The following is a 72,089-nucleotide window of genomic DNA, read 5'->3' on the forward strand; positions in this document are numbered from 1 at the left end:
GCTGTCAGAACCACGTTTGCTGTTGTCAGGCTGGCAACAGCCCCATCAATGAAGCAGGAGTGTTTGTTAGAGTAGGAATTTCAAATTAATCTACAGATCAAGACCATGCATCAAAATAAAAAAGGAAAACCAAAAAATCTTCCCCCCAAACAAAGAACATCTATAGCACCTCACTCAATTTACTAATGAGTAAATTAACTAAATAAGAATCTGCTATACTGTATTATCCCCAGCTTAAGATCTCTGGGGGTGCAAACCACCAGGGATCTGCCTGTGCCCAGGACCTGAGCACATAGGCGGTTCATCTGCCAGCCAGCCGGTCGTGGGTCCTGTGTCCTGTGTGGAGAGCAGCAGAGGGAGAGACTCGCTGTGGCCATATTCCCTGCCTGCTGGAGTAGAAAAGCATCATTAGCAGGTCAATCATGGGGCCTGTGTCCTACGAGGAGAGCAGCAGAGGGAGCAACTCCTCATGGCCACCTTTGTGGCCTGCCTGGGCAGAAAACATCACTAGGTACTGTATTACCCTAAGCTTAAGATCTCTGGGGGTACAAACCGCCAGGGGTGTGCCTGTGCCCAGGACCTGAGAATATTGGCAGTTCATCTGCCAGCCAGTCGTGGGGCCTGTGTCCTACATGAGAATCAACAGAGGGAGTAACATCCCTGCACCCCCCACCACCACCATCTTTGCTCCATGAGAGAGCAGTCCAGGAACACCTGGTTCAACTTGACAACCCAAGTATAACATTGCTTGAGGCAAGACTGAGCAGGGCTCCAAAGGCACAAAAGAGGAAGACAGCATATCAGCAATCTGTGCCAGAGGAAACCCAGTCATCCAGTGTCATGGAAATAGCCTTAAAGGTCCACAGTAGGTTGAGGCACCAGCCAGTGACAATAAGACCAGCTAAAACCAGTAAGAACTAAATGGCTAAAGGCAAACGTAGGAATGCGACTAACATAAACCAAGGCATTATGGCAGCATCTGAACCTAATTCTCCAACAACAGCAAGTCCCAGATACCACAACACACGAGAAAAACAAGAGTTGGATTTAAACTCACTGGTAAGGATGCTGTTAGAGGAACACATGAAGGACATAAATAAATCTCTTAAAGAAATTCAGGAGAGGACTCTTGGCAGCAGCGGCGGCGGCAGCAGCAGCAGCAGCAGCAGCAGCAGCTGATACAGTGGAAGGGCTATTAGCAGTGGAACCAAGGTGACAGGGTCCAAGCAGGCCTTGTGCCCGCTACCACTGACTTTCACTGGCCAGCCTGGCTGCAAGCAGTGGCAGATTTACAGCACGTTTCACCCCACAAAAGCTACATCAGAACTACCTCCTGCCAGTCAGTTATGAGGGTCTCTCCGCCATCTTGGATCTCAGGCGCCAGAGAAATCAGACAGACTGAGGTACACAAATATAACCCAAGGCCAAAACCGCGAGGGTCTAATCCCGACGGGCGTTGGCCTGCACCATGCCCAGGGCTCTTCGGGGGGGGGGCATCGGTGTGTAAATCCAGCCAGGAGGTTGTTTGCCCAGCCCGGTGAGCAGCGCTATTTTGACTATGGGATGCCAGAGAGTTCTAGCAGGCAAAGTAGGCTAAGAGTCATAGTCCGAGACTAACATAGCAGGGGTCTAAGAGAGACAGGCCTTGGACTGACCCCAGGCCCTGGGCTGCTTGGTGGGTCATCTGTATGCCAGCCCGGCCAGGAGGTTGTTAGCCTAGCAGACTCTCCCGGCACTCTCAGAGAGCCTGCACTCTCTTGTCACATAAGCAAAACCCCAAATGTACTAAACAAAGAAAGAATATTAAAGGCAGCAAGAGAAAAAAGGCCAAGTAATATATAAAGGAAGACCTATCAGAATCACACCAGACTTCTCACCAGAGACCATGAAAGCTAGAAGATCCTGGGCAGATCTCATGCAGACTCTAAGAGAAAACAAATGTCAGCCAAGACTACCATACCCAGCAAAACTCTCAATCACAATAGATGGAGAAACCAAGATATTCCATGACAAAACCAAATTTACACAATATCTTTTTACAAATCCAGCTCTACAAAGAATAATAGGAGGAAAACCCCAATACAAGGAGGGAAACAACACCCTGGAAAAGGCAAGATAGTTACCTTCTTTCATCAAACCCAAAAGAAGATAACCACTCAAATATAAAAATAACATTGAAAATGACAGGAAGTAATTATCACTATTCCTTAATATCTCTTAACGTCAATGGACTCAACTCCTCAATAAAAAGACATAGACTAACTAACAGACTGGATAATGATAAAGGACCCTACATTTTGCTGCATACAAGAAACACACCTCAATGTCAAAGACAAAAACGACCTTAAAGTAAAGGGCTGGAAAACAATTTTAGAAGCCAATGGTCTCGGGAAATGAACCAGAGTAGCGGTTCTAATATCAGATAAAATTGACTTTCAACCTAAAGTCATCAAAAGAAATACAGAAGAACACATCTTGCTGGTCAAAGGAAAAATCCACCAAGAAGAACTTTCAATTCTGAACATCTATGCCCCAAATGCAAGGGCACCCTCATTAGTAAAAGAAACTTTACTAAAGCTCAAAGGACACATTGCACCTAACACAATAATTGTGGGTGACTTCAACACTCCACTCTCCTCAATGGACCGATCAGGAAACAGAAACTAAACAGGGACACAATAAAACTAATTGAAGCTTTGGACCAATTGGACTTGATTGATATTTATAGAACATTTCACCCCAAAACAGAAGAATATACCTTTTTCTCAGCACCTCGTGGTACATCATGGCCAAAATAGACCATATAATTGGTCACAAGACAGACCTCAACAAATATAAAAAGATCGAACTAATCCCATGCCTCCTATCAGATCCCTATGGAGTAAGAGTGGTCTTCAATGGCAAGAAAAACAGCAGAAAGCTCACACACACATGGAGGCTGAACAATTCTCTACTCAATGACACCTTGGCCAAAGAAGAAAGAAAGAAAGAAATCAGAGACTTTTTAGAATTTAATGAAAATGAAGGCACAACATACCCAAAACTTTGGGACACAATGAAAGCAGTGATAAGAGGAAAACTCATAGCCCTGAGTGCCTCCAAAAAGAAAATGGAGAGTGCATACACTAGCAGCTTAATGACACACCTGAAAGCCCTGGAACAAAAAGAAGCCAATTCACCCAGGAGGAGCAGAGGGCAGGAAATCATCAAACTCAGGGCTGAAATCAGTCAAGTGGAAACAAAGAGAACCATACAAAGAATCAACGAATCCAGGAGCTGGTTTTTTGAGAAAATCAAAAAGATAGATAAACCCTTAGACAGAATGACCAAGGGGCAGAGAGAAAGTATCCAAATTAATAAAATTAGAAATGAAAAGGGGGATATAACAACGGAAACTGAGGAAATTCAAAAAAATCATCAGATCCTACTACAAAAGACTATACTCAACACAACTGGAGAATCTGGAGGAAATGGACAATTTCCTTGACAGATACCAAATACCAAAATTAAATCAGGACCAAATAGATCATCTAAACAGTTTCATAACCCCTAAAGAAATAGAAGGGGGCATAGAAAGCCTTCCAACCAAAAAAAGCACAGGACCAGATGGCTTCAGTGCAGAATTCTATCAGACCTTCAAAGAAGACCTAACACCAATACTCTTCAAACTATTCCACAAAATAGAAACAGAAGGAACACTACCCAATTCCTTTTATGAAGCCACAATTACGCTGATACCAAAACCACACAAAGATCCAAAAAAGAAAGAGAACTTCAGACCAAGCTCCCTTATGAACATCGATGCAAAAATACTCAATAAAATTCTTGCCAACCGAATCCAAGAACACATAAAAATGATTATCCACCATTATCAAGTAGGCTTTATCACAGGGATGCAGGGTTGGGTCAATATATGGAAATCCATCAATGAAATCCACTACATAAACAAACTCAAAGAAAAAAACTACATGGTCATTTCATTGGATGCTGAAAAGGCATTTTACAAAATTCAGCATCCTTTCATGCTTAAAGTCTTGGAAAGAACAGGAATTCAAGGCCCATACCTAAACATAGTCAAAGCAATATACAGCAAATGAGTAGCCAGCATCAAATTAAATGGAGAGAAACTTGAAGCAATCCCACTAAAATCAGGGACTAGACAGGGCTGCCGCCTTTCTCCTTATCTTTTCAATATTGTACTTGAGGTACTAGCTCGGGCAATCAGACAACATAAGGACGTCAAAGGGATACAGATTGGAAAGGAAGAAGTCAAACTATCATTATTTGCAGATGGCATGATAGTCTACCTAAGTGACCCAAAAAACCCCACTAGAGAAATCCTACAGCTGATAAACAACTTCAGCAAATTGATAGGTTATAAAATCAACTTAAGCAAATCAGTAGCCTTCCTATACTCAAAGGATAAGCAGGCTGAGAAAGAAATTAGGGAAATGACACCCTTCACAATTGCCACAAACAGTATAAAGTACCATGGGGTGACTATTACCAAACATGTAAAAGATCTGTATGACAAGAACTTCAAGACTCTGAAAGAGGAAATGGAAGAAGACCTCAAAAAATGGAAAACCTCCCATGCTCATGGATCGGCAGCATTAATATAGTTAAAATGGCCATTTTGCCAAAAGCAATATACAGATTCAACACAATACCCATCAAAATTCCAACTCAATTCTTCATAGAATTAGAAAGAGCAATTCTCAAATTCATCTGGAATAACAAAAAAACCCAGGATAGCTAAAACTATTCTCAACAACAAAAGAAATTCTAGGCGAATCAGTATTCCTGACCTCAAGCAATACTACAGAGCAATAGTGTTAAAAATTGCATTGTATTGCTACAGTGACAGGCAGGTGGACCAATGGAACAGGATTGAAGATCCAGAAATGAACTCACACACCTATGGCCAGTTGATCCTCGGCAAAGGGGCTGAAAACATCCAATGGAAAAAAGATAGCCTTTTCAACTAATGATGCTCATTCAACTGGAGGTCAGTATACAGAAGAATGTGAATTGATCCATCCTTGTCTCCTTGTTCTAAGCTCAACTCCAAATGGATCAAGGACCTCCACATAAAGCCAGACACTCTGAAGCTAATAGAAAAGAAACTGGGGAAGACCCTTGAGGACATCGGTACAGGGGGAAAGTTCCTGAACAGAACACCAATAGTGTATGCTCTAAGAGCAAGAATTGACAAATGGGACCTCATAAAATTACAAAGTTTCTGTAAAGCAAAGGACACCATCAAAAGGACAAATCAGCAACCAACAAATTGAGAAAAGATCTTCACCAACCCTACATCAGATAGAGGGCTATATCCAATATATACAAAGAATTCAAGAAGTTAGACCCCCTAAAACCAAATAACCCTATTAAAAATGGGGTACAGAGTTAAACAAAGAATTCTCACCTGAAGAATTTCGGATGGTGGAGAAACATCTTCAAAAATACTCAACTTCATTAGTCATCAGGGAAATGCAAATCAAAACAACCCTGAGATTTCACCTTACACCAGTCAGAATGGCTAAGATTAAAAATAGAGGAGACAGCAGGTGTTGGTAAGGATGTGGAGAAAAAGGAACACTCCTCCACTGCTGGTGGGGTTGCAAATTGGTACAACCACTCTGGAAATCAGTCTGGAGGTTCCTCAGAAAACTGGGCACGTTCCTTCCTAAAGATCCTGCTATACCACTCTTGGGCATATACCCAGAGGATTCCCCAGCATGTAATAAGGATATATGCTCCACTATGTTCATAGCAGCCCTATTTATAATACCCAGAAGCTGGAAAGAACACAGGTATCCCTCAACAGAGGAATGGATGCAAAAAGTGTGGTATATATACACAATGGATTACTATTCAGCCATTAGAAACAATGAATTCATGAAATTCTTAAGCAAATGGATGGAGCTGGAGAACATCATACTAAGTGAGGTAACCCAGTCTCAAAAGATCAGTCATGGTATGCACTCACTAATAAGTGGATATTAGCCTGGAAAACTGGAATACCCAAAACATAATCCACACATCAAATGAGGTACAAGAAGAATGGAGGAGTGACCCCTCACTCTGGAAAGACTCATTGTAGCAGTATAAGGCAAAACCAGAACAGGGAAGTGGGAAGGGGTGGGGGGGGGAGAACAGGGGAAGGGAAGGGGGCTTATGTGACTTTCGGAGAGTGGGGGACCAGAAAAGGGGAAATCATTTCAAATGTGTATAAAAAATATATTGAATAAAATTAAAAAAAAGATTGAGAAAAAAGAAATTGAAAAATATTGCATAAATCAAAAGGGAAAACAGTCATGTTCATACATATAACCTGCTCAAGTGGAAGAGTAAACTCTCCCATCAGAAGTATATTTCTTAGAACATTGCAGTTGTTTATTTAGAAAAATTGTAGGCCTCTGCAGACACAAGATCAATTCTGAAAGAAAATAAAAAAGGCATTACTGATTCTGTATCAGTAAACATGAGTTGAAGGCAGAGCTTTTTAGATAGATTCATCCACCTGCCTAGGGAAGATAGTCAGATAATAAGGAGGGGTTGGGGATTCAATACCTGGGTGCCATGGGAGGGGTCCACTGTGGTCTTCTGGTGATGGGAATATGGGAAATGTAATCTGTGAGATAAGACACCTCTTCTTACTGATCTTTTCTCCTTTCTCCCTTGACAACTTGTATTACCACCTCCTTCTTCAACTCCAGTCTATTTCTGTAGTTCAAAATATTTGTTACTTGTAACCTGGTGAGCCTTATGCTTTGCGGCTGATGCACTATATTCTGTATATTGTGCACTTGCTTTTTTTCTTGTTAGTCTATTGCTAGAGTGTTGTGTATATTAAAAATTTTGAAACTTTTTATAGATAATATAGAAAATTTACAGCTTTTCTCTACCCTTCCACGAAGAATATCAAAATACAATTTCTGTTCTTTAATTTTTATCAAAAGTTATTTATTCACCTTATATCCCAATCACAACCTCCCCTTCCTCCTTTCTTCCCAGTAAATACCACACTTTTCCCACCTACACCATCCACCCCACCAACTCTTCTCCACAGAAAAGGGAAGGCCTCCCCTTGGACATTAAACAGCCCAAACATATCAAGCCACAACAAAACTAGGCACATCCTCTTTTACTGTGAAAATAATAAAGGCAGGCAATGTAGTCAGAGACAGCACCTTTTCCTGCCTTAGGAGTTCCACATGAAGACCCAGCTGCATACCTGTTACATATTTGCAGAGGGCCTAAGTCCATCGTTGAAGCTCTCTGGTTGGCAGTTCAGTTTCCATGTGACCCCTTGGGCCCAGGTTAGTTGACTCTGTAGGTTTTCATGGGGTGTCCTTGCTTCCTCTGGCTCCCTTAATCCTTTGTCCCCCATCTTGCAGAATTCCACAGCTTTACTCATTGTCTGTAAATCTCTGCATCAGCTTCTTACTGTTGCTGGGTAAAGTCTCTCTGACAACATTTATGCTAGGTTCTTGTCTGGAAGTACAGAAGAGTATCATCAATAGCATCAGGAGTGGGCTCCCACTCATGGCATGGGTCTCAAGCTGGCACAGTCATTGGTTGGCCCTTTCCTCAAATTCTGCTTCATCCCTCACCCATATACAATCTATAGGCAGGACAAATTGTGGATCTAAGGTTTTATGGCTGGGTTCTTTACCCAATCTCTCCATTGGAAGTCTTGCCTGGTTACAGGAGATGTCTGGTTCAGGCTCCATAATCCACATTGCTAGGAGTCTTAGCTAGGGTCATCCTCAGAGATTCCTGCTAGTTTCTATTATACTAGCTTTCTAGCTTGTCTCAGAGATGCCCCTCACAATCCAGTAGACTTTCTAGTACTCCTTTCCACTGTCCTCCCCCAACCACATCCTGAAACTTTTCATAGAGAAAATAGGAAATTTTTTTTATTCGATATATTTTGTATTTACATTTCAAATGATTTCCCCTTTTCTAGCGCCCCACGAAAATAGGAAATTTAAAGCTTTTTCTACCCAGAATATAAGGGTCCAACTTCTGATCTTAATTTTAATCTGTGTACATTGCATATTGAATTATTTGTGAAACTATGTTTTAAAAGCATTCACAAAAATGAGCCTAACTCCTGTGTTGTTGACCACAGATTCAAGAGTTAAGCGATGTTGTTCTAGTATAGTTTGACTTTTGGACTTCTAGTCATGTCATCCTAAGGAAGTCACTTGGTACTTGGGATGTCCTGTGTCTTCCTGACTCACAACAGTTTGCGAAAGAGTGAATAAGATACCAAGTGGGTCAGTAATCAGGGTGAATTAATGCTATTACCCATGGTCAGCAGGTACAAACCTGAAAGCAAGGATATTCAGAGGCAGACACGGGGACTACCTGTTATAAGCAGAAGACTGGATGCTCCTTGGAGATTAGCAGTTGTGGCCTTTACTGTGGAAAGAGAAACAGAATTCTAATTGCTCGCAGTTACATCCAATGGGTTACTGGGTTACCTGGGAGGAAAGGTAGGGATAGAACAGGGTGTCAAGAGCAAATTGAAGCCAAGACAAATTACCTGGTCAAGGCTCAAAGTTTAATGGGGGGGTCTCCAAATATATATATATCCCTCCCCCCAAAGGATGGAAACTCTCACAGAACCGGTTTGTTTGCTTCACAGGTGGCTAGTGTCAGGTGGCTAATGCCTCTCAGGAAACTGCAGGTCCTTGGAGAAAAATGGGCTTCACCTTGGTCTTAGTGCTCCACCTAGGTGGAGGAATAGTGGCTACCACAGCTCAAAGGCTGGGAGAGGACTTTCACCTTGGTCAATATCAAGTTCCTGCCAGGTGGCATGGCACCCCAATATGGCTTTCTACAGAGAATAGCCTTTCTCTTTTTCCCTCCCCTCTTAGACACTGGCTCTCCTTAGTAAAACCTGGTCATAATTCCCAGGACAAGGAACCTGTTGATAAAGCCCTAGTGTATTAGTTTCCCAAAACTAAGGATCAAATTAGGAAGAGTAAGTAGAAAACGGGAGCCCTAGAAAATGAATTAGCTTTTTGTTCTGGGGAAAATAGCTTGACATTTTCTTTTGGAATTAAATGTTTACTTACCACATGTCCTACTAAACACTTTCTGGATATTCACAGGGGATGAAAGCTTATGGTTATGCACAAATCCCTATAGAATACCTCCAGTTGCTCTCTTCATCATCATGGCATATGGAAACTGCCAAACTGCCCTTCAACAGCCGGATGGATAAATACACTTTAGAGCACTGATTCAATGGGAAATATGCAACAGTGCAAAGAATTACTAGGACCACAACCAAATAAATGCATCTTGACAAAATTGACTTGAGTAGAAGATGCTAGAGTCAGAGATTGAATGTGATAATGCCATTGATAGGAACTTGTAGAAAACATGAAGCTGTAATCCTTAGGAACAGTTCTCTGACTACAGACTACAGTTTGGCTGGATCATAGATCAAGACAAGGGATTTTCTGTCCTTTGGGCTCTAATAGTAAGGAGGTAGCTGTGCTGGACTCTTCTAGATGCAAACGAACCAGAAGGATTCTATTCCTTCTAAGGTGCTGCAAATGTCCAGTGAAACCACATCTGTTCATGCGCATTGCCTGCCTTGTGCAGTGTAAATTAAGAATAACTCAGTTACATATCATGTCATGTCATGTAGGGATCACTGGCTCATAAGCTATATATTTGTCAGGTCACTTCATCTTGCCATGCCTCAACTTGTAAATCTATAAAATGGTTTTGATCCCTTGTATGCAGGGGTGTTTGGTAGGCTTGTAAGCACTATGAAGACATGTTATAAACTAAGCCATATAAATATGGATATTTAAATACACTTTTAAAGGCAGTGCAGGGACACTACTAAGTATTTTCCTTCATTTATTTGCTGCCCTGAAGGTTTAGAAAACATGGTATCAAGATCAAGTTTAGTATCTGAACTTCGTGTGGCCAAATGCATAGAAAGGATGATCAAGAGTTTCTAGTCAGATGGTTATGGTGGTGCATACCTCTAATACTAACATCTGGAAAGCTGAGACCAAGGAGCTGTAAGTACAAATATCTCTTACTGAACCTGGAGGTTGACTCCCCTTTGTCTAGACTGCCAATGTAGTAAGCCCCACAGATCCTCCTATCTCTGCCTTGTCAATACTAGGTGTGTCACCATGTCTGGCTCATTTTGGGGGAGCATGGATGCTGGGGATCTGATCTCAGGCCTTCCTTCATGTTCGTGTGTCAAGAATTTTACCAGCTAAGCATTCTCTCCAGCCCCCAAATGCTCTTAAAATTCATCTGTGTTTCAAGACATCTTGTCATTTAGTGCAATTCTCTGTAACCACAATGACTATTTGCTGATACACTCTCAAGCACTAGCGACACAGTTTGAACACATCATAATTTGATGACAGGAGAAAACTGTGCACATCATGCAGAAGATGCAGAGTTTGGCCAAGATGAAAGAGGTGATAGAGAACCTCTCTAATCTCATGCAAAGTAATTGACAAATGAGGCTCTGGCACTGTCAGACTGATGAATAATTGAAGAAGAGAAAAATCAGAGATAATGATGATACCATAGGCTTCAAAAGAGAATAATTTGATGATATGAAGATCAAAGGGAATGGGGAAAACCTATGGAAAAATTGCAATCTCTAGGATTTTCACAGAAATAATCATCTTTATTGACGAATATTGAAGGATACTGTATCCTGCTGTCACTTAATTTTTTGGAAAATGATCTTTTGTTTTTTATTCGATATATTTTTTTTTACATTTCAAATGATTTCCCCTTTTCTAGCCCCCCACTCCCTGAAAGTCCCGTAAGCCCCCTTCTCTGCCCCTGTCCTCCCACCCACCCCTTCCCAGTTCCCCATTCTGGTTTTGCCGAATACTGCTTCACTGAGTCTTTCCAGAACAAGGGGCCACTCCTCCCTTCTTCTTGTACCTCGTTTGATGTGTGGACTATGTTTTGGGCATTCTAGTTTTCTAGGTTAATGTCCACTTATTAGTGAGTGCATACCATGATTCACCTTTTGAGTCTGGGTTACCTCACTTAGTATGATGTTCTCTAGCTCCATCCATTTGCCTAAGAATTTCATGAATTCATTGTTTCTAATGGCTGAATAGTACTTCATTGTGTAGATATACCACATTTTTTGCATCCACTCGTCTGTTGAGGGATACCTGGGTTCTTTCCAGCATCTGGCAATTATAAATAGGGCTGCTATGAACATAGTAGAGCATATATCCTTATTACATGGTGGGGAATCCTCTGGGTATATGCCAGGGGTAGTATAGCAGGATCTGCAGGAAGTGATGTGCCCAGTTTTCTGACGAACCGCCAGACTGATTTCCAAAGTGGTTGTACCAATTTGCAACCCCACCAGCAGTGGAGCAGTGTTCCTCTTTCTCCACACCTTCTCCAACACCTGCTGTCTGCTCAATTTTTAATCTTAGCCATTCTGACTGGTGTAAGGTGAAACCTCAGGGTTGTTTTGATTTGCATTTCCCTAATGACTATTGAAGTTGAGCATTTTTTAAGATGCTTCTTCACCAACCGAAGTTCTTCAGGTGAGAATTCTTTGTTTAACTCTGTACCCCATTTTTTAATATGGTTGTTTGGTTTTCTGGAGTCTAACTTCTTTTTTTTCTTTATTCGATATATTTTTAATTTACATTTCAAATGATTTCCCCTTTTCTAGCCCCCCACTCCCCGAAAGTCCTGTAAGCCCCCTTCTCTTCCCGTCCTCCCACCCACCCCTTCCCACTTCCCCGTTCTGGTTGTGCAGAATACTGCTTCACTGAGTCTTTCCAGAACAAGGGGCCACTCCTCCCTTCTTCTTGTACCTCATTTGATGTGTGGATTATGTTTTGGGTATTCCAGTTTTCTAGGTTAATATCCACTTATTAGTGAGTGCATACCATGATTCACCCTTTGAGTCTGGGTTACCTCACTTAATATGATGTTCTCCAGCTCCATCCATTTGCCTAAGAATTTCATGAATTCATTGTTTCTAATGCCTGAATAGTTCTCCATTGTGTAGATATACCACAACTTTTGCATCCACTCTTCTGTTGAGGGATACCTGGGTTCTTTCCAGCATCTGGCTATTATAAATAGGGCTGCTATGAACATAGTGTAGCATGTATCCTTATTACATGGTGGGAAATCCTCTGGGTATATGCCCAGGAGTGGTATAGCAGGATCTTCTGGAAGTGAGGTGCCCAGTTTTCGGAGGAACTGCCAGACTGATTTCCAGAGTGGTTGTACCAATTTGCAACCCCACCAGCAGTGGAGGAGTGTTCCTCTTTCTCCACACCCTCTCCAACACCTGCTGTCTCCTGAATTTTTAATCTTAGCCATTCTGACTGGTGTAAGGTGAAATCTCAGTGTTGTTTTTATTTGCATTTCCCTAATGACTAATGAAGTTGAGTATTTTTTAAGATGCTTCTCCATTATCTGAAGTTCTTCAAGTAAAAATTCTTTGTTTAAATCTGTACCCCATTTTTAATAGGGTTGTTTGGTTTTCTGGAGTCTAACTTCTTGAGTTCTTTATATATATTGGATATTAGCCTTCTATCTGATGTAGGATTGGTGAAGATCTTTTCCCAATTTGTTGGTTGCCGATTTGTCCTCTTGATGGTGTCCTTTGCCTTACAGAAACTTTGTAATTTTATGAGGTCCCATTTGTCAATTCTTGATCTTAGAGCATACACTATTGGTGTTCTGTTCAGAAACTTTCTCCCTGTACCAATGTCCTCAAGGGTCTTCGCCAGTTTCTTTTCTATTAGCTTCAGAGTGTCTGGCTTTATGTGGAGGTCCTTGATCCATTTGGATTTGAGCTTAATACAAGGAGACAAGGATGGGTCAATTCGCATTCTTCTGCATGCTGACCTCCAGTTGAACCAGCACCATTTGTTGAAAAGGCTATCTTTATTCCATAGGATGTTTTCAGCCTCTTTGTTGAGGATCAAGTGGCCATAGGTGTGTGGGTTCATTTCTGGATCTTCAATCCTGTTCCATTGATCCTCCTGCCTGTCACTGTACCAATACCGTGCAGTTTTTAACACTATTGCTCTGTAGTATTGCTAGAGGTCAGGGATACTGATTCCCCCAGACTTTCTTTTGTTGCTGAGAATAGTTTTAGCTATCCTGGGTTTTTTGCTATTCCAGATGAATTTGATAATTGCTCTTTCTAACTCTGTGAAGAATTGAGTTGGGATTTTGATGGGTATTGCATTGAATCTGTATATTGCTTTTGGCAAAATGGCCATTTTACCTATATTGATTCTACCGATCCATGAGCATGGGAGGTTTTCCCATTTTTTGAGGTCTTCTTCCATTTCCTTCTTCTGAGTCTTGAAGTTCTTGTCATAGAGATCTTTCACGTGTTTGGTAAGAGTCACCCCAAGATACTTTATACTGTTTGTGGCTATTGTGAAGGGTGTCATTTCCCTAATTTCTTTCTCAGCCTGCTTATCCTTTGAGTATAGGAAGGCCACTGATTTGCTTGTGTTGATTTTATAACCTGCCACTTTGCTGAAGTTGTTTATCAGCTCTAGAAGTTCTCTAGTGGAGTTTTTTGGGTCACTTAGGTAGACTATCATGTCATCTGCAAATAATGATAGTTTGACTTCTTCCTTTCCAATTTGTATCCCTTTGACCTCCTTATGTTGTGTAATTGCCCGAGCTAGTACCTCAAGTACAATATTGAAAAGATAAGGAGAAAGGAGGCAGCCCTGTCTAGTCCCTGATTTTAGTGGGATTGCTTCAAGTTTCTCTCCATTTAGTTTGATGCTGGCTACTGGTTTGCTGTATATTGCTTTTACTATGTTTAGGTTTGGGCCTTGAATTCCTGTTCTTTTCAAGACTTTAAGCATGTAAGGATGCTGAATTTTGTCAAATGCTTTTTCAGCATCCAATGAAATGACCATGTGGTTTTTTTCTTTGAGTTTGTTTATGTAGTGGATTGCATTGATGGATTTCTGTATATTGAACCAACCCTGTATTCCCGGGATAAAGCCTACTTGATTATGGTAGATGATCGTTTTGATGTGTTCTTGGATTCGGTTGGTAAGAATTTTATTGAGTATTTTTGCATCCATGTTCATGAGGGAAATTGGTCTGAAGTTCTCTTTCTTTGTTGAATCTTTGTGTGGTTTTGGTATCAGCGTAATTGTGGCTTTGTAGAAGGAATTGGGTAGTGTTTCTTCTGTTTCTATTTCGTGGAATAGTTTGAAGAGTATTGGTGTTAACTCTTCTTTGAAGGTCTGATAGAATTCTGCACTGAAACCATCTGGTCCAGTGCTTTTATTGGTTGGAAGACTTTCTGTGACTCCTTCTATTTCTTTACGCGTTATGGGACTGCTTAGATGATCTATTTGGTCCTGTCAAGGAAATTGTCCATTTCCTCCAGATTCTCCAGTTGTGTTGAGTACAGGCTCTTGTAGTAGGATCCAATGACTTTTTGGATTTCCTCAGTTTCCGTTGTTATATCTCCCTTTTCATTTCTAAGTTTGTTAATTTGGATACTTTCTCTGTGCACTTTGGTCAGTCTGACTAAGGGTTTATCTATCTTGTTGATTTTCTTAAAGAACCAGCTCCCGGTTTTGTTGATTCTTTGTATGGTTCTCTTTGTTTCTACTTGATTGATTTCGGCCCTGAGTTTGATGATTTCCTGCCTTCTACTCCTCCTGGGTGAAATAGCTTCTTTTTGTTCCAGGGCTTTCAGGTGTGTCATTAAGCTGATAATGTATACTCTCCCCATTTTCTTTTTCGAGGCACCCAGGGCTATGAGTTTTCCTCTTAGCACTGCTTTCATTGTGTCCCAAAGATTTGGGTATGTTCTGTCTTCATTTTCATTGTGTTCTAAAAAGTCTTTAATTGCTTTTTTTATTTCTTCCTTGACCAAGGTATCATTGAGTAGGATATTGTTCAGTTTCCACGTGTATGTGGGTTTTCTGTTGTTTTTGTTGCTATTGAAGACCACTTTTACTCCATAGTGATCTGATAGGAGGCATGGGATTAGTTCGATCTTCTTATATTTGTTGAGGTCTGTCTTGTGACCAATTATATGGTCGATTTTGGAGAAGGTACCATGAGGTGCTGAGAAAAAGGTATATTCTTTGCTTTAGGATAGAATGTTCTCTATATATCTGTTAAATCTAACTGGTCCAAAGCTTCAATTTGTTTCATTGTGTCCCTGTTTAGTTTCTGTTTTCCTGATCAGTCCATTGAGGAAAGTGCAGTGTTGAAGTCATCCACAATTATTGTGTTAGGTGCAATGTGTGCTTTGAGCTTTAATAAAGTTTCTTTTATGAAAGAGGGTGCCCTTGCATTTGGAGCATAGATGTTCAGGATTGAGAGTTCTTCTTGTTGTATTTTTTCTTTGACCAGCAAGAAGTGTCCCTCAGAGTCTCTTTTGATGACTTTGGGTTGAAAGTCAATTTTATCTGATATTAAAATGGCTACTCCAGCTTGTTTCCTGAGACCATTTGCTTGTAAAATTGTCTTCTAGCCTTTTACTCTAAGGTAGTGTTTGTCTTTGACCCTGAGGTGTGTTTCCTGTAAGCAGCAAAATGTAGGGTCCTGTTTACGTATCCAGTCAGTTAGTCTATGTCTTTTTATTGGGGCATTGAGTCCATTGATGTTAAGAGATATTAAGGAATAGTGATTGTTACTTCCTGTCATTTTTGACGTTATTTTTTAAATTTGATTGCTTAACTTCTTTTGGGTTTGATGAAAGGTTACTATCTTGCTTTTTCCAGGGTGAAGTTTCCCTCCTTGTATTGGTGTTTTCCTCCTATTATCCTTTGTATGGCTGGGTTTGTGGATAGATATTGGGTAAACTTGGTTTTGTCATGGAATATCTTAGTTTCTCCATCTACGGTGATTGAGAGTTTTGCTGGATATAGTAGTTTTGGCTGGCATTTGTGTTCTCTTAGAGTCTGCATGAGATCTGCCCAGGATCTTCTAGCCTTCATAGTCTCAGGTGAAAAGTCTGCTGTGATTCTCATAGGTCTTCCTTTATATGTTACTTGGCCTTTTTCTCTTACTGCCTTTAATATTCTTTCTTTGTTTAGAACATTTGGTGTTTTGATTATTATGTGACGGGAAGTATTTCTGTTCTGGTCCAGTCTGTTTGGAGCTCTGCAGGCTTCTTGTATATTCATGGGCATCTATCTCTTTAGGTTAGGGACATTTTCTTCCATAATTTTATTGAAGATATTTGCTGGCCCTTTAAGTTTAAATCTTCACTCTCATCTATGCCTATAATCCTTAGGTTTGGTCTTCTCATTGTGTTCTGGATTTCCTCGATATTTTGGGTTACAAGGTTTTTGCATTTTGCATTTTCTTTAACTGTTGAGTCCATGGTTTCTATGGTATCTTCAGCATCTGAGATTCTTTCTTCTATCTCTTGTATTCTGTTGTTGATATTTGCATCTATGTCCCCTGATTTCTTCCCAAGGCGTTCTATCTCCATACTTGTCTCCCTTTGAGTTTTCTTAGTTGTTACTACTTCTGATTTTAGATCCTGGATGGTTTTGCTTAGCTCCTTCACTTGATTGTTTGTGCTTTCCTGTAATTCTTTAAGAGATTTTTGTGTTTCCTCTTTCATGACCTCAGCCTGTTGACCAAAGTTCTCCTGTATTTCTTTAAGTGTTTTTTGCATTTCCTCATTATTGGATTTTGTATTCTCCTGGATTTCTTTCAATGATTTTTGTGTTTCCCTTGCAAGGGCTTCTAACTTTTGATCCATTTTCTCCTGAATTTCTTTAAGCATGTCCTTCATGTGTTCCTGTACCAGCATCATGACCAGTGATTTTAAATCCAAATCTTGTTTTACTGGTGTGATGGGGTATCCAGGACATGCTGGAAAAGGAGAATTGGGTTCAGATGTTGCCATATTGCCTTGATTTCTGTTAGTGATGTTCCTTTGTTTGCCTTTTGCCATCTAGTTCTCACTGGTGTTAGTTGGTCTTGTCAATGCTGGACTCACCAGTGCAAGCTGCCCCTTCCCAGGTCGCCTCTGGTGCATAGCTTACCTCATGCACTGCCTGGATACAGGGTGCTGTTGCCCAGGCTGTTCAGATCGTGAAGCAGGCACCAGAAGGCTCCCGCTGGGGTCCGGTGGATTCACCGGAGCACACCGACTTCTCCCTGCTGGCCACCCGGAAGCCCCTCTTGCTTCTTGCAGGACCTGGAGATGTGGTGTTCCTGCCCAGGCTGATCTGGATCCAGAAGCGGAGAAATCTGAGTGCTCCCGCCAGTGCCCTCAGGTCTGAAACATGGAAAATGATCTTTAAAAGGTTAATCCTTTGTTACTTTTAAACAATTTCCCAATGATGACACCATAACATTGTTTTAATAGGAAAAACATAAACAAGTTTTGTAAGTTTAATTTTTCATGAAAAAGTTTCAACTTCTCCCTAATTGTAGCTTTTTGGTTACACAAAGAGTATCACAAAAATCACTTTGAGTTTTAGTATTTAAAAGCTAGTTTGGGGGTTCTAGCGAGGGAGTGCAGTACACCTTTATCTTGGACTAAAGGTGTGTCCTCCTGTATTTGGAAAGCCATGCTTTTGGACCTATTGTGAAGCTTTGGGAGAAACACACAATGAACAGTGTAAGAGGAAGAGATGCCTGCGCAGCTTGACACCTTGGCCCAGGCATCTCTGGCAACTCTGGGGTGATGGATGTCATAGCCAGATAATCCTCATAATGCAAATTTTCATCTTTTACAAAAACTGTATATGACACAATTTGTCAAACCATTTTGTATTTCTGTTGTTATTTCCACCAATGAATTTCTTTTACCAAATAAACTTTAACTGATACATGAAAAAAAGAACTTTAGGAGAAAAATGATCAAAAGCTTGAAGCCCTTACAAGAGAAACACAAAAATCATTTAAAGAAATTCAGGATAATATGGATCAGAAGTTAGTAGCCAATAAGGAAGAAATGCAAAAATCATTTAAAGAAATACGGCAGAAATTTGATCAACAAGCATAATTCATGAAAGGAGAAACACAAAAATCTCTCAAAGAATTGTAGGAAAACACAACCAAGCAAGTGAAGGAACTGAGCAAAAACTTCCAGTATCTAAAAACAGAAGTAGAAACAACTAGGAAAGCACAAATGAAGACAACTTTGGAGATAGAAAACCTTGGGAAGAAATCAGGGGCCAACAATGCCAATGTCAACAACAGAATACAAGAGATAGAAGAAAGAATCTCAGATGCCAAAGATACCATAGAAACCATGGACTCAACAGTCAAAGAAAATGCAAAATGCAAAAAGCTTGTAAACCAAAACATTCAGGAAATCCAGGACACAATGAGAAAGCCAAACCTAAGGATTATAAGCATTGATGAGAGTGAAGATTTACAACTTAAAATGCCAGCAAATATCTTCAACAAAATTATGGAAGAAAACTTCCCAACATAAAGAGAGAAATACCCATGAATATACAAGAAGCCTACAGAACTCCAAGACTGGACCATAACAGAACTACCTCCCAACACATAATAATCAAAACCCCAATGTACTAAACAAAGAAAGAATACTTAGGGCAGTAAGAGAAAAAGGGCAAGTAACATATAAAGGAAGACCTACCAGAATTACACCAGACTTTTCACCAGAGACCATGAAAGCTAGAAGATCCTGGGCAGAGCTCATGCAGACTCTAAGAGAACACAAATGCTAGCCAAGACTACTATACCCGGAGAATCTATCAATCACTATAGATGGAGAAACCAATATATTCCATGACAAAACCAAATTTACACAATATCTTTCTACAGACCCAGCCCCACAAAGGATAATAGGGGGGAAACACCATTACAAAAAGGGCAACTATACCCTGGAAAAAGCAGGATATTAAACTTCTTTCATCAAATCCAAAAGAAGATAACCACACAAGTATAAAATTAACATCAAAAATGATAGGAAGCAATAACCACTACTCCTTAATATCTCTTAATCTCAATGGTCTCAATTCCCCAATAAAAAGACATAGACTAACAGACTGGTTACTGAAACAGGACTCTACATTTTGCTGCATACAGGAAACACACCTCAGGGTCAAAGACAAACACTACCTTAGAGTAAAAGACTGGAAGACAATTCTACAAGCAAATGGTCTCAGGAAACAAGCCAAGTAGCCATTCTAATATCAGATAAAATTGACTTTCAACCTAATGTTGTCAAAAGACACAAGGAAGGACACTTCTTGCTGGTCACATGAAAAATCCAACAAGAAGAACTCTCAATCCTGAACATTTACGCTCCAAATACAAGGGTGCCCTCATTCATAAAAGAAACTTTACTAAAGTTCAAAGCACACATTGCACCTAACACAATAATTGTGGGTGACTTCAACACACCACTCTCATCAATGGACCGATCAGGAAAACAGAAATTAAACAGGGACACAGTAAAACTAATTGAAGTTTTGGCCCAATTGGATTTAACAGATATATATAGAACTTTTCATCCCACAGCAAAAGAATATACCTTTTTCTCAGCACATCATGGTACGTTCTCAAAAACTGATCATATAGTTGGTCACAAGACAGACCTCAATAAATATAAGAAGATTGAAATAATCCCATGCCTCCTATAAGATCACTGTGGAGTAAAAGTGGTCTTTAATAACAATAAAAACAACAGAAAGCCCACACACACATGGAAACTGAACAATACTCTACTCAATGATACCTTGGTCAAGGAAGAAATAAAGAAAGAAATCAAAGATTTTTAAGGATTTAACGAAAATGAAGGCACATCATACCCAAATCTATGGGATACAATGAAAGAAGTGCTAAGAGGAAAACTCAGTCTGGCAATCCCTCAGAAAACTGGGCATGTCACTTCCGAAAGATCCTGCTATACCACTCCGGGGCATATACCCAGAGGATTCCCCAGCATGTAATAAGGATACATGTTCTGCTATGTTCATAGCAGCCCTATTTATAATAGCCAGAAGCTGGAAAGAACACAGGTATCCCTCAACAGAAGAATGGATGCAAAAAATGTGGTATATCTACACAATGGAGTACTATTCAGACATTAGAAACAATGAATTCATGAAATTCTTAGGCAAATGGATGGAGTTGGAGAACATCATACTAAGTGAGGTAACCCAGTCTCAAAAGATCAATCATGGTATGCACTCACTAATAAGTGGATATTAGCTTGGAAAACTGGAATATGCAAAACATAATCCACACTTCAAATGAGGTACAAGAAGAACGGAGGAGTGGCCCCTAGTTCTGGAAAGAACCAGTGTAGCAGTATAAGACAAAACCAGAACATGGAAGTGGGAAGGGATGGGTGGGAGAACAGAGGGAGGGAAGGGGGCTTATGTGACTTTTGGGGAGTGGGGAAACAGAAAAGGGGAAATCATTTGAAATGTAAATAAAATATATCTATAAATATAAATAAAATTTAAAAAAAAGAAATTGGACAGATCATACAGTAAAAGATTAATGGAACAAGTGAAAGCCCTGGAAGAAAAGGAATCTAATTCACCCAGGAAATAAGAAGACAGGAAATCATCAAACTCGGGGCTGAAATCAATTAAGTAGAAACTAAGAGAACCATACAAAGAATCAACAAAACCAAAGGCTGGTTCTTTGAAAAAGTCAACAAGATAGATAAACCCTTAGCCAGACTAAACAAAGGGCACAGAGTCAGTATCCAAATTAACAAAATTAGAAATGAAAAGGGAGATATTACAACAGAAACTGAGGAAATTCAAAAAAAATCATCAGATCCTACTAAAAAAGCCTGTACTCAACACAACTAGAGAATCTGGAGGAAATGGACAATTTCTTAGACAGATACCAAATACCAAAATTAACTTAGGATCAAATAGATCATCTAAACAGACCCATAACCCCTAAAGAAATAGAAGGAGGTTATAGATAGCCTTCTGACCAAAAAAAAGCACAGGACCAGATGGTTTTAGTGCAGAATTCTAACAGACCTTCAAAGAAGACTTAAAACCAGTACTCTTCAAACTATTCCACCGAATAGAAACAGAAGGAAAACCACCCAACTCCTTCTACGAAGCCACAAGTACGCTGATACCAAAACCACACAAAGATCCAACTAAGAAAGATAATTTCAGGCCAATTTCCCTTTTGAATATTGATGCAAAAATACTCAATAAAATTCTTTCCCACCAAATCCAAGAACACATCAAACCGATCATCCACCATGGTCAAGTATGCACGGATGCAGGGATGGTTCAATATATGGAAATCCATCAATGTTATCCACTACATAAACAAACTCAAAGAAAAAAACCACATGATCATTTCATTAGATGCTGGAAAAGCATTTGACAAAATTCAGCATCCTTTCATGATAAAAGTCTTGGAAAGGACAGGAATTAAAGGCCCATATCTAAACATAGTAAAAGCAAAATACAGCAAAGCGGTAGCCAACATCAAACCAAATGGAGAGAAACTTGAAGCAATCCCACTAAAATCGGGGACTAGACAAGGTTGCCCCCTCTCTCCATATCTTTTCAATATAGTTCTTGAAGTCCTAGCTAGAGCAATTAGACAACATAAGGAGGTCAAAGGGATACAAATCAGAAAGGAAGAAGTCAAACTATCACTATTTGCAGATGATATGATAGTATACTTAAGTGACCCAATAAATTCTACTAGAGAACTCCTACAGCTGATAAACAACTTCAGCAAAGTGGCTGGCTACAAAATCACCTCAAGCAAATCAGTAGCCTTTATATACTCAAAGGATATACAGACTGAGAAAGAAATTAGGGAAATGACACCCTTCACAATAGCCACAAACAGCATAGAGTAACTTAGTGTGACTCTAACCAAACAAGTGAAAGACCTATATGACAAAAACTTCAGATCTCTGAAGAGGGAAATCAAAGAGGATCTCAGAAAATGGAAAAAACTTTGATGCTCATGGATTGGCATGATTAGTATAGTTAAAATGGCAATCTTGCCAAATGCAATCTACAGATTCAATGCAATCCCCATCAAAATCCCAACTCAGTTCTTCATAGAGCTAGAAAGAGCAATTCTCAAATTCATCTGGAATAACAAAAAAACCCAGGATAGCTAAAACTATTCTCAACAGTAAAACAACTTCTGGGGGCTTCAGTATCCCAGACCTCAAACTTTACCACAGAGCAATAGTGATAAAAACTGCATGGTATTGGTACAATGTCAGGCAAGCAGATCAATGGAATAGGATTGAAGACCCAGGAATGAATCCACACACCTATGGTCACTTGATCTTCAACAAAGGAGCTGAAAGCATCCAGTGGAAAATAGATAGCCTTTTCAACAAATGGTGCTGGTTCAATTGGAGGTCAGCATGCAGAAGAATGACAATTGATCCATTCTTATCTGCTTGTACTAAGCTCAACTCCAAATGGATCAAGGACCTCCACATAAAACCTGACACACTGAAACTAATAGAAAACAAACTGGGGAAGACACTTGAGGACCTGGGCACAGGCAAAAAGTTACTGAATAGAACACCAATAGCTTAAGCTCTAAGATCAAGAATAGACAAATGGGACCTCATAAAACTACAAAGTTTATGTAAGGCAAAGGACACTATCAAAAGGACAAAACTTCAACCAACAGATTGGGAAAAGATTTTCACCAACTCTAAATTCGACAGAGGGCTAATATCTAATATATACAAAGAACTCAAGAAGGTAGAACCAAGAGAATGAAATAACCCCATTAAAAAGTGGGGTACAAAGCTAAACAAAGAATTTTTACATGAAGAACTTCGGAGGGCTGAGAAGCACCTTAAGAAATGTTCAGCATCATTAATCCTTAGGGAAATGCAAATCAAAACAACCCTGAGATTTCACCTCACACCAGTCAGAATGGCTAAGGTCAAAAACTCAGGAGACAGCAGGTGTTGGCGAGGATGTGGAGAAAGAGGAACACTCCTCAACTGCTGGTGGGATTGCAAATTGGTGCAGCCACTTTGGAAATCAGTCTGGCGCTTCCTCAGAAATCTGGGCATGACACTTCCAGAGAACCCTGCTTTACCACTCCTGTGCATATACCCATAGGATTCCCTGGCATGCAATAAGGATACATGCCCCACTATGTTCCTAGCAGCCCTATTTGTAGTAGACAGAAGCTGGAAAGAACTCAGGCATCCCTCACTGGAGGAATGGATAAAAAATATGTGGTATATTTACACAATGGAGTACTATTCAGCCATTAGAAACAATGAATTCATGAAATTCTTAGACAAATGGATGGAGTTGGAGAATATCATACTAATTGAGGTAACCCAGTCTCAAAAGATCAATCATGGTATGCACTCACTGAGAAGTGGATATTAGCTTAGAAACTTTTTGACTATCAAAGACATAATCCACATATTGAATGATGTCCAAGAACAATGGAGGAGTGGTCCCTGGTTCTGGAAAGACTCAGTGCAGCAGTATAGGGGAATACCAGAACAGGGATGTGAGAAGGAGTAGATGAGGGAACAGGGGGAGGAAAGAGGGCTTATGGGACTTTCAAGGAGTCAGGAGCCAAAAAAGGGGAAATCATTTGAAATGTAAGAATATATGGAATTAAAAAAAAAGAATCTGCTGTGGGGAATAATACACTGAATGGACCTGTGGAATTTCAGGTTACTGTGGATTTTTCTGCTTTCAGAAAGGGAACTCCAGCAATGAAGATAATGAAACTAAAGCCAAGAAACATGGGATTTGGACAGAAGCAACCTATCAGAAGGCAAGATTTGGTTGTAAGTTGGAGCATGGAGGGAGAACACTTAAGGTTTAAAAAGCCTGGTTCTCGGTTCTAATTCATCTTGCAATGTATTAAAGTCTAAAATAATATATATGGGATTTTGACAAATTTTGCTAATTTCAATAGAGAGATGGGTACTGTCTTAGCCAGGGTTTCTATTCCTGCACAAACATCATGACCAAGAAGCAAGTTGGGGAGGAAAGGGTTTATTCAGCTTACAGTTCTGCATTGTTGTTCATCGCAAAAGGAAGTCAGGACTGGAACTCAAGCAGGTCAGGAAGCAGGAGCTGATGCAGAAGCCATGGAGTGATGTTCCTTACTAGCTTGCTTCCCCTGGCTTGCTCAGCCTGATCTCTAATAGAACCCAAGAATATTAACCCAAAAGTGGTACCACTCACAACGGGCCCTCCCCCCTTGATCAATAATTGAGAAAATGCCCCACAGTTGGGTCGCATGGAGGCACTTCCCCAACTGAAACTCCTTTCTCTGTGATAACTCCAGCCTGTGTCAAGTTGACACACAAAACCAGCCAGTACATGTACAGAGGATTTTTTAAAGAAATAATGTGAAAGACTCTCAAAATTTGGTTTATACTACTTTATATGTACTTGCACAAAAAGGAATGTATTTTCAATTACAAATCCCACACAGATGTTTAGGTATAACTGGAATAGGAATAAAGATCTTCGCAAAAAGTAAATGAAAAAAGGATGAAATTGTATCGGATGTATTTGGAACTCTCTTAAACACTAGGTGTGGGTGCACATGCTATTTGTCCCACTATTTTTCAGGAAGAAGCATGGAGATTTCAATGGCTTGGGGGCCAGCCTAATCTAAGAAGTGAGTTATAGCCAGGGCTACTTTAGTGAGGACTTTTCTCAAATGATAAGAACATCAGCTTCAAAAGCAGCAGCAGCAGCAGCAACAGCAACAAAAACAACAACAAAAGATACAAACCAGTGCATTTACAATCAAAATCTGTCTTCATCCAGTTTTTCTCAAAAGACTCTGAATTTGAGTTCTTCTGTCACATCTCCTTTCTAATTCTAGATCTGACAGAGTATCACCGTGGAGAAAAGTAGTCTATAGCCACTGAAGACTGATAACCCAAGACCAGTTAGTGAGACTCATATTCTCTACACCCAGAGCATTCTCTGATTCTGAAGCAGTGAGGCACCTCTGTCTCATTAAATTCCCTCTGGACCTACCTGCAAACTAAAAACTGCCAGGTTACTGGATATCTGAGTCATGCTAAATAATAAATATATTTTGTTTACTGTATAGATGGATGATGTTCTCTCTATGAAAAACAAAATACCCGAGACTTTGTTGAACTTTAAGAGCCTAGTCATTGAATCCCTGCCCAACACTGTTTTCTTTCATTTATTTAGTTGCTACATCTTTACTTAGTCTTAGATGTATCTTTGAGACACAGTCCCTTTCTAAGGCTTTTATTTATTTCAAACACCATCTCCCAGAATCCTTGTACCTCAGCTTCTTCCTAGTACAATGATAGGTTAGCATCTACCCGCTGACTGAGTTGTATTTGCCTGTGTCCCACATAATTTTGAGTGTAAACCAAGTGTATATTTCTTTATGTTTGATATTAGGGACATCTACATCAAACGTGAAAAAAATCTTCAGAGAACATTGTTACAACTATGAAATAAGTTCTGAAATATATAATACCTAAGTTGGGAGCTCTGTCAATCATTTGCTATGTTAGCTACTCAAAAGGTTGAGGCTTGCATCCATTGGTTGCTTTTTTCCCAAACTGATGTTGCCTGGATTATTTTCATTATCTCCATTGTTGGAGTTAATTTTGTGAAAATCAAAAACTTCATGCTACGCTAAGAATCCAGAGCCCATTCAGAGAATCATTCCCAACTGCTGAGTCTTATTTTATTATTTAGTCACATATTAGTAAACTGAGTGAGGGGTTATTTATTTACATTGGTTTGGAGGAAGGTAGAGTTTTTGTTTTGTTTTTGTTATGTTTTGTTTTGTTAATACATGGTCTAGATCTGCAGATTAATTTGGAACTTTTAAGTTTCACCAATTCTCCTGCTTCAATGATGGGACTGTAGCCAGCCTGACAATGACAAACATGGCCCTGGCAGCCTCTGACCTTGTCCCCAATATCTGTGCATTGCTGAAAACAATTAGATTACACTTCAAAAGGTAGCCCCCAAGTCCTTGCCTTTATATGGACCTTTCCTCCTCTTGAGGCCCACTATCAAGGCCAATCATTAAAGTCCAGCAGTGAAAATCTCCTTTTGGTTTATTTAATTATCAAGCTGAATTAAATACCTCAAGGGGCTTCACATGGGGCTTGCACTTTTAGCTTTATAACATATCTTCTGCCTATAGGCTAGGTATTATTCTCTATCCCGAGGGAGTCCTTTGCACCTAAAGGCAAACAGTCCTTTACTCTCTCCCTTGCTCCCTTTCCCTTCACCTTTGTCTTCTGGCACCTGTCTTGTCTCATATCACTTGCCCTTGTCCCTCTGATGCACATGGATCTCTTTTGTGCTAAGCACTTGGTTTTAGAGTGTCTTGGGCTGACTCTGAGGATCCTTACATAATGATCCATTCCTGGCTTGTGGCCAGATATATCTTCCGTTCTCTGTAAGCATCCTTCCAAAAAACTCATGGTTTAAAATTGTCTTGGAATAGTAACAGAATCTCGTGAAGAACATAGTGGTACATTTTTTAAAAAGAAAGTAGCCTGAAATGGAGGTGTACATATTTATTCTCAGCACTCCATTGCCTCTAGAGAAGAAGATAAGACCCATAACAAGCCAGTGAGACAGCGATCCATAGATGTAGACATAGGGACCAGCAATGATGTCAAAGATAAGAATTGAAGAGCATACTGTCATAATTTCCATAGAGAACATCCTCTTCTCTGAAACCTAATGTGAGTCACCTCAATATCTTAAGCTGCACTGCACATGAATGTTGGGAGTCCCCTGTGAGTAATTGTCAGAGGGAACCAGGTGATGGTGTTAGGATAATTTCTCTGAAGTTCTTGTAAGCCAACATATAAACTGTTCTGTAAGTATGAAAAAATAAATGGCTTAAGGTCACTTCATGTCATTCTTGTTTTGATATCATAGCTCTGAGTATTTATGTGCTGCAAATATTATCTTCCAGCAAAGGATAAATACAGAGACATAGTTCTTGAAATGTTCATGCCTTGGTATTCACTTGGTCCTTGTTTTATTAACTGCCAAAGAATCCTGTCCCCTCATCTCATGTTTCTCCACGTCTAATTCTGTCACTGTGAATTGAATGTACTACTTATTAATTTCTTTCTCAAACATTGAGCTCAATGGGGAATCATGTTCTTTGGTTCCCATTAATGGCACCTGTTTCTGGGATGAAATGAACTTCACAAATCTAACATTGATATAATTATGGTGATGTGGAATGAAGAAAACAGACACAGGTATAGAAATGCTGGAAAATATTAGGCCCTGTGCTCTGATAGGGACATACCAGCAACCCAGAAAGTCAAAACATTTCTTGTATGCAGTCAACATTGTGTGTGTGGAGGTCAATCTCATAAAACGGTACCTCTATTGTAACACACTCAAACTACAATAATCCTAGAGAAGAGAGTGCTTGATCCATCATAATGATGGATGTTAATGAACATCCATTCATTAGCTCAGAGAGAGATCTTGGCTTTCCAATGTATCTCAGACCTTTAGGTGATTGACATTCCCATGCTTCATTCAGCAGTGTGCATTCACTTAGGAGTTCATCAATACCCAATACTAAGCTTCCATTTCCCTGTTTCACAATCAATCCTACAGTATTTCTACTTAACAGATAATTGGTTCTCAAGATTATAAATGAAGGACCCACCACACTTAGAGCATTGGGTTGTTTCAAAGGTGACTTTCTTGGGTTGTCTTTTGGCCCTGAGTATATCCAGGAGCTCAGGACAAAAATATTTGAGTCTATGTGATAGTATTATACCACTCTCATCATAGCACTCCAAAGGGGCAGGGTACCGCTCAAAGGTCAGCTGACTCAACTGGGCTGTGTGGTGTAGAATTTGTTTCAGGATAGACAGAGAGATATTATTATTATAGAAATCAACCACTCTGAGATGAGAACATTGGCTTAAGGCAGGCAACAGGACACTGAAATGAGAGTCCTCTAAATAACATGACTCCAAATCCAGGGTTTGCAGAGTATCTCTAACTCTCTCAAGGAGAGACACAAGAGGTACAAGGAATAAATCACTTAAACATCTATCACCAAGAAGCAGTTGTTTGAGCTCAAAAATATTCAGACAATAGGGCAGGTAATCCAAGTCTGACTGTGAGAGTTCACAGTCAGCGATGCAAAGTGTCTTCAAAGGCTTCTTCAGGCACCTGAGTAGAGAACAAATGATTGCTTTTTTTTGCAAAGGGTGAAGATATGATTGGCAGCTAAGCAGATGACACTTTTCCCAAACTCATTCTGACTATATATTGAGGTCAACTCTATAACACAGCCTTCTGTTGTCTACTGACACAACTCAAACATTTTTAGTCTGAGGTCTGTACATATCACCATAGGCACAATTCAGGGCATTGTTGGAGACCACAGCAATGGATATATCAGGCCAAAACGGTACAGGTAGGAATGACTACCTGTCTCAAGCAAAATATAACAACTACTATTTATGCTCCTCCAAAATCCATGATCCTGTCTTCCCCTTGAAACCCAGGGTTGCATATTTCTCATCTACTCAATCTCTTTCTTGACTTAAAAACCTTTCACACATTAGCAATTAAAAGCCTATTTATGCATAGGCATAAATATTGTAGCATAGAGCGTGTCTGCTCATATATGCTATGTTTCTAAAAGTGTTAGGATTATACTGGCCAGATCATCAAGGACTCCCTTGTTTCAAAACAAAAATAATATTAGAGATATGTTTTCTCTGGTCTAGTGGACCCTCTCAGTCCTTCCTTACCTGAGGTATTCTTTAAGGTTGCCTTTTACATAGGAGACATCCTGTACATAGAGTTTCTTGAGACTCTGGAATGTGGGATGTTGCGAAACCAATCTGAATATTTTCTCCTCATCAAGCTTTTTCGAATCACCCGTGAAGAAGGTACCTGTGATGTGGTCTAGAATGAGTGTGGAAAGACTGTTCATCTGTCTCAAGTGGGAAATAAGAAAAGCCAAGTCTTCTACACAGATATTACTTAGGACAAGTGTCTGTATACAGCCTGCATGTACAATTTTGAAGATTTCTATGACTGTGGCTTCGGTTAAGCCATGAATCTTCAGCATTCTACAGCACAGATGAATGGAATCTTTTCTCTGCTGAACCCACTGAAACAAGTACGTGGTAGATTCATCAAGTGTGCCCTCCATGAAATGGAGTTCACTCATCAATTTCAATTCTTTCTTCACCTCACAGTCAAGACTCTTCTTCATTGGCTGATTCTGTGTCATGAACTCTGAAAAGCCTTCACCTTCATGGGATTCACCCAACAAGCCATATTTTTTATTAGTCAAATTGAGCACTCTGAGTTTGCACCTATTGTGAGAGAAAAGAAAGTGATTCTTAGAAGATAATAGAGAAAAACACATCTTACACACTACACATGGATTCTCTTCACATCTCATACATCAGGTCTTTCTTCCAAAACTTTGTCTTTTCCTGTGCCTAGAATTAAATTCTACGTGTCACATACTCAGTAAATACTAACCATTTTTTTTTGCAAGACAAGCATTCTTAACCATGTCTTACTTCCCCTTCATTCCAGGCTCCTTATCCCCAACCTCATTCCACTTGTACCTTTGAGGAATGAAAGAAAGATCCATTCCTCACTAGGTATGTCTACTTTTTTGTCTTCTACATTAGCAATTCTTTGCAGAGATAGCTGAGACTAAGGTAAAGCTTCTACATCCCTCTAATCCTCTACACCCAGGGAAAAGTAGATATGAATGTGGGGTGAAGAAAAAAATTGAAGACCAGAAGCCTCTAATCCATGGTTGGTCAAATATTCTCTGAACCTAAATTGCTCATTCTCAGCCCTCAGAGAACATTCCTCCAATCCCAGTTGATCTTGCCTACCTGGAAGTATCCTTTTGTGCAAGCAGTATATCTAATCCCTCAAGCATAGCCTTCAAAGTCTCCAGGTTGCATTTATTTATCAACGTTCCTAAAAAAAGATATGGGAAGGGCCACAGAGGTATTATGGCCTTTAAGATCTTTGTATGTCCATCAGTGAAGGCTTCCTCAAACATTAGTTGGAATAGCACATCAGACAGGTACTTGAGAACAGAAATGGCCAATGTCTCATCCTTCAGTAGTCTCTGAATTGACAGCTTCTGGAGGGTGGGTGGGGAGTAAATATTCACTGTGTCTTCTTCTGAAGATGAAGAAGATAGATTCTAGGGATGCAGGTAAAAAATATACCATTAATGACAAGAATCTTGGGAAGAATTTCTGCCCACACAATGAAGTGTGAGGATTAGATAACTACTGATGAGCATGAGTTTAGCTATTTGAGCACCCTCAGTTTTTTTTCTTGGTTTTCAGAGATAGGGTCTTTATAGAGCTACCTGTATTGTTGGCTGTCCTGAAAGTTGCTTTATGGACCACACTGGTCTCAACCTCAATGAGATTGGCCAGCCCGTGCCTCCATATGGCTGAGATTACATATGTGTTCCACCAATGTTCAGCCTGTGCCACCATAGCATACCTAATCAAGAACTGCCTGGTCTGGCCTGGGTGGATTTTACTGCCATAATTCTCTCTGGCATTGTGAAGCATCTCCAAAGTATCCTGGTTCCCAAAGGCCACATCTAATTGCAGCAAGGGTGAATACATCCCACTGGGAAGGGATCACCAGGAACTCTGAAGGCTCAGGCAGTTGTTTAATGATCAATAGACTGTGCTTCCCTTTCCAGGCCTTCAAAGAAAGCAAAGGAAAACAGTTTCCCATCTTCCACAATCTCTATTCGGGTACACTGCATGAAATAACTCACAACATATTTGAAAGTCCTCTCACTAATTATTGACATTAATCTTTGATTATCACCCATACTGGCCTTTTGGAGAGGGAGTTGAAAAGGCTCCAAGCTTGACTTCTGCAAGCTACAGAGCTAAAGAGAGTAGGAAAAACCACTAAAGTCAGTAAGCCTTCAGTAGTCATTGACACAGTCTGTAACTCTTTACAAACCATGCAGAAAGTAGACACTATGAGATGGAGATTATAATTTACATGGTAAATTCAGGAGTTTCACTAGCTCAATGTCATACTTTGAAACAACTTTAGCACCAGAACAGTTAGCCTGAGACCTGAAACAACCAATGGAATACCAAAACAAGTAAGAAAAAGGAATGGAAAATTTAATTTCAAGGGATATTCAAATTTTAATATCTTTAAATATCTTTAAAACACTTAAAAAGAATCAGGCAAATTTCTGAAATTTTGAACACATCCTGGGTTCTGTGAAAAGATTATACCATGTATCAATCAGCACATGGGAATACCTTATTTGTTTGTTTGTTTATTGTTTTATGTTTTACTTCTTTGAGATATGGTCTTATCCATGACTGTTTTGAAAATTGCTATATGAATTTGACTGGCTGGCCTTTAGTCAGTCTCTGCTCCATGCTTTGTCTCCTTTATTTCTCCTGTGGGTATTTTGTTCATTTTCTCAGAGGAACCCAAGCACTCCCACTTCTTTCCTCCTTCTTCTTGAGCTTCCTGTGGTCTGTGGATTGTAACTTGTTTACGTTGAGCTTTTGGGATAACATCCACTTATCAGTGAGTGAATAGACCATGTGTATTCTTTTGTAATTGGATTACCTTGTTCAGGATGATACTTTCTAGTTCCATCTATTTGCCTAAGAATTTCATGAATTCATTGTTTTTAATAGCTGAATAGTACTCTACTGTGTATATATACCAGTTTCTGTATCCATCTCTGTGTTGAAGAACATCTGGATTCTACCTAGGGATTCATCCTATAAACAGTTACCAAACCCTGACACTGTTATGGATGAAAAGAAGTACATACCAAAATGAGCAAGTCATGGTTGTCTCCAGATGGGCCCAGCCAGAGACTTACACATACAGAGGCAGATGCTGGCAACCAACTATTGGACTGACTGTGGGGTCCCCAATGGAGGAGTTGGAGGATGGTCCAAAGGAGCTGAAGGGATTTACAACCCCATGGGAAAAACAAGGATGTTGGCCACCCGGATGACCCAGGTCTACCAGGGACTAAACAATCAACCAAGGGGTACATATGGTTTCAGCCAAAAATGTGGCAGAGGAATGCCTTGTTGGGGATCAGTGGGAGGAGTTGTCCTTAGCAATGTGAAGGCGCAATAGATGCCCCAACAAAGGGAAATTGAGCAGGGGATGGGGGAGTGGGAGTGAGTCAATAGGCAGCATGTATTTGGAGAAAGGGGGAGTGAGGAGGGTTGGAGGTTTTTGCGGAGGAGGGAAAGCAGGAAAGGTTTTAGCATTTGAAATGTAAATAAAGATTAATTCAATAAAAAAATAAATTTGGCTGGCATCAAACTTAAGACACCATCTAACCTCTGCCTTTCTATTGTATTCAAGGGAGTGTATGGGAGGAGAGGAGTAAAGAAGACTGTGATTGAGATATAAGGTATATTAAACACACACACACACACACACACACACACATACACACACACGCACACATATGCTGGTTTCTTCTTCGAAGTTTGAGAATATGCTGAGTACCATGAAAATAAGAGACTATGTATCAGTGAAGAGATACAAGTACCATTTGTTTTTTTTAAGCATTTTTTAGTTGCTTGTTTTGCCTTATTTACTTAGTCATGTATCTTTTTATTTAATGAATATGAGTACACAGTCCCTGCCTTCACAGACACTTAAAGAAGGCATCAGATCCCATTACTGATGATTGTAAGCTACCATGTAGTTATTGGGAATTAAACTCTCTGGAAGGACACTCAGTGTTCTGAGCCAACTCTCCAGCCCCTTATTTTGCCATTTTTAAAGACACATATAATAACTAGCATTTTACACTTCCAGCTTTCCTCTGCCTTCCTATTGCTGGGATTAAAAGCACAGCAAACAATTCCAGTTTAAAAGTGACATAAAGATCAGTAGTAAAGGGACTCATATCTGTCATACCAGTGCTGAGTCTTTGAATTCAGGCTCACCCTGACATTTTTTGTTGAGGCTGTCTCAAATGAAAAACAAATCAATATAAAGCAAAATATCCTGCAGAAATCACAATGACCAATTAATAATAATTGGATGTAATGGAGAACACACTCGGATAATTCTACTTAAGCAGCCCTCAGGTGATCTAAGTAGGAGAATCCCTGTGAGGTTTAGATCTTTTTGTATATTTACATTTGAACCATTTCCCCCTCCTACAGTTTTTCATTAAATTCTACCTACCCCTTGCCTTCAAGAGGGTGGTCCCCTTCTGTAGGGCTTTAAGTCTCTATAGTATTAGGCACTTCTTCTCTCACTGAAGCTAGAGCAGGCAGTCCTCTGCTGTACTAAAGTGCCTGGGGTTTGGACCAGACTGTATATGCTGCCTGGTTGGGTAATTCAGTCTCTGGGAGCACCCAGTTGCCCAGGTTAGTTAAGACTAGTGGTGTTCATATGGGGTCAACCTCCTCTTCTCTTCAGCTTCTTCAAAACTTTCCCTAATTCAACCAGAGTAAAATATTGAATGGCCAAAAAGCACTTAAAGAAATACTCAAAAGTCCTTGGTCATCAGGTAAATGCAAATCAAGATGACCTTGAGATCCTATCTAACAACTGTCAGAAAGGTAAAGATCAAAAACTCAGGTGACTGCTCATGATGGTGAGGATACGGAGAAAGAAAATACTCTTCCATTGCTGTGAGATTGCAAACTGGTGCAACCACTCTGGAAATGAATGTGGTGGTTCCTCAGAAAATTGAAAACAGTTCTACCTGATGAGCAAGCTATACCACTCTTGAGCATATATTCGAAAGATGGCCCTCCATACGACAAGACAGATGCTCCACTATATTCAAAGCTGCCTAATTTGTAATAACCAGAAGCTGGAAACAGCCCAGATAGCCCTCAACCCAAGAATGGATACAGAAAACGTGATTCATTTACACAATGGAATACTATTCACCTATTCAAAACCAGGACATCATGAATTTTGCACATAAATGGATGGAACTAGAAAAATACCATCCTGTTTCATAACATGTATGGTATATACTAACTGGTAAGTGGATATTAGCCAAAAAGTACAGAATACCGAGATTGCAGGCCAGGCAATCTTATCTAGAAGAACTCATCTCAAAAAAAGAAGAAACAACATGTAATAGTGTATACAACCAAAATTTCAATTGATAACAAGGCTAGACTAGCTTGCATGGGATGAGGTATCCTTATGGAGCAAAAGGACTTACTTGATCTGGACACTGGTAACAAAACACCATATTCAGGCAGGGGAAGGCTGTGACTCCAAATTGCAAGAGACTGAGAGTTTCTCTGCCTGCTTTGACTTATTGTATATGTTTCAGCTGAACCCTCACTTTGTAGCCACACCCTCCCAGCCAAAGGCAGCTTCTGATTCAATAATTAAGTCTCCACCTACCTGCTCATTTTCAGATTTGAACAGTGCTGCTAAATTGGATCTGTACACTGGAGGAATCTTAGACCAGATCCATAGTCAAGAATTTATTTATTGAAGCCAAGTGATTGTGCCTGATGCCTTTGCTCACATCACTTGTAAAGCAGATTTAGGGGGATCTCTGAGTTCAAGACTGTGATGGTTTGTATGTTCATGGCCTAGGGAGTGGCAATGCCGGGAGTATGGCCTTGTTGGAGTAGATGTAGCATTGTGGCTGTGGACTTTAATTCCCTTGCCTTATCTGCCTAGGAGCCCCTAGTCTGATTGCATTCTCTGGAGTTCAAGGCTGATCTTGGGTGCTCTGTTCATCATCAGCTGTGGCAGCTTGAGAAGGCTGAGGTGGGAGGATGCCAGCCAAATGAGTTTAAAGTCAGCTTTAGCTACAGAGTAAGCTTGAGGAGGGTCCAGCTAATGGACATAATGTCTTCTAATCTCATGTACATCCAAACCAAAATAAAGAAAGGTGGCTACCAGAAAAAAAGCTGCCCTCAGTTTCCCACAAGAGAAGGGTGTTAGAGAAAGTCTGCAGTGTATCTGGTACAATCTTCAGGACTGTGGTTCCAGACCTCTTCCTCTCTCTCGCTGTCTCTCTCTGCCTGTCTATCTCTCTGCCTGTTTTTCTCTGTCTGTCTCTCCCCATCACAACTGCAGTGCTTAAATTAAAGGCAGGGGTGAGATATCAGATGGGTGCTGTCTTAAAACAAAACAACAAAAGAAATAATCAAACTTTCATGGAATGCATGAAGTTTGTTTCTAAGACAAGAAATTTAATTTGTTTATCGGTGGTAACTTGCAAATATTTTGCACAAGTGAGAGATGAGAGAGAGAGAGAGAGAGAGAGAGAGAGAGAGAGAGAGAGAGAGAGAGAGAACCTTTGTTCATACAAAAGGCCTGTTTCAGGAATTTAATAGCAAGGAGCAGGGATTCCCTGCCCCCCAACCAAAGCCATGTGTCAATTCTTTTCCAACTAGACAATCAAACATGACTGTGAGTTCTAATCCCAGCTCATACCAAAGGTCACTGAGTAAGTTGTAATAAACTTCAAACCCACTTTCTGTCTTCCTGTGATTCATCTCCCTAATGTGACCTCTTAAGAGAGTAAAGGCTATGTGTCCATGCACTGCACATAATGTGATGGTCTCTTTCTTTGTGACTGAAAACTTATTTCTAACACCTGCAAATGCATTGCAGGCTTCATCTCTAATGCAAGGTAAATTTTGGGCTTATTGTTTTTGTCAGGATCTACTTTCCTCTACCTCTGGAGGGCTTGAGTTAAAGATACACAATGCTGTGCCCACACTCAGGGTTAATTTCTTTGGAAAAAGCATTTATATGCTCATTCTGAAGGAGTTCCCCTACCACACCACTAAGCTCCTGCAGTTGATTCTGGAGCTGTACTCTACCCACTTGAGATTGCAATGATGACTTGTGTGAAGGCATTCTATAGAAGACTCCCTGCATTTTCCTGAATTCCAGGATATATTAAAGATGAAATAGCATCCCTGCAGGTAAATACTATCTTCATCTTATTTGACTCTTTAGAGAACTCAGTCTATACTTTGGGAAGAGACACTGCTTTTAAGCATAACCTGACAAATGCCTAGATAAAAACATCTATCTCTGATTTGCTTGTGTTGATTTTATAACCTGCCACTTTGCTGAAGTTGTTTATCAGCTGTAGGAGTTCTCTAGTGGAGTGTTTTGGGTCACTTAGGTAGACTATCATGTCATCTGCAAATAATGATAGTTTGAATTCTTCCTTTCCAATTTGTAACCCTTTGACCTCCTTATGTTGTCGAATTGCCTGAGCTAGTACCTCAAGTACAATATTGAAAAGATAAGGAGAAAGGGGGAAGCCCTGTCTAGTCCCTGATTTTAGTAGGATTGCTTCAAGTTTCTCTCCATTTAGTTTGATGCTGGCTACCGGTTTGCTGTATATTGCTTTTACTATGTTTAGGTATGGGCCTTGAATTCCTGTTCTCTCCAAGACTTTAAGCATGAAAGAATGCTGAATTTTGTCAAATGCTTTTTCAGCATCCAATGAAATGACCATGTGGTTTTTTTTCTTTGAGTTTGTTTATGTAGTGGATTGCATTGATGGATTTCTGTATACTGAACCAACCCTGCATTCCCGGGATAAAGCCTACTTGATCAGGGTGGATGATCGTTTTGATGTGTTCTTGGATTTGGTTGGCAAGATTTTTATTGAGTATTTTTGCATCGATGTTCATAAGGGAAATTGGTCTGAAGTTCTCTTTCTTTGTTGGATCTTTGTGTGGTTTTGATATCAGCGTAATTGTGGCTTCATAGAAGGAATTGGGTAGTGTTCCTTCTGTTTCTATTTTGTGGAATAGTCTGAAGAGTATTGGTGTTAAGTCTTCTTTGAAGGTCTGATAGAATTCTGCACTTAAACCATCTGGTCCTGTGCTTTTTTTGGTTGGAAGACTTTCTATGACTCCTTCTATTTCTTTAGGTGTTATGGGACTGTTTAGATGATCTATGTGGTCCTGATTTAATTTTGGTATTTGGTATCTGTCAAGGAAATTGTCCATTGTTCCTCCAGATTCTCCAGTTGTGTTGAGTATAGGCTCTTGTAGTAGGATCCAATGACTTTTTGGATTTCCTCAATTTCCGTTGTTATATCTCCCTTTTCATTTCTAAGTTTGTTAATTTGGATACTTTCTCTGTGCCCTTTGGTCAGTCTGGCTAAGGGTTTATCTATCTTGTTGATTTTCTCAAAGAACCAGCTCCTGGATTCGTTGATTCTTTGTACGGTTCTCTTTGTTTCCAATTGATTGATTTCAGCCCTGAGTTTGATGATTTCCTGTCTTCTACTCCTCCTGGGTGAATTGGCTTCTTTTTGTTCCAGGACTTTCAGGTGTGTTGTTAAGCTGCTAGTGTATGCTCTCTCCATTTTCTTTTTGGAGGCACTTAGGGCTATGAGTTTTCCTCTTAGCACTGCTTTCATTGTGTCCCAAAGATTTGGGTATGTTGTGCTTTCATTTTCATTAAATTCTAAAAAGTCGCTGATTTCTTTCTTTATTTCTTCTTTGGTAAAGGTATCATTGAGTAGAGTATTATTCAGCCTCCATGTGTATGTGGGCTTTCTGTTGTTTTTGTTGCTATTGAAAATCACTCTTACACCATAGTGATCTGATAGGAGGCATGGGATTAGTTCGATCATCTTATATTTGTTGAGGTCTTCCTTGTGTCTAATTATATGGTCGATTTTGGAGAAGGTACCATGAGGTGCTGAGAAAAAGGTATATTCTTTTGCTTTAGGGTGAAATGTTCTATACATATCAGTCAAATCCAATTGGTCCAAATCTTCAATTATTTTTACTGTGTCCCTGTTTAGTTTCTGTTTTCCCGATCGGTCTATTGAAGAGAGTGGAGTGTTGAAGTCCCCCACAATTACTGTGTTAGGTACAATGTGTGCTTTGAGCTTTAGTAAAGTTTCTTTTACGAATGAGGGTGCCCTTGCATTTGGCGCATAGATGTTCAGAATTGAAAGTTCTTCTTGGTGAATTTTTCCTTTGACCAGCAAGAAGTGTCCTTCTGTGTCTCTTTCGATGAGGTTGAAAGTCAATTTTATATGATATTAGAATGGCTACTCCTGCTCGTTTCCTGTGACCATTGGCTTGTAAGATTGTCTTCCAGTCTTTTACTCTAAGGTAGTTTTTATCTTTGACACTGAGGTGTGTCTCCTGTATACAGCAAATTGTAGAGTCCTGTTTCCTTATCCAGTCTGTTAGTCTATGTCTTTTTATTGGGGAATTGAGACCATTGATGTTAAGAGATATTAAGGAATAGTGATTATTACTTCCTGTCATTTTTGATGTTATTTTTATATTTGAGTGGTTATCTTCTTTTGGGTTGGATGAAGGAAGGTAACTATCTTGCTTTTTCCAGGGTGTAGTTTCCCTCCTTGTATTGGAGTTTTCCTTCTATTATTCGTTGCAGAGCTGGGTTTGTGGAAAGATACTGTGTAAATTTGGTTTTGTCATGGAATATCTTGGTTTCTCCATCTATGGTGAATGAGAGTTTTGCTGGGTATAGTAGTCTTGGCTGACATTTGTTTTCTCTTAGAGTCTGCATGAGATCTGCCCAGGATCTTCTAGCTTTCATGGTCTCTGGTGAGAAGCCTGGTGTCATTCTGATACGTCTTCCTTTATATGTTACTTGGCCTTTCTCTCTTACTGCCTTTAATATTCTTTCTTTGTTTAGTGCATTTGGGGTTTTGATTATTATGTGACGGGAGGTATTTCTGCTCAGGTCCAGTCTGTTTGGAGTTCTGTAGGCTTCTTGTATATTCATAAGCATCTCCCTCTTTAGGTTAGGAAAGTTTTCTTCCATAATTTTGTTGAAGATATTTGCTGGCCCTTTAAGTTGTAAATCTTCACTCTCATCTATACCTATAATCCTTAGGTTTGGTCTTCTCATTGTATCCTGGATTTCCTGGATGTTCTGGGATACAAGCTTTTTGCATTTTGCATTTTCTTTGACAGTTGAGTCAATGGTTTCTATGGTATCTTCAGTATCTGAGATTCTTTCTTCCATCTCTTGTATTCTGTTGTTTATATTTGCATCTATGGCCCCTGATTTCTTCTCAAGGTTTTCTATCTCCAAAGTTGTCTCCCTTTGTGATTTCTTAGTTGTTTCTACTTCTGTTTTTAGATCCAGGATGGTTTTGCTCAGTTCCATCATTTGTTTGTTTGTGTTTTCCTGTAATTCTTTAAGAGATTTTTGTGTTTCCTCTTTCATGACTTTTGCCTGTTCACTCAAGTTCTCCTGAATTTCTTTAAGTTTTTTTTTTTGTTTTGGGTTTTTTTTTTTTTTTTTTTTTTTTTTTTTTTTTTTGCCTTTCTTCTTTATTGGCTTCTATCTCTTGGGCCTTATTCTCCTGCATTTCTTTAAGTGATTTTTGTGTTTCCATTATACGGGTTTCTAGCTTATTCATGTTCCCCTGTATTTCTTTAAGAGATTTATTCATGTCCTTTTTGTGTTCTTCTAGCAGCATCATGAACAGTGATTTTAAATCCAAATCTTGTTTCTCTGGTGTGTTGGCATAGCCAAGACTTGCTGATGTTGGAGAGTTTGGTTCAGATGCTGCCATACTGCATAGATTTCTGTTAGTAGCGTTCCTGCGTTTGCCCTTTGCCATCTTGTTCTCTAGAGCTAATTGGTCTTGTCTCTGGCTGGTGTTTCAGCCTCCTGAGAGGCTCTAGGGCTATTTCTGCAACACTGGATGGCAGGGTTTCCCTGTTACAGATTACTGATTGTCCTCTTCTTGGGTACCCTTGCAGCCCTAGTGTTCTTTGCCCCAGACTGTGTCTGTGAACCAGATGGTTCCTGTTTGCTCCTTCAGAGAGTGCTAAGGCTGTATGCTGCAGGGACCATTTCTGCGTGTTGATCACTCTGCTGGGCAGCGGAACTCCCAACCGGGTTGGTGCACACAAGGCTAGCCTAGCTGCTCAGGCCCTGAGTCTAGGCAAAAGCCTGGCAGGCCAATGCCCGAGCAAAGTTCCCCTCAGCTGTGAGTGTTAATTGGGTCTGTCAGGTGGCTAGGATAGTGGCCTGTGCGTGCTTCCTGAGAGTGCTGGGAGAGTCTGCTGGGCTAACAACCTCCTGGCAGGGTTGACACACAGATGGCCCACCGAGCAGCCCAGGGCCTGGGGCCAGTCCAGGGCCTGACCATCTGAGACCCCTGCTATGTTCTCCTCGGGCTATGCCTGTTAGCCTGTTTGGTTTTCCCTGCTAGGTCTCTCTGGCTTCCCGTAGGCAGAATGGCGGCGGCCCGGGCAAACAATCTCCTGGTCGGGTCGCCACACAGATGGCCCACCGAACAGCCCAGGACCTGGGGGCAGTCCAGGGCATGACCGTCTGAGACCCCTGCTATGTCTCGCGCGCCGGCCCGGACAAACACAAGCAAATCAGTGGTCTTCCTATACTCAAAGGGTAAGCAGGCTGAGAAAGAAATTAGGGAAATGACCCCCTTCACAATAGCCACAAACAGTATAAAGTATCTTGGGGTGACTCTTACCAAACGTGAAAGATCTGTATGACAAGAACTTCAAGACTCTGAAGAAGGAAATGTAAGAAGACCTCAAAAAATGGGAAAACCTCCCATGCTCATGGATCGGTAGAATCAATATAGGTAAAATGGCCATTTTGCCAAAAGCAATATACAGATTCAATGCAATACCCATCAAAATCCCAACTCAATTCTTCACAGAGTTAGAAAGAGCAATTATCAAATTCATCTGGAACAACAAAAAACCCAGGATAGCTAAAACTATTCTCAGCAACAAAAGAAAGTCTGGGGGAATCAGTATCGCTGACCTCAAGCAATACTACAGAGCAATAGTGTTAAAAACTGCATGGTATTGGTACAGTGACAGGCAGGAGGATCAATGGAACAGGATTGAAGATCCAGAAATGAACCCACACACCTATGGCCACTTGATCCTCGACAAAGAGGCTGAAAACATCCAATGGAAGAAAGATAATCTTTTCAACAAATGGTGCTGCTTCAACTGGAGGTCAGCATGCAGAAGAATGCGAATTGATCCATCCTTGTCTCCTTGTACTAAGCTCAAATCCAAATGGATCAAGGACCTCAACATAAAGCCAGACACTCTGAAGCTAATAGAAAACACACTGAGGAAGACCCGTGAGTACATGGGCACAGGGAGAAAGTTTCTGAACAGAACACCAATAGCATATGCTCTAAGAGCAAGAATTGACAAATAGGACCTCATAAAATTACAAAGTTTCTGTAAGGCAAAGGACACCATCAAGAGGACAAATCGGCAACCAACAAATTGGGAAAAGATCTTCACCAATCCTACATCAGATAGAGGGCTAATATCCAATATATATAAAGAACTCAAGAAGTTAGACTCCAGAAAACCGAACAACCCTATTAAAAAATGGGGTACAGAGTTAAACAAAGAATTCTCACCTGAAGAACTTCAGATGGCGGAGAAGCATCTTAAAAAATGCTCAACTTCATTAGTCATTAGGGAAATGCAAATCAAAACAACCCTAAGATTTCATCTTACCCCAGTCAGAATGGCTAAGGTTAAAAATTCAGGAGACAGCAGGTGTTGGAGAGAGTGTGGAGAAAGAGGAACACTCCTCCACTGCTGGTGGGGTTGCAAATTGGTACAACCACTCTGGAAATCAGTCTGGCGGTTCCTCTGAAAACTGGGCACCTCACTTCCAGAAGATCCTGCTATACCACTCCTGGGCATATACCCAGAGGATTCCCCACCATGTAATAAGGATACATGCTCTACTATGTTCATAGCAGCCCTATTTATAATTGTCAGATGCTGGAAGGAACCCAGGTATCCCTCAACAGAAGACTGGATGCAAAAAATGTGGTATATCTACACAATGGAGTACTATTCAGCCATTAGAAACAATGAATTCATGAAATTCTTAGGCAAATGGATGGAGCTAGAGAACATCATACTAAGTGAGGTAACCCAGACTCAAAAGGTGAATCATGGTATGCACTCACTAATAAGTGGATATTAACCTAGAAAACTGGAATACTCAAAACATAATCCATACATCAAATGAGGTACAAGAAGAAAGGAGGAGTGGCCCCTTGTTCTGGAAAGACTCAGTGAAGCAGTATTCGGCAAAACCAGAATGGGGAAGTGGGAAGGGGTGGGTGGGAGGACAGGGGAAGAGAAGGGGGCTTACAGGACTTTCGGGGAGTAGGGGGCTAGAAAAGGAGAAATCATTTGCAATGTAAATAAAAAATTATATCGAATAAAAACAAAAAGAAAAGGGGGTACAGAGTTAAACAAAGAATTTTCACCTGAAGAACTTCGGATGGCGGAGAAGCATCTTAAAAAATGCTCAACTTCATTAGTAATTAGGGAAATGCAAATCAAAACAACCCTGTGGTTTCACCTTACACCAGTCAGAATGGCTAAGATTAAAAACTGAGGAGACAGCAGGTGTTGGAGAGGGTGTGGAGTAAGAGGAACACTCCTCCACTGCTGGTGGGGTTGCAAATTGGTACAACCACTCTGGAAATCAGTTTGGCAGTTCCTCCAAAAACTGGGCACCTCACTTTCAGAAGATCATGCTATACCACTCCCGGGCATATACCCAGAGGATTCCCCACCATGTAATAAGGATACATGCTCTACTATGTTCATAGCAGCCTATCTATAGCAGAAGGCTATCTATGACCTCCTTCTATTTCTTTAGGGGTTATGGGACTGTTTAGATGATCTATTTGATCCTGAGTTAATTTTGGTATTTGGTATCTGTCTAAGAAATTGTCCATTTCCTCCAGATACTCTAGTTGTGTTGAGTACAGGCTTTTGTAGTAGGATCTGATGATTTTTTGAATTTCCTCAGTTTCTGTTGTAATATCTCACTTTTCATTTCTAATTTTGTTAATTTGGATACTGACTCTGTGCCCTTTGTTTAGTCTTGTTGATTTTCTCAAAGAACCATCTCCTGGTTTTGTTGATTTTTTTGTATGGTTCTCCTTGTTTCTACTTGATTGATTTCGGCCCCGAGTTTGATGATTTCCTGCCTTCTACTCCTCCTGGGTGAAATAGCTTCTTTTTGTTCCAGGGCTTTCAGGTGTGTCATTAAGCTGGTAATGTATGCTCTCTCCAATTTCTCTTTGGAGGCACTCAGGGCTATGAGTTTTCCTCTTAGCACTGCTTTCATTGTGTCCCATAGATTTGGGTATGTTGTGTCTTCATTTTCATTGTGTTCTAAAAAGTCTTTAATTTCTTTCTTTATTTCTTCCTTGACCAAGGTATCATTGAGTAGAATATTGTTCAGTTTCCACGTGTATGTGGGTTTTCTGTTGTTTTTGTTGCTATTGAAGACCACTTTTACTCCATAGTGATCTGATAGGAGGCATGGGATTAGTTTGATCTTCTTATATTTGTTGAGATCTGTCTTGTGACCAATTATATGGTCGATGTTGGAGAAGGTACCATGAGGTGCTGAGAAAAAGGTATATTCTTTTGCTTTAGGATAGAATGTTCTCTATATATCTGTTAAATCTAATTGGTCCAAAGCTTCAATTAGTTTCATTGTGGCCCTGTTCAGTTTCTGTTTTCCTGATCGGTCCATTGAGGAAAGTGCAGTGTTGAAGTCACCCACAATTATTGTGTTAGGTGCAATGTTAGGAGTCAATTTTATCTGATATTAAAATGGCTACTCCAGCTTGTTTCCTGAGACCATTTGCTTGTAAAATTGTCTTCCAGCCTTTTACTCTAAGGTAGTGTTTGTCTTTGACCCTGAGGTGTGTTTCCTGTAAGTAGCAAAATGTAGGGTCCTGTTTACGTATCCATCTGTTAGTCTATTTCTTTTTATTGGGGCATTGAGTCCATTGATGTTAAGAGATATTAAGGAATAGTGATTGTTACTTCCTGTCATTTTTGACATTATTTTTTAAATTTGATTGCTTAACTTCTTTTGGGTTTGATGAAAGGTTACTATCTTGCTTTTTCCAGGGTGAAGTTTCCCTCCTTGTATTGGTGTTTTCCTCCTATTATCCTTTGTAGGGCTGGGTTTGTGGATGTATATTGGGTAAACTTGGTTTTGTCATGGAATATCTTAGTTTCTCCATCTACGGTGATTGAGAGTTTTGCTGGATATAGTAGTTTTGGCTGGCATTTGTGTTTTCTTAGAGTCTGCATGAGATGTGCCCAGGATCTTCTAGCCTTCATAGTCTCAGGTGAAAAGTCTGCTGTGATTCTGATAGGTCTTCCTTTATATGTTACTTGGCCTTTTTCTCTTACTGCCTTTAATATTCTTTCTTTGTTTAGTACATTTGGTGTTTTGATTATTATGTTACAGGAAGTATTTCTGTTCTGGTCCAGTCTGTTTGGAGTTCTGTAGGCTTCTTGTATATTCATGGGCATCTCTCTCTTCAGGTTAGGGAAGTTTTCTTCCATAATTTTATTGAAGATATTTGCTGGCCCTTTAATTTGTAAATCTTTACTCTCATCTATACCTATAATCCTTAGGTTTGGTCTTCTCATTGTGTCCTGGATTTCCTTGATATTTTGGGTTACAAGCTTTTTGCATTTTGCATTTTCTTTAACTGTTGAGTCCATGGTTTCTATGGTATCTTCAGCATCTGAGATTCTTTCTTCTATCTCTTGTATTCTGTTGTTGATATTTGCATCTATGTCCCCTGATTTCTTCCCAAGGCTTTCTATCTCCAAACTTGTCTCCCTTTGAGTTTTCTTAGTTTTTTCTACTTCTGATTTTAGATCCTGGGTGGTTTTGCTTAGCTCCTTCACTTGATTGTTTGTGCTTTCCTGTAATTCTTTAAGAGATTTTTGTGTTTCCTCTTTCATGACCTCAGCCTGTTGACCAAAGTTCTCCTGTATTTCTTTAAGTGTTTTTTGCGTTTCCTCATTATTGGCTTTTGTATTCTCCTGGATTTCTTTCAATGATTTTTGTGTTTCCCTTGCAAGGGCTTCTAACTTTTGATCCATTTTCTCCTGAATTTCTTTAAGTATGTCCTTCATGTGTTCCTGTACCAGCATCATGACCAGTGATTTTAAATCCAAATCGTGTTTTACTGGTGTGATGGGGTATCCAGGACATGCTGGTAAAGGAGAATTGGGTTCGAATGTTGCCATATTGCCTTGATTTCTGTTAGTGATGTTCCTTTGTTTGCCTTTTGCCATCTAGTTCCCTCTGGTGTTAGTTGGTCTTGTCAATGCTGGACTCACCAGTGCAAGCTGCCCCTTCCCAGGTGGCCTCTGGTGCACACCTTACCTCCTGCACTGCCTGGAGACAGGGTGCTGTTGCCCAGGCTGTTCAGATCCCAAAGCTGGCACCTGAAGGCTCCTGCTGGGGCCCGCTGGATTCACCGGAGCACACCGACTTCTCCCTGCTGGCTGCCGGAAGCCTCTTTTGCCTCTTGTATGACCTGGAGATGTGGTGTTGCTGCCCAGGCTGATCTGGATCTGGAAGCTGAGAGATCTGAGGGCTCCTGCCAGAGGCCTCAGGACTGAAACCTAATCTCTGTGCCACAGGAGCAAGCTGTGCTGTGAGCTCCCAGACAGCCTCTGGGTGCACACCAGGTCTCCTGCACTTCCTGGAGACCAAGTGCTGTGTCCCAGGCTGTTCTGATCCCAAAGCAGGCACCTGAAGGCTCCTGCTGGGGCCCGCTGGATTCACCAAAGCACACCGACTTCTCCCCCGCTGGCCGCCCAGAAGCCCATCTTGCCTCTTGCATGACCTGGAGATGGTGTTGCTGCCTAGGCTGATCTGGATCTGGAAGTGGAGAGATTTGAGGGTTCCCGCCAGAGGCCTCAGGACTGGAACCTAAGCTCAGTGCCACTCAAGTACCCCAAATTTATGCATCCATATCCAAGGACCACAGAGAAAGTCATCTCCTCAGAGACAAAGTGCTGGATCAATCTTCTCTTACTGGGAGTAAGAGCATAATATTGGGGAAGCAGGGAGCACAAACCTAGGACTGGGATATCAGGAGCACAGCCCTGGAGTATCAGGAGCACAGAGATTTATTCTAGATGACTCCCTGGAAGATAAAGAAGCAGATGCTTACCACTAGGTTGAGCATCTTACTGATGCCCATTGGTCTTGCTGTTGGACCCTCAATTCAGAAATAGTAACTCTGAGCAAATTTGATGTCCCAAATATTTGAATTCCTCCATCTCAAGCTCAGCTAGGGAGAAAGGCATGAACTCTCATTCCTTTGCAAGTCAGTAGTGTTATTTTCACAGCCCAGTTTTTTACTTCATTTTAAGGATTCATTCAAGACTTTATTTTCTTTATTAAAATAATTTATATGAGTACATGGCTGTGTTTGTGTGCAAGTATATGAAAGCACTCACAGAAACAAGAAAGGACATCAGATTCCCTGGAACTGGATTTAAAGACATTATAGCTGCATATTATGGGTACTAGAACTCCAATTCAGGTCCTGTGCAAGTACAGAAAGAACTCTTAACCTATTTGCTATATCTCCAATCAAAACTTATTTTTTGTTTTTGTTTTGAGATTCAGTTTCACAGGGAATCTCTGGGTTTTCCAGAACTGATTTTGTAGACCAGGTTGGCCTGAAAAACACAAAAATATGCCTGCCTCTATCTCTCAGCTCCTAAACTTAACACAGGTTCTCTGTGTTTTCAAAAAATTCTTCCCCAAAATTTCACCTAGTGATGTTGGTCTCTTCTTAACTACTGCCAGTATCTCAGCTCTACCTGACAAGCATCAAATATCCCAACAAAGCAAAGTTTCACTTTAGTGGTTGTGGTAGTTCGTTAACCACAGCTGGTTCCTCAACTCCAGGTAACCAGAACCGGAGAATCTTAATTCAAAATAGCAAATAGCCCTGAAAGAATCACTAAATTTCTCTCTAAAATTTCAGACCTGAGAATTTCAACATTCTTATCTTCTCTTTCAAGCTCCTCAAGAACTTTCCAATTAGTTATCAAGACTCCTATCCCAAATTCCCAAAGTCATTCCAAACCCAAACCTGCTCAGGACTATCTCAGCAATATGTTTCTATGGTGGAACCAACTTGTCTTAGTCAGGGTTTCTATTGCTGTGAGGAAATTCCATAACCAAAAAGTAATGAGGACTCTGTCAGTCTCCCATGTGTCACCAGTTAACTGATTCTAGATAGTAAGCAGACTTTCTGCTACTCAGAGCGCACTCCAACAGGTTGTAAAACTGTTACCCAATGGTCTTTAAAAGGCTACTAATGATTTATTATAGGTTATAAGACAGAAGGTAAAATATTGACTGGATTTCTCTACACAAAACTTCACTAATAACTTAGTTGTGGTTTATAACACTCAGTGAACACGTGGAGCTATGACAAGTGATGAAAGTTTAGCAAGATCATTACTCCTAATTGACATTTATGGAAACATTCACTGTTGTAAATTTCTTACTAGATTTATAACTTGAATTTGTATAAAACTTGTGATCAACTTTTTAACATGTGATCATGTATTCTGAAAGATATATAAGTGCTAAGTCACTACTCAGCTGCAGAGAATGTCTTAGACAGAACAATTTTTTGTTAGATCTGAACAGAATTTATTAGAACAGAACTCATGATAATGTTTTCAGTCAGGACACAAGAAAATTTTTTAGATAGCCTCGAACTCAAAAAGAACTTAGAAATAAAGGCATAGCATTGTATGAAAATGCATTGAGAGTAAGAGCGTTATTGTGACATCAGAGCAGGATGAGAGAGCAAGGACAGGAGAATGCAGAGTAGAATAACTTATATTTGTATTCGATATATTCTTTATTTACATTTCAAATGATTTCCCCTTTACTGGATGCCCCCATCCCCAGAAGTCCCATAAGCCCTCTTACCTCCCCCTGTTCCCCAATCAACCCCTTCCCGTTTCCCTGTCCTGGTATTCCCCTACACTGGGGTATAGAGCCTTTCCAGGGTTAAGGACCTCTTCTTCCATCTTCTTGGGCATCATTTGTTATGTGAATTATTTCCTGTGTATTCCATGCTTCTGGGGGTAATATACACTTATTGAGTGCATACCAAGTGGGTTCTTTTGTGATTGTCTCACCTCACTTAGAATGATATTCTCCAATTCCACCCACTTGCCTAAGAATTTCATTAATTGTTTTTAATAGCTGAATGGTATTCCATAATGTAAATATACCACAATTTCTGTATCCATTCTTCCATTGAAGGACATATTTGGGACATCTATCCAGCTTCTGGCTATTAGAAATAGGGCTGCTATGAGCATAGTGGAGCAGGTATCTTTATTACGTGTTGGGAAATCCTCTGGGTATATGCCCAGGAGTGGTATAGCTGGGTCCTCTGGTAGTATCATGCCCAGTTTTATGGGGAACCACCAGACTGATTTCCAGAGTGATTGTACCAGCCTGCAAACACACCAGCATTGGAGAAGTCTTCCGTCTTCTCAACATCCTTGCCAGTACCTGTTTTCTCCTGAGTTTTTTATCTTAGCCATTCTAACTGGTGTGAGGGGAAATCTCAGGGTTGTTTTGATTTGCATTTCCCTGATGACTAAGAATATTGAACATGTCTTTAGGTGCTTCTCAGCCATTCGATATTTCTCAGGTGAAAATTTTTTGTTTAGCTCTGTACCCCATTTTTTTTTTAATGGTTACATTTTTTTTTATTATTCGATATAATTTATTTACATTTCAAATGATTTCCCCTTTTCTAGCCCCCCCACTCCCCGAAAGTCCCGCAAGCCCCCTTCTCTTCCCCTGTCCTCCCACCCACCCCTTCCCACTTCCCCGTTCTGGTTTTGCTGAATACTGTTTCACTGAGTCTTTCCAGAACCAGGGGCCACTCCTCCTTTCTTCTTGTACCTCATTTGATGTGTGGATTATGTTTTGGGTATTCCAGTTTTCTAGGTTAATATCCACTTATTAGTGAGTGCATACCATGATTCACCTTTTGAGTCTGGGTTACCTCACTTAGTATGATATTCTCTAGCTCCATCCATTTGCCTAAGAATTTCATGAATTCATTGTTTCTAATGGCTGAATAGTACTCCATTGTGTAGATATACCACATTTTTTGCATCCACTCTTCTGTTGAGGGATACCTGGGTTCTTTCCAGCATCTGGCAATTACAAATAGGGCTGCTATGAACATAGTAGAACATGTATCCTTATTACATGGTGGGGAGTCTTCTGGGTATATGCCCAGGAGTGGTATAGCAGGATCTTCTGGAAGCAAGGTGCCCAGTTTTCGGAGGAACCGCCAGACTGATTTCCAGAGTGGTTTCTGTACCCCATTTTTAATAGGGTTATTTGGCCTTCTGGAGTCTACTTTCTTGACTTCATTGTATATCTTGGATAAAAGCCCTCTGTCAGATGTAGGGTTGGTTAAGATGTTTTTCCCAATTTCTTGTTTGTCATTTTGTATGATTCAATGGATTTAACAAATACTTACAGAACATTTCATCCTAAATCCAAAGAATATAACTTCTTCTCAGCATCGCATGGTACCTTCTCCAAAATTGACCATATAATTGGTCACAAAACCAACCTCAACATATATAAGATCAAACTAATTCCATGCCTCCTATCAAATCACTATGGCATAACGGTGGTCTTCAATAGCAACAAAAACAAAAGAAAGTCCGCGAACACATGGAAGCTGAACAATACCCTACTCAATGATACCTTGGTCAAGGTAGAAAGAAGGAAAGAAATCAAAACCGTTTTAGAATTAAATGAAAATGAAGGCACAACATACCCAAATTTATTAGACACAATAACACAGTACTAAAAGGAAATCTCATAGCTCAGAGTGCCTCCAAAAAGAAGCTAGAGAGAGCATACACTAGCAGCTTAACAGCACACCTGGAAGCTTCAGAGTAGAAAGAAGCAAATTCACCCAAGAAGAGTAGAAGGCAGAAAATCATCAAACTCAGGGCTGAAATCAACCAGATTGAAACAAAAAGAACTATACAAAGAATCAACAAAACCAGGAGCTGGTTCTATGAGAAAATCAACAAGATAGATAAACCTTTAGCCAGACTAACCAGAGGGCACAGAGATAGTATCCAAATTAACAAAATCAGAAATGAAAAGCAAGAAATATCAACAGAAACTGAGGAAATTAAAAATTTATCATATCCTCCTACAAAAGCCTATACTCAACACAACTGGAAAATCTGGATTAAATGGACAATTTCCTAGACAGATAACAAATACCAAAGTTTAATCAGGATCAGATAAACCATCCTAATGGTCCCACAACTCCTAAAAAGTAGAAGTGGTCATTGACAGTCTCCCAACCAAAAAGCACAGGAACAGATAGATGGTTTTAGTGCAAAATTCCATCAAACCTTCAAAGAAGACCTAACACCAATATTCTACAAAATAGAAACAGAAGGAACACTACCCAACTCTTTCAATGAGGCGACAATTTCGTTGATACCAAAAACACACAAAGATCAATAAAAAAGAGAACTTTAGACCAATTTCCCTTATGAATATCAATGCAAAAATACTCAATAAAATTCTTGCCAACAGAATCCAAGAACACATCAAAATGATGATTCACCATGATCAAGTAGGCTTCATCCCAGGGATCCAGGGATTTTTCAATATACAGAAATCCATCAATGTGATCCACTACATAAACAAATTTAACCCATGATTATTTCATTAGATGCTGAAAAAGCATTTGACAAATTCTGCATCTTTTAATGTTAAAGGTCTTGGAAAGAACAGGAATTCAAGGCCCATACATAAACATAATAAAAACAATATACAGCAAAACAGTAACCAACATCAAACTAAATGGAGAGAAATTTGAAGCAACCTTCTAAAATCAGGGACTAGACAATGCTACCCTCTCTTTCCATATTTATTCTGTCATATATGACTTTGATAGCTTGAAGTGAGCCATTGCAATGGTCTCTAAGGGATTCTTTAAGCACTTAGAGAAAGACAAAGATCATTTCAATAGTATTCAATAGTGACAAATAGAGGGATATTTTTCAAGGTAGAAGAGCCTACCTATGCCAAGGTCATTCTGAGCTCATAATGAAATTCAAGACAAGAATGCTGCTCCATGATAAAGAATACCAAATCAAGTTTTGTCAATATAAGAAGAGGACACACACCATCATTGTGGATGTTTCTGCAGGTAGCTCTACAGTTTTCTCTGCACTTCCAAGCACAAAAACACATCAGTGGACAAAATTATTTCAGAAAGGAAGACCCAGTAGGACTGAGTAGGAAACACCTTGAACCATTCCTGTGTGTGAACACATCTTGGGCTCAATGAGGTTCACCTCCATAGCACAGTCTGTGTCCTATCCATATAGCATCCCTGTGGCCATAATTACTCAGATAGTCTGTGAACCATGGGGATCAGAGGCAGACAGAAACTGTACATGCAATTCTGAGGACAGAGCTAACATGGGACAATATGTGATATTAGCTCTCATACCCTGTAAAGATCTGTCTTTCCTACATCTGAGACCTAGGCCAAGACCTTTTCTAAATCATTGGCACATCCATGACAGTCTAAGTTTAATGAGGCAACAACAGAGGATTTCTACTAGAATAGTAGAAAGACTCTGATCAATTATTTTAAAGTCATATAAATGTGAATTCAACAGTGTCTGAGAAACCACAAGTGTACACAGTTGTTTTATGTAACACAGAAAGCCTTTGCTCTGGCCCCTGGATAAAGCTCTCCATCCTAAATATTGTGATTAAAGGTGTGTGCCCCCAATGGCTGGCTTACTTTTGAATTTTTTTCCGATGTAATGTCTCACAGTATACTAAAGGGCTATCAGCAATTCATTGTGTAGCCAATGGTAACCTGTATGTCTCAGTAATCCTCCTGCCTCAGTGTAGTGTTATAGAGTGTTCACATTGATTAAATCTCAATGAAGACAATAAAGTGAACTTAGACATGGTGTATGTAAGAACCCACTCACAGAGTAACTGCACAAATAGTACTGCTTTCTTCTTTTTGACAATTATAAAGTTAAATAATATTATATTTACATCTATATATTTGCATTAATATTTTCATGCATTTTACAGGTCTGTACATTTATATCAAAATAAGTAGATACTAAACATTTTAGTGTAAATGCAAAAAATACTGAAAAGTATAGTTACTTAATTTTTCATTTTTACAAAAAGTCCATACTAGTTCTACTTTAAAGAGTAGGAACATAAAAGTTATAGAACACTTTAGGAAAAATAGAAATTCCCTCTGTTTAATTGGAAAGTGTTCCAGTTGAAATCTGTTGTTTTTGTTGGGATGTGTTATATTGTATGTATATTTCTACATATTTTAGTATTTTCTGTTTTAGAAAAGAGTTTTGGTAAAATCTTTGATTTACACACATGCACACACTCATATACACACACATATTCATGTATTTGTTTATTTTTACTTGTTCAATTTATATCCTGCTCACTGCCTCCTCCCTACCACATCCTCCCATAGTTCTTTCCCCGTGCCTCTTCCCCTTCTTCTCTGAGTCAGCGGGCCTCCCCTGGCTAGGCCCCCACCCTCAAACTCCAAGTCTACCAGGCTAGACATATGCTCTCCCACTGAAACCAGACAAGACAGTCCAACTAAAACATATCCCAGGTACAGGCATCAGCTTTGGAAGGGCCCCTGCTCCAGTTGTTCCAGACCAGTAAGAAGACTAAGCTGCACATCTGTTACATATGTGGGAGATGCCTAGGCCCAGAGCACATGTTCGTTGGTTGGTGGTACTGTCCCTGAGAATGGCAAGAGACTAGGTTAGTTGTCTCTTCTTCCTGTGGAGTTCCTGTTCCATTTGGGGCCTGCACCCTTCTTCCAATTCTTCCATAAGTATTCCCAATTTCATCCAATGCTTTGCTGTGGGTGTCTCTATCTGACTGAGTCAGCTGCTGTGTGGAGTGTCTGAAAGGACAGCATTTCAGGACTTCTGTCTGCAAGCATGAGAGAGTATCATTAATACTTTCAGAAACTGGTGCTTGTCCTTGGGAATGATCTTAAGTTCGGCTCATTATTGGTTGGCCTTTCCCTCAGTCTCTGCTCCATCCCATGTCCCTGCATTTCTTGTAGACAGGATAAGATTTGGGTCAAAAGTTTTATGGATTGTTTGGTGCCCCTATCACTCTGATAGGGATCCTGCCCAGCTACAGGAGATCACCTCTTCAGGTTTCATTTCCCTAGTGCTGTGACTCACAGCTAAGGTCATACTCATTGATTATTGGTCAGCTCTCTTTTGCAGGTCTCTGTCTCATTCTGGAGATGCCCCTTACATCCCCCAATTCCCCTTCCCATCACCTCTCCAACCTAGTTCTCTCCCTTTCTCTGACTCTCATGACTATTTTATTCACCCTTCTAAGTGAGATTAAAGCATCCTCTCTTGTGCCTTCCTTCGGTTTAGCTTCTTTGTGTCTGTGGACTGTAGAGTGAGTATCTTGCATTTTATGGCTAATATCCACTTATAAGTGAATGCATATCATGTGTGTCCTAACGGGACAGGGTTTTCTTGCTCAGGACTATATTCTCAAGATCCATCTGTTTTCCTGCAAAATTCATGATGTCTGTGTTTTTCATAGTTGAATAGTATGCCATTGTGTGAATAGTATTCCATAGTGTAGATTTATCACATTTTCCTTATCCATTCTTCAGTTCAGGGATATCTAGGTTTTTTTGTTTGTTTGTTTGTTTGTTTTGTTTTTGTTTTTGTTTCTACCTATAATGAATAAAGCTTCTATGAACATCATTGAACAGTGTTTTTGTGATATGGTGGTGCATCTTTTGGTTATATACCCAGGAGTGGTATGGCCCAATCTTGAGGTAGAACTATTCCTAGTTTTCTGAGAAACTCGAAAATTGATTTCCAATGTGGCTGTACAAGTTTGCACTCCCAACAGCAAAGGAGAAATGTTCCACTTGCTTTACATGATGACCAGCATGTGCTATCATGTGAATTGTGATTGTCCCAATCTGATGGGTGTAAAATGGAACCGCAGGTTTGTTTTAATTGGTATTTCCCTTTGAGTAAGGGCATTTGAACATTGAAACACTTTGAATGTTTAAAAGCTTCACCAACTTCCAATATTCATCTGTTGGACATTTGCTGTTTAGCTTTGTGTCACATTTAAATTAGGATTTTTAAATTAGGATTTTTGGGTTGTTCACGTCTAACTTCTTGAGTTCTTTATACATTTTAGATGTTAGCACTCTGTCAGGTGTAGGGTGGTGAAGATTCTTGCCCAACCTGAGGACCTCCATTTTGTCTCATTGACAGAACCCTTTGCCTTACAGAAGCTTTGCCATTTTATCAGGTTTCATTTATCAGTTGTTGATCTTAGAACATGAGCCATTGGTGTTCTGCCCAGGAACAGAAATGAGATGGGGATTGCATTGCATCTGTAGATTGAATTTTGTAAAATACTTCTTATATTTTTCACTAAGTTAATCCTAGTTAACCACGGGAGATCTTTCCATCTTCTGATATCTTCTTCAATTTCTTTTCTCAGTGACTTGACATTCTTGTCATATACATCTTTCACTTTATTGGTTAAATTTATGACAAGATATTATATATCATTCATGGCTACTTTAAAGTGGGTTGTTTCTGCCGTTTCTTTCTGGGACCATTTATCTTTTACATAAAGAATGCCTACTGATTTATAAGTATTAATTTTGTATCCAATTGCTTTGTGGAAGGTGTTTATTAGTTGTAGGTTTTTCCTGTAGAATTTTTGGGGAGCTTTATGTATATATACTATCATATCATTTGTGATAGTGGTACTTTGACTTGTTCCTTTTCAATTGTATCCCTTTCATTTCTTTCAGTTGTTAAAGTAGACATCAATTACTATATTGAATAAATAGAGAGAGAGCAGGCAACATTGTCTTGTTCTTGATATAAATGGAATTGTATTGAGTTTATCTCCATAATTTGATCTTGCTTATAAGCCTGCCATAAATCGCCTTTATTATGTTTAGGTATGTCCCTTATATCCCTAGGTCCTCCAACACTTTTATCAGACAGGGGTGCTGAATTTTTTTAAGGCTATTTTGGCATCAAACATAGGATTTTGTTTCTTTCAGTTTGTTTATATGGTAGATTACAATAGACTGTAGAGGCCGACATTTAACTAGGGAATATAGAGCAACAAAGGACAAATGGGGCAACACCCTGCCAAAAAAACTCCCAGAGGGAACTCTTGCAGGCCCCAAAGCCAGGCAGGGAGAGTTCTCTTCCTCAGGACAATTAAGTGTCACTGCATCAAAAACAGATGTTCTAAGACCAGATAAGACTGAAGCAAGTTCTGTAGATAATTCAGAAAGCTTCAAATGGACCCAAAAAAGAATATTTTTCTCAACTTTTATAGAGGATCACAGGCAAAACTAAGAATATTAGTAAACAATATTAAGATTGAAGGAATGTTTGACACTGAAGCAGATGTCACCATTATCTCTACAAAATCTTGGCCTGTAAGTTGGCTACTTCAAGACGTAGACATTCAATTTCAAGGAGTTGGGACCTTATCCCAAATAAAGCAAAGCACCAGATGGTTTAAATGTATAGAACTAGAAGGTCAGGTAGGAAAATCGAGGCCATATGTGGTTGATATAGCCATTAACTTATGGGGAAGAGATCTATTACAGCAGTGAAAAACAAAAATTAATATACCCTCAGTCTCAGTGTCTAGCCATGAAACTAGTCTGGCTCCGAATAAAAATCTTAAATTAGTTATAGAATGTTATCAAAGGCAATAACAGACTGTCTGAGCTGTCCATAAATAAGATAGAGCAGAAGCTGACAATTAAGCTTTACCCCAAGGAGCCACTGCTGCAAAAACACCAACAGCCTTACCACTAAGGTGGTTGTCTGTCCAACCCATTTGGATTGATCAATGGTCTATGACAAAAGAAAAACTACAGGCATTAGAACAGCCATTCCAAGAACAGCAGAAAGCTCAGCGTATAGAGGAGTTTTCCAGCCCTTGGAATTCTCCAGTGTTTGTCATTAAAAAAAATCTGGCAAATGGAGGATGCTGACAGATCTCAGAGCAATTAATAAGATTATTCAGCTAATGGGTTCCTTGCAACCTGGGATCCCATTGCCTTCCTTGTTGCCTAAGGGATGGCCTATCATAGTGATTGATTTGAAAGACTGTTTTTTTTACCATTCTACATGAATGTGATAAGGAAAGGTTTGCTTTCTCAGTACCTACTTTCAATAGAGATCACCCTATGAAAAGATATCATTGGAAAGTCTTGCCAAAAGGAATGTTAAATAGCCCTACCTTGTGTCAGTATTTTTTACAACAGCCATTGGAGATGATTTGCAAACAATTTCCCCATTCCATTATTTATCATTATGTGGATGGCATTCTATTGGCTGATTCAGCTATAAATATTGTGGAAAGAATGTTTGATGAAGTACAAAATCCTTGCCTTCCTGGGGATTGCAAATTGCCCCTGAAAAAAATACAAGGAGGGAGATTCTATTAATTATCTAGGATATAAGATAAGTCTGCAAAGGGTTAGGCCACAAAAGGTGCAAATCACAAGGAGCCAATTAAGGACTCTTAAGGATTTTCAGAAGCTACTGGGAGATATCAACTGGCTGAGGCCTGCAATTGGCTTGGCCACTCAAGAGCTAAGCAATTTATTTCACACCTTACAAGATGATAAGGATTTAAATAGTCCAAGGAAACTGTCAGCTGAGGCTGAGAAGGAGAGTTAACTTTAGTAGAAAGGAAATTGCAGGATATACATCTAGATCATAGTGATCCAAAGATGGCCTGAATCTTAGTTACCTTACCTTCTACTCATTCCCTGACAGGAATTCTTATGTAGAGGGAAGGTTACATCTTAGAATGGATATTTTTAGTACATAAACAGAGTAAGAAATTAAAAATATACATTGAGAAAGTCTCTGAATTGACACTTAAAGGAAAAATGAGACTTTGACAATTAACTGGAATGGATCCAGTTGAAATTGTGGTACCTTTTGCTAATGCAGAATTGCCTCATTATGGGCACAGGATCAATACTGGCAAAGAGTGTGCAGTAACTTCCTGGGAGAGATTAACAATAGATACCCTAAAAGCAAGCAGCTTCAGTTCATAAAAAGAACTTATGAGATTCTCCCTCTTATAATAAAGAAAACCCCAATATCTGGAGCCCCTACATTTTACACTGATGCCAGTAAATCAGGAAAAGTCAGGATATAATTCAGAACATGTAAGTAAGGTGGCTGAGAGTCTCTATAAGTAAATTTAAAAATCTGAACTATATGGAAAAATCATGGTGTTGTCAGATTTTCAAGAGTCTCTTAATATAGTAACTGATTCTCAATATGAAGAAGGGGTGGTCTTACATTATAGAGACTGCTTAATCTATGCAAGATGATTATGAATTGACTTCATTATTTCTTCAGCTAGAGCAAATAATCAGAAATAGGAGTTATCCACTATATATCACACACATAAGATCCCATACAGGTCTGCTAGACCCTCTGGCACAAGGTAACAATGAAATTGATCAATTACTGATAGGAAGTATACTAGAGGCTTCATAATTCCATAAAAAGCACCATATTAACAGCAAATGTTTAAAGAAAGAATTCTCTATCACTTGGCAACAACCAAGGAAATTGTGAAGCAATGCCCTATATGTTTGCTATATAACCAGACTCCATTGCCTATGGGAACTAACCCTAAGGGTACCCAAAGAAATAAAATTTGGCAAGTGGATGTCTTCCATTTTACAGAGCTTGGCACACTGAAATATGTGCACCATACTATAGACATATATTCAAGATTTCAGTGGTCAACTGCATTACCATCATAAAAGGCTGATACTGTAATTACACATTTGTTAGAAGTTATGGCCATTATGGGAATACCAACACAAATTAAAAAGGACAATTGGCCAGCATATATCTCTGATAAGATGAAGCAGTACTTTGAGTATTACAATATATAAAAAAATGTTAAAGGCATACCACATAATCCTACAGGACAAGCAATTGTGGAGAGATCAAATCAAACTCTAAAGGAGATGCTTAATAGGCAAAAAGGATCAATGAGAACCCCAAGGATAGATTACATAGTGCTTTATTAACCTTAAATTTTTTAAATGCCAATGAATAAAACACCACAGCTGCTGAAAGACATTGGACTTTGGAAAGAACTATTGAACTAAACCAGCCTGTTTACATTAAAGATATTCTAACATCACAGTGGAGAATGGGAAATGTGTTACACTGGGGGAGGGGCTATGCCTATGTATCCACAGGAAAAGAAAAGCTGTGGGTTCCTTCCAAGTTGATAAAAAAATCAGACAAGACAAAGGGAGATCTCCTGAAGACCTTGGTGACAGAGAAGAAAACGGAGACTAACACAATCAACAAAATAGGTGATGTATATGTGGTGATATTTAAGTCTCTGTTTATGGAGACAGCCCTGGAACTGGTTGAGACTAAAATGTCTATACACAGTCATTAACACTTATTGGGTATTACATACTATCCTTTACAAGGACATGCATACACAGTTATGTTGTAGTTTGACTAGGTGATCAAGCTAACCTGAGGAAAGGCAGTCAGTCGTCTTTCTTTATTTATCTTCATTGGCCAATCTGTGCCCCCTGCATGCTCTGTGTGAATGTTTTTACCTGTTTACTTGTTGCTTTTAAGTTTTGTATACTACAGGGATGAAAGAGAAAGACAGCCCTGAAAAGATTCACCCTCCAGGATGCTGAGATTCTAAGACCTTCCATTCCAGCTTTGCACTTGACTCTACTTCAACTACATCAAAACTGATTCTTTTAAAAGACTTGCTTCCAGAACTTTACTTGCCTCTCCAGCCTTTCAGAATGTCATGGTCAAGATGACATCTGACCTGGAGGCACGGATTTTCTCACCACATAGTGACTGGAAGGCAAATAATGCCAGCTAGCCCTCAAAATTTCTTATTTCCCTTAGGGCTCCCACATGGGAATTCTTTGCCCCAATTCAGCTAGAAGCAGAGAGAAGACAATCATTGTCCCAGTTCCTTATGTGTGGTGGACGGTTCTGATTATTTTAGGAATTATAGATATGCTATCATTTTAGGGATACTTTACAAATGTAGCTGTGGACAGGGAGAGTACTAAAGAACTTAAACTCAGGGATTTCTACTTTTCCTTTCCTCTTCTCTATCCTTCTTTCATACGTAAAGGAGAAGGGGGTGGAAAAGAAAAAAGGGATATAGTAATATCATAGAAATTATAGAAACAGACAAATAGGGATAAGTGTATTTTTATCCAAATGTATTTTTAAGCAAAACATTACATAGCCAGATCTTCCATTGGTAGAATTCTTTATAATTGACACAAAGTTGAAGGTATAATCTCTTCTGTTGGTTCAGAATTTATTTGATGTAAATTTAAGATTTTCATTGGTATACATTTATTATTGATATAAAACCGGGATTAGCATTGTTACTCCCATATCGGCCTTGTCCCTGTATAACACATTTAAGAATCAAAGGTTAAGATACACTTCTTCTATAACTGCTATTATAAAATGTTTGTAGATGATTGAATAATACAAGTTAAGGGCCAGATAGCCAAATCGTGGTTGTGAGTTAATCAAAAGGGTTTTCCTGAGTTATATTGAATAGAAATGGCTGAGAGTAGTCAAGGCTTAGCAGTTCAGAGAAGCTGTAGGTAGATTGATGGTCTTCAACGGTGTCAAAAGTCCACAGAATATGATGTTTTTTGACATTTCTTTATTAAAGATCATTTTACTGGAGACCTGTCTGCTCCTGACAGCACCCCTTTCTTGAATTCAAAGAAGAAACTGAGCATCAGTGGAGTTGCTTCAGTTGTGGCAAGACAGTCACCAGGCAAGAATTGCCTCATTTCATCTACAGACAAATACTGTCCAAAAAAAAAAAAAAAAAAAAAAAAAAAAAAAAAAAAAAAAAAAAAAAAAAGGACACACTATGCGGAATAGTCGACTGATAATCTCTGCCAAGACAGAGTAATCAGCCCTTCAAAATTCTGCATTACCAAGGTCTGTCAGATGATCCTGGGCCTGAAGGCTGAAAACTGATGGATCCTGGGCCTTAAGGCTGAAGACTGATGCTCCAAAATTTTGGTGTATAAGGCCTTTCCAGGTGATCAACAGTCTCTATAAATTGTCTAAGTTTTAGAAGCTATATTTTGTGCTTCTCATACTTTCAGGTAATATTAGTCATTCTTGGATTTCTGATGGGGTTGAAGACTAATAGTCTTATAACCAGTCCAAGTTGTTTAGCATTTAGAAAGATGATACAGATTTGAGGAGGAAATGGAAGAAGACCTCAGAAAATGGAAAAATCTGCCATGCTCGTGGATTGGCAGGATTAATATAGTTAAAATGGCCATCTTGCCAAAAGCAATATACAGATTCAATGCAATGCCCAACAAAATCCCAACTCAGTTCTTCATAGAGTTAGAAAGAGCAATTCTCAAATTCATCTGGAATAACAAAAAATCCAGGATATCTAAAACTATTCTCAACAACAAAAGAAATACTGGGGGAGTTAGTATCCCAGACCTCAAGCAATACTACAGAGCAATAGTGTTTAAAACTGCATAGTATTGCTACAGTGGCAAGAAGGCAGATCATTGGAATAGGATAGAAGATCCAGAAATGAACCCACACACCTATGGTCACTTGATTACCATTTTGTAATTTATAGCATATAGAATAGACCTAACACCCAGTCAATCATTTTTTATCAATTAAGTATTACCCCTGTCATCTATTTGAACTTAAAAGTCTTATAATTCTACTCCTGACTCATGTTCTGGCTTTAGACTGTAACCCAACTGAAAACTATCCTCTCACAGAAAATTTGTAATTTTATGAGGTCCCATTTGTCAGTTCTTGATCTTAGAGCACAAGCTATTTGTGTTCTGTTCAGGAACTTTCCCCTGTACCGATGTCCTCAACAGTCTTCGCCAGTTTCTTGCTCTGGCAGGGTCCCTCCAGAGACAACCAAGACATGCTCCTTTTGGTAAATACTTCTTGTCATCTGTAGTAGTTGTCAGGGTTTCATGATTGTTTATAGGATGAATCCCCTTGTAGGGCAGTCTCTGGGTGGACTTTACTTCAGTCTCTATTTCACACTTTGTCTCCTTTATTGCTCCTGTGAATATTTTGTCCCCTTTCTCAGAGGAACCTAAACACCCTCACTTAAGTCTTCATTCTTCTTGAGCTTCCTGTGCTGTGTGAATTGTAACTTGTTTATTTTGGGCTTTTGGGCTAACATCCACTTATTACTGAGGGCATACCATGCGCATTCATTTGTGATTGGGGTTACCTCCCTCAGGATGACACTTTCTAGTTCCATGCATTTGCCTATGAATTTGATGAATTCATTGTTTTTAATAGCCGAATGGTACTCCATTGTGTATATATACCAAGGTTTCTGTATCCATTCCTCTGTAGAAGGACATCTGGGTTCTTTCCAGCTTCTGGCTATTATAAATAAGGCTACCATGAACATAGTGGGGCATGTATTCTTATTACATATAGGAGCATTTTCTGGGTATATGCCCAGGAGTGGTATAGCTGAGTCCTCAGGTAATACTATGTCTAATTTTCTGAGGAATCACTAAAATGATTTTCACAGTGGTTTTAACAGCTTGCAATCCCAACAATAGAGAAGTATTCCTTTTTCCCCACATCCTCCCCAGCATCTGCTGTCTCCTGAGTTTTTATCTTAGCCATTCTGACTGGTGTGAGGTGGAATCTCAGTGTTGTTTTGATTTGCATTTCCCTGATGACTAAGGATGTTGAACTTTTCTTTAGTTGCTTCTCAGCCATTCAATATTCCTCAGGTGAAAATTCTTTGTTTAGCTCTGTACCCAACTTTTTTAATAGGCTTCTTTGACTCTCTGGAGACTAACTTCTTGAGTTCTTTGTATACATTGGATATTAGTCCTCTATTAGATTTAGGATTAGTAAAGATCTTTTCCTAATTTGTTGGTTGCCATTTTGTCCTATTGACCATGTACTTTACCTAATAGAATCTTTGCAGTTTTATGCAGTCCCATTTGTCGATACGTGTTCTTAGAGCATAAGCCATTGGTGATCTGTCCAGGAACTTTCTCCCTGTGCCCATGTGTAGGGTTATTTGGTTCTATGTATTCTAATTTCTTGAATTCTTTGTATATAATGGATATTAACACTCTATCAGATGGAGGATTAGTAAAGATCTTTTCCCAATCTGTTGGTTGCTGTTTTGTCCTATTGACAGTGTCCTTTACCTTACAGAAGCTTAAGGAAACATTTCCAATTGGCTACATCTGCAGTATTACTGCCTAGCAACATTAGATGCAAGCCATTCTCTTGCCTCTTTCCTCTGAATACCTAACACGCCGAAGAAGGACAGAGCATCCAACTCAGCATTATATTCCAAAAGAGAATGCACATTTATGACACTATGGTTGTGACAAAAACTCTGAGGATATTTTCATGAGGTGTATGCTTAGTATTAGAAACAGAGTAAAGCCAATAAAAGCCATGGATGAAGTTATCAGCACTATGAAACAGAAATATAAATAAAAAATGGAAAGACAAGACCCAAGGAGGAAGCCAAGCTGATGCCTGAGGTACTGAATGAGAACACACTACATGCATGAGGCTTTTCTATATTATGAGACAATACTGGCTTAAGAAACAAACACTTTGGAAATCAATTTGTATTTTTTATGAAAATTAGGAATTGTTCTACCCCAAGACCTAGATATGCCACTTCTGTGCATATGCCAAAAAGATGCTCCACTCTACCAGAAAGCACTTGCTTAACAATATTCAGAGAAGCTTTATTTATAACAGTCAGAAACTGGAAACAACATGCATGTCCCTCAACTGAATAATGGAGAGAGATAATGTGGCACATGTACATAACAAACTACTACTCAGTGATTAGAAATAAGAACATCATGTAATTTGCATTAAAATGAATTCAACTAGAAAATATCATCATGAGTAAGGTAACCCAGAACCTGAAAGACATAAATGCTCTGTATTTACTTATAATTGGACATTAGCCACAAAGCACAGGAGAACTGATCTTCAATCCATAGACACAATGAAACTCAGGTAAGAAGGAGTGTCCAAGGAAGGATGTATAAATATTACACAAAGGGTTAGCAATATGATTATTGTAGGTGGATGAAGACAGGTACTTGTAGGAGGGAGGTAAGAATGTATGTGGGGATGTGGATCAGGTGTGAAGAAAAGGGGACTTGAGAAGGTTGGGAGTGAGAATGGAAATCAGTGGGGGTCATATCTGGGTCTAGTCGGAGTCCTGGGAGAGGGGAGGCTTCAGGGAGTTTATGGGGGTGCCCCTAGTTGAGATTTTTACCTGCAGTGGGTATTGAGACAAAAGTGTCCATCTCTTGTACCTTGGTGGTACTTCCAGTGGATATAGGAGAACATCAATCTATCTACAAAACCTTGAACCCAAAATCTTTCTTTCCAACAAGATGCACAGGGATAAAAATGGAGCAGAGACTGAGGAAACAGCCAATCAATGATTGCCCTAACTTGATACCCATCCCATGCGAGAGAGCCAGTTACTGACACTATTAATGATACTTTGCTCTTCTTGCAGCCAGGAACCTAGCATAACTTTCTCCTGAAAGACTTAATCCAACACCAGATGAAAGTACAGAGGGCTAGAGAGATGGCTCAGCAGTTAAGAGCACTGACTGCTTTTCCAGAGGTCCTGAGTTCAAATCCCAGCAACCACATGGTGGCTCACAACATCTGTAATAAGATCTGACACCCTCTTCTGGTGTGTCTGAAGACAGCTACAGAGTGTTTGCATAATAAATAAATAAATAAATAAATAAATAAATAAATAAATAAATAAATATTAAAAAAGAAAGAACATGCAGAGAACTTCTTAGAAACATCAGGCTGAGGCCAGGGAGCCTTGTGAAGCAGTATGGGATAGAACTGAGTAAGCTAGAGTGATCAAGGAAACCAGAAGAAGAACTGCAGTGTCAACTAATCTGAGTCTAAGACAGTTCACTAAGACTGAATCACCCACCAAAGAGCATGCATGGGCAAAACAGAGACTCCTTACACATTTGGAGCAGAAATACAGCTTGTTATTCATGTAGGTTTCCTAATAGTTGGGGCAGCTTTGTGTCTGACTCTATTACCTGCCATTGGATTCCCTTTCCCTAACTGGACTTCATGGTTGGGTCATGCAAATTCCTTGGTTCAGATATGCTTATTCCTCCTAGGACTGGATATCCCAGAACAGAGTTGAACAAATGGTGGACTTTCCTTTCTCTGAGGAGTTGAGGACAGGGTGATGTGTGGAGAAACATGTATTGGTGGATCTTGGAGGAGAAGAAGAAGGGGGCACTGTCATCATGATGTAACGTGATTAAAAATTAGTAAAAAATTAAACACATGAAATAAAATGAAACCATGTTTTGTTTAGTTTTGAAGAAGCTGTCCCTGTGTAACCATGGATAGTTTAATACTTACAGGTTAGACACAACTCCATCTCACAGAGCATCACCTGTCCCTGCAAGGAAAAAAGTTTGTGCCACCAAGCCAAGATAACATAGAACCTCAATAATTGCCTTTTAAAAGCCAGAAATATTAATCTGAAGTGAGCCTTGAAAAAACATTCATGTTTGATTAACTCACCTACAAATTAGAAGGTTTGGGTAGAGTGTTATGACCCATCTTTGCCAAGCCAAGATTATGGAATCAGAAGCAAAGAGTTTCCAAATTGCAGCCAATGTGAGCTATACTGTCCAGTAAAAAGTCAACCTGAGCAATAGAGGAAAAACCAGTCTGAAGAAAACAAATGTGTAAATTAAGAAATAAAACCAACATTTGAGATGAAGTAAAGGTGTCTTGGGAAAGAAACCTTTCTCTGTGATGATGAGAGTTACGATGAAATTCTAAAGGGTTAAGTGTTTGAGGGAGCAATAGCAGAGGCATGGTGGGTCTTACCTTTAATCCCAGCACTTGAGAGGCAGAGGCAGGCAGACCTTTGAGTTCAGTGAGAGCCAATGATACAAAGAAAACCCCGTTGAAAAGGAAAGACCTATAAAACAAAAATTCCTCAGAGATGTAAGCCTCATTTGCCTGAGCATAGGCAACTTCCCCCAAAACTGGGCTCTGCTCTTGTAATTGTCAAGGTTTGTACAAATTACGTTTTACTTTCTGTAAAAAGACTTGCTTGACTATAACTGCACATATGCAGGATATGTGCTTGACTGCACTGTGTGTTAGGACTAATGATTCCCTAGTGATATTGTTCTGCAAGGTCCCCAAAAGACCACAAGGATCCCATTCCAATATAATGACATTATAGTAGGGTTTCTTTATTACAAGTTTAGGCTTGGGCTTTCCTCTAACTTAACCCTGACACTGAAGGACACTAAAGCAGAGCAGCCTTGAACCCTCAGCAGGTCAAAGTTTTATAGGGAATGTTAGTAAGTTAAAGGGGTGTCTAACTTGGCACATATCCAATAAAATACTGTTGTGACAGGTGGGTGTTCTGAAGCAAGACCATGAATAGTCACAAACTTCTAAAATTACATCAGAACAACCAGAATAATTTTTCACTATGTGTTGGTAGGAAGTCCTACGGAGTAACTCTGGTCAAGGACAAGCAGTGGGGGCCTTCTGGGTACTTGGGTGTAGTTCATGTCCACCTGTGGGTCAACGTCTCATGTCTTCTTTTTAAAAATGAAAGCAGGAGAGCTGGAGAGATGTCTCAGGGGGTAAGAGCACTGACTGTTCTTCCCAAGGTCCTGAGTTCAAATCCCAGCAACCACATGCTGGCTCACAACCATCTGTAAAGAGATCTGCCGCCCTCTTCTGGTTACTGAAGACAGCTACAGGGTACTTACATATGATAAATAAATCTTTAAAAAAAAAATGAAGGCAGGTCCCAATGTGAAGTATATTCGGCCTTCAAAATGTTTAGTCTGATCCTAAAACTGAGGGAGTACCTGAATAGAATACCAGAGGAGAGTATTCAGGTTCTTAAACTGCCATAAATGTATGACTCCCATACAGGGGAAGCCACTGGTGATCCTCTCTTGATCAAGTCACATTTGGAGTTGTCTTTCTAAGTCCACAAGAGACATGTCCTCACTATCCCACTCTTCTTCATTTCAAGTCTACCTGCAATGTCTCATCCACTGAACACTATTTTGGTCTGTATGTATCAGTGTCTGAAAGTCACATTTTCTGAGATGCCCTGGTGAAAGTCCAATCCCTAGCCATTCATTTTTCAGTATCCAAGAGTCACCTGCCCATGTTGACTTAAGGCCAACAAGGACAAACCTAGTCTTTCCATCAGACCCACAGTGCTGACCACATGGAAGATAGATGTCACTGCAAAGTGGCTGCTGAGGTCTGCCTTTAGGCTCTGTGTGTCTTGGAATTCAGGGAATCATTCAGCAAATCTGGCCACAAAGACACACCCTAATCAGACAGGGCCTGCATTCATAGGTCGTGTATTCATCCCATGTCTTAGGAATCTGTAAGTCTCATCCATCACAAAAATCACCAGGATGCCAGAATGTTACAGGATGTTATTTTACATTGCAAACTTTGAGATTGTATTCTTTTCAGAAAAAACAAAATAAAATTTGTTTCTAGTTCTGTTATTATTCATCCCTTAGCACCCCCTTTAATCCCTCTGTCTGGAATACAAACATGATGTTAGTATACACCTTAAATCCCAAACAATGAAGGTAAAGTTGTTTTGTAGAATGTACCTACAAATCTGAAAAAAATTGTAGTTGTGTGGGAGACAAAGTGAAGAATCAGAGAAAGATTTAACAGAATAGGTTCTTTCCAACTCTCCCAAGAAGAGAAAACAAAGTGCAACTCCTTGGAAGGTAAATGCAAGGAAAGAGAGGAGGCAGTTTTATCTGGAGAGTTTTACAGAGACTGGCTGAAGAGATAACAAGCTAGGCCCAGGTGAACACAGATAAGACAGAGAGTAAGAAGGATTCAGATTAGAAGAGATTGCAAAAATTAGTATGAGGCCAAGCAGATCAATTCAGGAGAGGCTTAGAGAGATACACCAGACAGAGATCACAAAGGAGAAAAAAGGGTGAGTTTATTCAGAAATGAGGCTCGACTCATTGTAAGCCTAGATTAGATTGTACAGAGGCTAGAAGCTTGCCAAGGTTAACAGACAGGGTAGTAAGCCTCTGAGATTACAGTTAGGTCAGGAGAATAAAATATACTTTTACATCTAGCAAGTAAATGTTATATTTACACCAGAGTCCCTGCCCTAGAATAGTAGCGAACTCAGAGTGCCCTACTGTACGTTCTAGTTGCCTCAAGTCAAAACCCTCATCTGAGAGAGACATGGAACTTCACACCATGCCTTAGGGAAGGTAGTTAAGTCTTCCTCCCTTGCCCAGCCAATTATCCAGACATCTGGAGATTGGGAAGGTCCTTGAGTTCGCATCCATGCCCAGTCAATAAATGTAAAGACCATCAGGGCCACCAATCCTTATGTGTCTAGTTGCTGTTGCTATAATCTGTCCTAAAACAATTTTATAAAGGCTTATGAAAGAAAGGAGTCACCTCTCTTTTGGGTGCAGGGCGACCCCAGCATGCTAGAAAGATAAGCCTCTTGCTTTTGCATTGAACTCCATTCTTCAGTCTCATTTAGGATTCTCCTGGTAGGTAAGACTCACTTTGAGTCTTACATTTGGTACACTGGCTGGGAAGCCAGACCCTCAATGATGGCAAGAGAAATGGTGGTCTCAGAACCTGCCAGAGCCTAAAATGTCAGGTACCTCAGTTGTCTGTCTCTGTTTCTTGTGTTTTCCTTTCAGTTTGCTTGTGAGTGTCTGTAAGGCTTTTAGAGAAGCCTGTGGTCGGTGGTTGGTTGTTTACGGTGGGCAGATGTGCCTTACCACAGTGACTGCAGGGTGACTGGAGGAAGCTTCCACTACCACAGAGGGTAATGTGAGGACACTGCTCCTTTTGGAACCTTCTAGACTGTCTCCAGTGGGAGCTGGCTGAGTCACCTGGTTACTGGGTTGTTTCACCTGTGGCAGGGTCAAATTGTCTGTCTTCCTCGTGACTCTTTGTGTTATTGGACTGGGACTGATGACATTTTTGGACATGTGACAGGCAGAATCAACCCCCCTTGAACTGGTAGTTAATTATTGGGTGAGGTCAGTGACCTCCTTTTGGGGAGACCCCACTCCATTCTCGGGTTAGCGTATACCCAAGGAAATGCAAGAGACCGACTTGATGCAAACACTGGAGGCAGTTTATTATCAGAGCTCTGGGCCTACACATATCTCACACAGGAGACAGAGGAGTCACCCCTTATCTTTTATGGCTTGTCTGTTTGTGGAATGACTCAACCACAACTTTGCTTCAAGCTTGTCCAGCATGCCCGGGCTCTAAGACTGCTTGCTGCCTCAACTATGGATTCTGAAAAGTCCCAACTCCCTTCAATTGCACTCATAACTTGTCAGTGATAATTTTAAAAACGAGATTGATAACTTTGTGTTCCTCAGAATGACTCCCTTTCAGAGTCGGTTGGCTTAAGATTTGGACCTTTGATCTCCCAGGTGTTATGGCAGTCAAGAAGAAGATATTCAAGGTCGGGTCATCCATCTAACCTAACCAGGTTCCTTATATTGTGATTGGGAAGGAATTCGATACTGATCCCCCTTTGTGGGTTAAGGCCTTTCCTACCATCAAGCCTTCACAGGTCCTGCCCATCCAGGAATGAAAAGAATCATCACCTAGTGAGTCAACTCCAAAGAAAGTCTTATACGAACCTGGAGCTATGGGCCTACTCCTCTTAGAGCCCCTACCTCTGCCTCCCTACTGCCCTATGGTGGCTCCCAAGGTCCCACCACAAGGTATCATGGCTAGAGCCAAGGCAACTCCCACCCACTTCCAGACCTGCCCTTCCCCTGGGGATTTACCCACACCTCCCCCACTTAGGTGAATATCCAGGACTCAATAAGGGAGCCCAGAGCAGGAGAAGCCCTTTCCCTGATAAAAATGCAGCCCTTCCCCTACAGGCTATTGGGCCCTTAGATGCAGCTGGCAACCAAGCCATGCAGTATTGGCCTTTTTCTTCTTCAGATTTGTACAATTGATAGTCACAACACTGACCTTTCTCTGATAACCCTAAGGGGCTTACTAACTTGATAAAGTCTATTCTTTTTACTCATCAGCCCACCTGGGATAATTGTCAACAGCTCCTTCAGGTTCTTTTCACCATGGAGGAGAAGGAGCAGACCCTCTTGAAAGCTAGAAAGAATGTTCCAGGAGTGAATGGTGCCCCAACCCATAATCCCTCTGAGATCAATGAAGGGTTTCCTCTTCAGAGACTGGACTGGGATTTTAATTCAGTTGGAGGTAAGGAACACTTAAAGGTCTATCACCAGGCTCTTTTGTCTGGTCTCAGGTGCGACACACTTTTGACTAAGGTAAGAGAGGTTAAGCAGGGACCCATGGAGTCACTGGAGGTTTTCTTAGAGAGACTTATGGGGGTATTCTGCCAGATATGCCATATGACCCAAGTAGTGAAGAACGTAAGGCTACAGTGAGTATGGTTTTATACACTAGGCTAGTAGAGATGTCTAAAAGAAACTTCAGAAGTTAGAAGGGTTGCAGGATAAATTGAGAGATTTAGTGCAAGTGGCAGAAAAAGTCTATCGAAATAGGGAAACTGAGGAAGAGAAAGAAGTAAGGTTGAATAAAGAAGAGGATAAAAGGCAAATGAAATGGGAAAAGAGTCGTGAGGGAAAGCAGGGAAGAGGGAGCCACACTGGAAGGAGTGGAAGCAGCTGGACAAGGAACAATGAGAACACTGCAAGGAAAAGGTCCACTGGGCCCAAGAATGTCCCAATAAGAAAAAAGACATCTGGTGAGCCTTGGGAAGGGTGATCCAAAGACCCCAAGATCCTGTCCATGGGTGGAGACAATGAATAGGAAGGATGGGGTTTGTAACCCCTCCTGGAGAACAGAAAGTGGAAGGAAAGAATACCCAATTCTTAGTTGATACAGGGGCTCAATATTCCAACTTGCTACACTCTGATGGGCCACTGTCAAGCAATAAGCCATGGGTCCAAGTGGCTACTGGCACCAAACTATATTCATGGACTACCCAAAGATCTGTTGACATAGGCTACACTAGGCTAGTAGAGATATCAAAAAGAAACTTCGGAAGTTAGAAGTGATGCAGGATAAGTTGTTGAGAATGTTAGGGCAATAGGCATGGGCAGGGTATCCCATTCTTTTATGGTCATTGTCAATTGCCCCTACCATCTATTAGAGAGAGACCTACTCTCAAAGATGGGTGAAAAAATTAATTTCCTCCCAGAAGGGCCTCAAATCAAAGGACCAAGTAGGGAGCCAATTCAAGTGCTCACTATTAATTTAGAAGATGAGTACCAGTTATTTGAACAAATCCCCAAAGGGTCTACACCAAAGGAAATGGACTGGTGGCTGGAGGCTTTTCCCCAAGCATGGGCAGAGACAGCTGGGATGGGGAAATAAAGGCACCAGCCTCTAGTCGTGGTTAAGCTAAGGGAACAAGCCTCTCCTATCTCTGTCTGGCAGTACCCAATGTCCAGGAAGCCCAGGAAGGGAAAATACCCCTTATTAATAGATTCTTACAGCTGGGAATTTTGCAGAAGTATTGATTGGCCTAGAACACCCCGCCTTCCCCATGAGAAAACCTGGAACTAAGGATTACTGGCTAGTACAGGATTAAAGAGAAGTGAATAAATGGGTGGCTGACATCCACCCCACAGTACCCAACCCATGCACTCTCCTGGGCTCTTTATCATCCTCCAGGACTTAGTATACAGTTCTATAGGAAAAGGATGTGTTTTCTCTGTCTTCCACTAGCAGCCAAGAGTCAAGAATATTTTCCCTTTGAATGGAAATTCCCTGATAAATGGATCACAGGGCAGTTGACTTGGACTAGATTGCCCCAAGGCTTTAAGAACTCAACAACCATCATTGTTCAAGAGAATCTATGGCCACAAATTTCTGCCCTGTGTACCCCAGGAACATCATCCATACACAACATCTAATCAGGGGATGTGGACTACATCTGGAGACATCTAGCAGGAACACTAGACTCCAGGTGGAAAGGACCCTATGTCATGTTGCTAACCATGCCAACTACTGTCAAAATAGATGGAGTTGCTGCCAGGGTCCACATCACCCATGGAAAACTGGGTAGTGGACCTACATCGGTTCAGTATCGTTACACTGGAAAGCACAGCAAACCTCAAACACATTGAAGCTTAAACTCTCCAGATGGCCAAGTGATCAGGCTTCTTCTTCCTGACCACTGTGCTTGGACTCCTTGCCTAGAAGACTCGAGCCAGGCCAGGCAGCCCTCATCAACCTCCAAGACTAACCTGGCAGGTAGTCCTAGCCACCAGGGATATGGTCTGGTCAAACACTGGGGAACACCCTCCAAATACTTCTTGGCCTACTTTATCCTCTGATCTGTGTAGCCTGGAAGGCAGACTGGACACCTGGGATAAATGGAGTGGGAGGGGCTGCCTGAGTGCCATGGAAAAAAGTTCAAACTCACTGACACCTTGCAAATGCAGGGGAGTATGGGATAGGGACATAGGTTGTGGATATCCCCAGCTAAGCGATAACCTTCATCAGGTTCTAATTTATGTGTGACCCAAGAATGGGAGATTCAGGTCTATGGCTCATTGATGCAGAGGACCAAAGAACATTTACTGGAAGCACAGCTCTAGCTGGGACTTGATTACAGTAAGCAGGGCCTTGAAGGGAAGGGGACTTATAAGCAGCAGCTGTGGGAGATATCATAGTTTGACAGAAAACCTCCACTAAGGAATCCATCCTGATGACACCTGGGGAAACCAGCATCTATCAGGGACTTGGACAGAAAAGTGTCCCTGCCTTAACTTTTTTTGCAACACTATTACCATATAGTTCACCCCAAAGAGAAAAGAAGCTCACAACTTGGGAGTTGGTAGCTCCTGGGGGTTAAGATTATACCAGACATGATATGATGATGACCTACTGTTTACTATCACGTTAAAGATAAAGACCCTCATGACCCCAGTTGGACTAACAG

General features: G+C 40.1%; 1 protein-coding gene across 1 annotated transcript; it reads right to left on the reverse strand.

Moving 5' to 3' along the window:
- Nucleotides 1–27,473: 27,473 nt before the first annotated feature.
- Nucleotides 27,474–34,248, reverse strand: LOC127681594 (oogenesin-1-like). The gene is made up of 4 exons (XM_052177988.1): nt 34,219–34,248; nt 29,876–30,195; nt 28,763–29,335; nt 27,474–28,175 (listed from the first exon to the last, which is right to left on the reverse strand). Exons 1-4 carry the CDS (start codon nt 34,246–34,248, stop codon nt 27,614–27,616), a joined length of 1,485 nt encoding a protein of 494 aa, XP_052033948.1. The 3' UTR covers nt 27,474–27,613.
- Between the last annotated feature and the right edge of the window lie 37,841 nt (nt 34,249–72,089).

Source organism: Apodemus sylvaticus, chromosome 3 (genome assembly GCF_947179515.1).
Source record: "Apodemus sylvaticus chromosome 3, mApoSyl1.1, whole genome shotgun sequence".
NCBI lineage: Eukaryota > Metazoa > Chordata > Mammalia > Rodentia > Muridae > Apodemus > Apodemus sylvaticus.

Coding starts and splice junctions, on each gene's coding strand:
- LOC127681594 (XM_052177988.1), bottom strand. CDS start 34,248: ATGGTGTTTTGTTACCAGTGTCCAGATCAA. Junction 30,196..34,218: donor GTTACCAGTGTCCAGATCAA/GTAAGTCCTTTT, acceptor CTGCATCCCTAG/AATCTATCTTCTTCATCTTC. Junction 29,336..29,875: donor GCACAAAAGGATACTTCCAG/GTAGGCAAGATC, acceptor CTCTCACAATAG/GTGCAAACTCAGAGTGCTCA.